At 43.1% G+C, this 60,521-nt stretch overlaps 1 protein-coding gene across 2 annotated transcripts; it reads right to left on the bottom strand.

Annotated features, from left to right (window-relative positions):
* Positions 1 to 8,064: 8,064 nt before the first annotated feature.
* Positions 8,065 to 58,872, bottom strand: ANKRD29 (ankyrin repeat domain 29). 2 transcript variants are annotated; one of them, XM_039217622.1, is made up of 10 exons: positions 58,740 to 58,872; positions 49,408 to 49,518; positions 41,433 to 41,531; positions 36,717 to 36,815; positions 33,376 to 33,474; positions 29,829 to 29,927; positions 19,649 to 19,747; positions 17,989 to 18,084; positions 15,530 to 15,628; positions 8,065 to 10,234 (listed from the first exon to the last, which is right to left on the bottom strand). In XM_039217622.1, the coding sequence occupies exons 1-10, from the start codon at positions 58,758 to 58,760 to the stop codon at positions 10,154 to 10,156; spliced, it is 903 nt and encodes a 300-aa protein (XP_039073553.1). In that variant the 5' UTR covers positions 58,761 to 58,872; the 3' UTR covers positions 8,065 to 10,153. The 2 variants fall into 2 exon arrangements, with proteins under 2 accessions (XP_039073553.1, XP_039073560.1); XM_039217629.1 differs by lacking the exon at positions 41,433 to 41,531.
* Between the last annotated feature and the right edge of the window lie 1,649 nt (positions 58,873 to 60,521).

Raw genomic sequence — 60,521 nt, 5'->3', positions numbered from 1 at the left:
AGAGGGGAAAATGAATTGATTAGACATACATCTTTATAAATATGCAGAAACATCTTTGGAAAACCATGCATTCGAAAGCATATATGTGAATATAATATTTTAAAATCAGTGGGACATACTGTACCCAGTTTGAAGCTTGCTTTTTTTTTTTTAACATTTAGCAATATACTTTTCCACCTCACTACTTTTACTAGCTCTATAGGATTTCATTATGTGTATATAACATTTCTGAAGCCAGAGTGATGGAAGCCAGTCTCAGAGCAGTACCTATTAGGAAAATATAGTTCACCAACCAAAACTATTTCAAAATAACTCAAGTCTCAAGCCACATTTCTGGTATATATGAAGAGTTTGTGCGGTTCTGATGATACCGTAAAAATTCACCTTTTTTCTTCCATGTGCTTCCTCACATTCCTAAGCTTGTCTGGATTCCACAAACCTTTGCATCTTTCTGTATCCTCTGATTCACTCATGATACTGTATCAGATAAGTCTAGAAGCTATTGAACATTTACTTTAGGGAGGAAGATGGGAAAGTTGATCCAAGACAAAATTCTCTTTACCTAGCAGATGGAAGGGGAAGTCTAGAAATACTCATGTTGATAGTTTTGATCCATTACATAATTTATTTAATCAACATCGTTTTGGACATTTGGTGTGTCACTTTGGTTACTGAAAACAATAATGCAGTAAACATCCTATGCCTAAATCCTTGTGCACATAGAACTGTTGAAAAAACATACTGTTGGCTCAAAGAAAATGTGCATTTTAATTTTCAGTCTTGCTAAACTGCACGCCAAAGAGATTGCGATTTACTCCTTTGTTAATGACATCTAGAAGTGCCTGATTCCCACCTCCTTGGCCACACTTATCTTTGCCATTCTGATAGGTGAAAAATGGCATCTGTGATTTTACTTATTTTATTTCTTATTTTTAAAAACTGTGATGCTTTAATTTGTATTTTATTAATTATAAGGGAGATTATAATTATAAAAGAGACTATGAGTGAGATTAAGAATCTTTGTACATTCATAAATGATTTTGTTTCTTGTTCTTGTTTTTTATTTTCTATTGCTTTCTTTTTCATATGGACTCGTAAGAACTCTCTATTAAGAAAATTAACCTATTTGTCTAGCATATATGTTGCAGATACTTTACTAATTTATGAGTTTGTGGGATTATAAAAATTTACTCTGTATTTCCCTCTAGAATTTAATGATTCCATGGAAATCATGATCTGGAATTATTTTGCTGTAAGGAATGATATAAGGGTACAGTTCCCTTCCTTCCTGCAAAGCCGAAATAATCGTACAGGGATACCTGCTCTTGTGAAAGTTATCATTGGCTTTTGGGTTGCCAAATCTAATGACAACCCCTTTACATCATCATACTTCACCTCTTAGCATATTCAACACAGATGATCACAATGTCCTCCATAAAACATGTTCTTTAACCCTCTCATCAGTTACCTCAATGACTAAGCAGTGACTATACCTCATCTTCTAGACTAGGGATGTGCTTTGAGTAGTATATTCTTGTTAATAAAATTTTATTATAAGAAAATACCTTTGAATCCTTCTAATATAGAAACATTTTTTTCTTGCTGACTTAAAAACTTCAAAGCAGGCCATGATACAAGTGGGCAAAGAAAAAAGAATGCCTAACTACGGCACAGGTTTCCAGCTTGCCTGGTTTCTCCTTTGAAGGCTGAAGTTCAATAACAGGAAATGAAGACAGAGCTGGGTCTTTGGGGTCTAGGATGCAATTGACTTCACCTGGTGATATCTGAGCCCATTGCTGATGGACCCAGTCCTTCTCTGCTTACTTTTTTTAAATTTTAACTTTTTCCCCTTATAATAGCTTAGGCTGCCATAACAAAATACCTTAGACTTGGTGGCTTAAACAACAGGAATTTATATCTTGTGGCTCTGGAGACTGAGAAGTAGAAGATCAAGGTGCTAACCAGTTAGGTTTCTGGTGGGGACCCAGTTCCTGGCTTCTAGATAGCTGCTTTCCTTCTTTTTTCCTTTGTTTTTTTAAGTTTATTTATTTTGAGAGAGATAGAGAGAGAGCATGAGTGCACATGCCAGTTGGGGAAAGGCAGAGGGAGAGGAAGGGAGAGAGAATCGTAGGCTCTGTGCTGTCAGCTCAGATTCCACTCAAGGCTCAGTCCCACCAACCATGAGATCATGACCTGACCAGAAACCAAGAGTTGGATACTTAACCAACTGAGCCACCCAGGTGCCCATTGACACCTGCCTTCTGACTGAGTGCTCACAGAGGTCTTTCCTTGGTACATGCGTGTGGAGAGAGAGAAATCTCTTCCTCTTTGTATAAAGACAGTAGCACTCTTGGATTAAGGCCACACCCTTATGACCTCATTTACCCTAATTACCTTCTAAAAGCCCTATCTCTCTAAATATATTTACATTGGGGGTTAGGACTTCAATGTAGAAATCTGGGGGACACGATTCAGTCCATAGTACCCCTCCTTTTGCTCAGGAATGCATTATGACTTTTGTGGGCCCTAAGCACCTTTGTTTTTGGGTACCCCTTCCTCCTTCCAAAACAACCACTTAAGGTTACATTTTACAACTGCTTTGGTATAAAGACAAATATAATACAGGCTGGCTTCATTATTACATATTCATTATTATTACATTATTATTTTCTTCTAATTAAAAGAAATAGAAATTAAAACATTTTCGTGTGAACTTAAATGTATACAGAAGCCCTAGGCCCTCTGTCTATTGTGCCTGATGGAGAAGTTAGTCCCATTTTTGCTAGTAATGTCATAGAATGCCCGTAGCATTCACAGACATTGTAAGTATTACTGACGGATTGCCTAAAAAAAAGGTCCGGGACCAGCAGCTAGAGCCAGCCTTAAAAGAAGCACCTACAGATAGTAGGAGGTTACCTAGCTGAACACAGGGAGAGGGAGCAGGTGACCTCCTTATACCTCTCTTCTGTCAGGCTACGCTTTGCCATATTCACTGATTATACAGACCAGTCCTCATACAGTGCAGGAAAACTACATAAGCACAAGAATACTAGAAGGGGAGCATAGGAGGCCTTCTTGGGGGTTAGTTACCCCAGGTCCATGTAGTCACCATCTAAAGGAAGGCTATAGAACATTTTTAGCACAGCAGGGGCTTCCTCAGGCTGTTTTCCAGTCAATATCATCACCTCTCTCCAACCAAGAGGTAGCCACAATTCTGACTTCTAACACCATGAGTTGGTTTCACCCGTTCTTGAACTTGGTGTAAATGGAATCATACTCTGCCTGGTTTCTTTTACCCAACATTGTCAGATGTGGGGGTGTGAGACTCATCCACATTGCTCAGAGCAGTAATCCATCCTTTCTATCGCTGAGTAGTATTCCATGGTATAAAAATAGCATGCAAATATTTGGGTTAGTTATCAATGAACTTGCTATGAACATTCTGGCAGATGTCTTTTTGTGTGAAATATGCACTCCGTTCTTTTGGATTTTGTAATAGACTTTTAAACTCCATACTTAAGCAAGCTTTTACAGACATCCTCATTTAAAAGAGCTGACAGCTATAACTCATGACTTTGGTGCCAGTGGTTTTAAGTGACTCAGAGATGCGGCATTGTTGGTCAGACTTACTGTAAAACATTCTCCCTAGTAAGGACACTTAAACTGGTGATCAATCCAGCCCCAGGTTATATGTGACTTCCATGCAGAGAGGATGCTACCAATGTGGGAATAACTTGAAACTTGGCTCTCGGTGCTTCACATTGGCATTCCCTGGTCTGTAGAGTTCAGTCACATGACACAATTTTCTTTGCCTGGGGTGTTTGGGCTCTAATCTTTCCCAAAATAGGGAGTCCAACTCCTATAAATTGGAGACTTTCTTTCTATGGCTGTTCTTAAAAGTTCAACTGTGGGAAGAGGGAGTAATAGCAGCATTTCCCTTGTGAAAAATCAGGGGGTGAGGGGCGCCTGGGTGACTCAGTCAGTTGAGCATCTGACTCTTGATTTCAGCTCAGATCATGATCTCATGCTTTGTGGTATCAAGCCCCGACTTGGGCTCTGCACTGACAGCATGGAGTCTGCTTGGGATTCTCCTTCTCTCTCTCTCTCCCTCCCCTACTCATGCTCTCTCTCTCTCAAAATGAATAAACATTAAAATAAAAATAAAAACCAGAGGGTGAAGTCCTAGTGAAGGGAGGTCAGAAGACACCAGACAGAGAAGGAGGAATTCTCTCTGTTCACAGAGACAAAGCTGACGGGGCGTGTAAGAACCGAAGATCTTCAATTAGCTTCCTTCAATTGATAAAACATGACTTCGCTTATATTTTATTTATTTATTTTTATGTTTTATTTATTATTTTTGAGGGAGAGAGAGAGAGAAAGGCAGAGAGAAGGGGACAGAGGATCTGAAGTGGGCCCTGGGCTGACAGCAGAGAAGCTGAAGTCGGATGCTTAATGGACTAAGCTACCCAGGCACCCCAATTTCACTTGTATTTTAAAATTATCTTTAACGTATTGCTAAAAATAAAAGTGAGGACACCTGGAAAAGATTCTAAGACTTTCCAGACCTACTAATGCCTCAATGTAACTGAGCGTTAAGTACAGTTGGAGAGCCTGGAGAAACCCCTCTGTTTGTTTGGGTTTATCTCACTGTGCTTGGTATGCTAAGCGGACTGAGGACACAAGCTGGGCACTCAGCCAGCGGAACGGGAAATAAATTATTCTAATTTTTTCCTACAGAGCACATAACTTGTTTTGTGTGTGTGTTTGTTTTCCTCCATATGTTGAAGCACAGGTAAGTACAGGGCTTGAGCTGATGTTGGGCAATGGTGTGAGAAATCCTAACATGGTTCACTCTGGTCACAGCGGGGCCTCCACATAGTTCTATGCACTGATTTTTTAGCATCTTGTCCCAGTGAAATAACTCTCACTAAACCAATTGCCCAGCAGAGATGAAATGTGGTTTCTCTCATTTTACCAGGAAGGTAGTAAAACATTAACTCACAGGCTCATCGATGCTGCGCCACACAGATCTCAAATCTCTATCGTGTGGCACAAAGTGCAGGCCCACCTCATGTTAGTGTGCTTTGTTATATTATGCTTTACAGGTACTGCTTTTTTTTTTTTTTTTTAATAAATTGAAGATCTGTGGCAACCCTGTATTAAGCAAGGTTGATTTTTCCAACAGCATTTGCCTGCTTCCCGTCTCGTGTCACAATTTGGTAATGCTTGCAATATTTCAAACTTTTTCATTATTTGTTATGGCAGGCTGTGGTCTGGGATCTTTGATGCTGCTATTGTAATTGTTCTAGGGCGCCATGAACTGCTCCTGAATGAGACAGCTCACTTAACTGATAGATGTCATGTGTGTGTTGTGACTGCTCCCCCCACCGGCCATTCCCCCACTGCTCCCTCTCCTCAGGCCTCCCTGTTCCCTGAGACACAGTAGTGAAATTTGGCCAATTAATAATCCGATGGTGGTCTCTACGTGTTCAAGTGAAAGGAAGAGTCACATGTCTCTCACGTTAAGTCAAAAGTGAGCTACACTAAACAGGTTTTCAATGCAGATGAAACAGCCCTCTATTAGAATAAAATGCCAGCTAAGGCTTTCACAGCTCCAGAGGAGAAATCAATGCCTGGCTTCAAAGCTTCAAAGGACAGGCTGACTCTCTTGTTAAGGGCTACCGCAGCTGGGGACTTTAAGTTGGAGCCAATGCTCATTTACCATTCTGAAAATTCTAGGGCCCTGACGGATGATGCTGAATGTCTTCTGTGTGTGCCCTATAATTGGAACAGCCAAGCCTGGATGACAGCACATCTGTTTACAACATAGTTTACCAAATATTTTAAGCCCCTGTTGAGACCTGATGCTCAGAAGGAAAAGATTCCTTTCAAAATATTGCTGCTTATTGACAGTGCACCTGGTCACCCAAGAACTCTGATGGACTATGAGATTGTCACTGGCATGACCCCCTGACCCGCTGAACTTAGGAAACTCCTAGAAACTTCTATCAATTTCATCTTTTAGAAACTAACAAATTGCCGGAACAGGAAAAGAAACATTTGAGTAGATCCCAGGACTTTGCCTGCTCAGATGAATCAGAAATGCCCTACAAATTTACCTCAGCTTGTCATTTTTATTTTAATGTTAAAAGCTCCTCTGAATATTCATCCCAAGCCCTTGTAAAAGGAGCCTGCTTACCCCTGTTTGAGAAATCATTCCACATGATCTCTTTATTTGTACAAATAGGAGTTTGTAAAGGAATCCCACCTGGTGCGGTCTGTCCAAAACTCATCAGGGAGTGGACCCACATTGGTTAGGTAACAAGATGAATTGTTTTTTCATGACTGCTAACACAATATCCATTCTGCAGCCTATGGATCAAAAATAATTTTGGGGCTCCTGGATGGCTCAGTCAGTTAAGCATCTGACTTTGGCTCAGGTCATGATTTCGTGGTTCATGGGTTTGAGCCCTGCGCCAGGCTCTGTGCTGACAGCTCAGAGCCTGGAGCCTGCTTTGTCTTTGTCTTCCTCTCTCTCTGCTCCTCCCCCACTCGCACTCTGTCTCTCTCTGCTACATCCATGGCTTCATCTGGACCACTCTCCTTGCTTTTCTCCACTGCAGAAAGCAAACCCCCAAGACTGGAGAACAGCACCGAGCCAATGCAATGCAGACGTTCTCTCCCAAAGCCAGTTTCCTCAGCTGCAAGAGGTGGATAACGATAATACCTATTTCAGAGAGTTGCTGTCAGGGGTAAATGAGAAAATGCAGATAAACTTTGTGAGATTATCTACGTAAAGTGCTTAGCACCTAACAATCCTTCAACAAATGTTAGCCACTGTTTCTAATGTTGGTATTAATGACCTACAGACTGCATCTGGTCACCACCTGGGAGGCTCAGCCAGCTCTGGCACTGAAACCACTTTGTGGAATTAGGCCCTCCATTTCCCACCCCTATAATCTGCAGTGCAGGCCCACCCCAAAATGCACCTCTGTTGGGATTCCAAGTAGCTTGTCATTGGGGGTGCCCTTGTCCTTTGATGAAGTGTCCCCACGTGGGAGAAAGAGGAGACATAGCTTTCTTGTGGTTGCAGAGGGGTGTGCAGCAGGGGAGGAAGCTAGGATGGTCATGGAGTTCTCCAGATTCCTGAGGTTACCGCTGCAAATATTTGGAGTTGTGCAAAACCATCAGTGAGTTCAGATAAAAAAAAGCCACTGCAAAGGACTAAAGAGCCAACAGCATCACAGGCTATGAAAATAGAAATTAAGACACACACATACACACATAGATCAATATATGAGGTGACAGATGTATTAACTAACTAGGTGATGGGAATCCTTCCACAACGCCTTTGGATATTGAACCATCACAATGTACAATTAAAACTTTCTATTTTCAGTATCTTCTGTGACTATACCAGGAATTTTTGTCTGAATGAAAAACCTTATGGGATCGTTACCAAAGTTCTCCACAGTTGAAATAATGAAATCATTAAGCTTAAAGTCTACTCAGAATGCCAAATGTCAATATATTTATCAACAAACTGAGTTATTAACTCTAAAATTCCATGCTATTAAAAACCACACAGAAACAACTTCTGTTTAAAAACAAATAGGAAAAGGCAGCAAAGGCAAGTTGGGTAGTACATTAAGTTTATTTTGAATTATAACATGGAATGTGTCATCAAACAAATGGAGATAATGAGCACTTTCGTGGTTCAATTAACAAACTATTTGCATAGTTATGTCTTAGGATGCAGAACTCATTGAATTGTGAATTAGATGAACATAAAATAAGAATCATCATAAAAAAAAGAACCATCTACCTGTGTGCAAAATAAATGCAATTTTACTTCAAATAACAGACTTTTGTTAGTTTTTGTTTTAAAACTTTTTAATGCTTCTTTATTTTTGAGAGAGAGCAAGAGAGACAGAGTGCTGGCAGGGGAGGGGCAGAGAGAGACGGAGACAGAATCTGAAACAGGCTCCAGGCTCTGAGCTGTCAGCACAGAGCCCAACGCGGGGCTTGAACTCAGGAATGGCAAGATCATGACCTGAGCCGAAGTCAGATGCCCAACCAGCTGAGCCACCCAGGTGCCCCTGTTTAGTTTTTGGTACATGATTAATACAATCATCTTCCCTGTTATCGGTAATGTCATAATCTCATCCAGACCAAACCTGATCCTTCTAAGCTAGAGACCTCTTACCTATAGTACAAAGCCCTCCATTAAATATTGCTAAAGCTACTGGACTCATTCTTACTGCTCTAATATTGATCAAGAACATCCACTTAAAACAATCTAACAAATAGGCCAAGGACAACAATATATCTTAGTGAAAACATGACATTTGTGATTTCACCCCATTTTGTCTCCTGGAACTTTGTTATCTGTACAATACTGTTTCGATTTATATCAGTGATCAGCAACCAGTTTTGGCCTAAGGGCTAGCAAAAGGGGAAAAATATAAAGATTTAAGGCTGCACTATTTTCCTCTTCAAAATAAACATAGCTTTATGAAATTCCCATGGAGGAAAGTGTTTATCTGTGCTACTTTGCTAAGTAAAAGAAAGTCAGGGAGGAAATTGGCACTGCTTTATAGTTACTAAAGAGTTTATGTCTGGGTGTTTTAGCAATACCGACAGATCTTTCTAAATTTTTATCCTGAAATTAGATTGCTGACTTGTATAGCTAGTCAGGCTCCAGGCATCCCTGGGGACCCTGTGGGTTGCTCATTACTGCCTTTGTTTGTGATATTGATTAAAATAAGTTGATTTCTGTTGATTGGTTATTTTATCGATCATAACAAACCTGAAGAGAATATCTTCTAATTTCCAAAATTATATTTGGTCATTTACTGGCTTACAGACAATGCTTTTAGTACCACTGCAAGTTGGTTAAAAAAAAAACTTTGGGGATTACATTTCCTTCCATCTTCACATGGAAACCAAAGCAGAAAATGAAAACTAAAGATGTATTTAAATAACAGAAATACCATCAATGTTTATTATGGTAACGACGATTTATTATGGAAAGACGGTTTAATTTTTGCGTGTGCAATTAGGCACTGACTGGGGCATTTAGACACCATTGATTATAAAGTGCATTGAACATAAATTTTGATTCCTCTCCAAGGAATAATTCAGTAAAACTCAGGTCTCTTTCTTGGAATCAATCAGCTCAAGAACATGCATAGATGAACACCTATTAATACTAATAACAGTCTTTTATTACTTATACTCCTGCAATATAACAGCAACATATTGCACTTGCATATATCACATTGTACCGAAGGACCCCAAAGTCATTATGTCAAGCAATGTGGTGCTGGAAGTTCAGGACTGCACAGCCTATTAAGTCTACTCAGTTATGGCAGGGAAAGCGGATTCCCAACAATAGAATCAAGATAAAAGCTCAAAGAGACAAGCCTCAGTTTCTCATGGCTTGTAAATTTCTGAGTTTCCAAAATTGCCACTTGCATCCCACTGTACCTACAATATCGATTCTAGGCAAAAATGATTTTTTACAGATTTGGAATAAGATGAAGATCAACTCACAAATAACCAATCTGTCTTTTTTATAGTTCAACAGCCCATCTTTGAAAATCACAGGGTGGAATGTCAGAAGTGGCTTTTTAATATAAATATGCACTTCACTGATTCAGAATACACATGGCTACAACCTTTGGGTAGCAGAAAACATTTTACATTGGAATGACATACCTGTATGTGTAAAACATGAGGGAGCTGTAACTTTTAGCACACTGACATTTAATGCAAAAACGAAAGTGCTTTGATTCACTGAAGGTCAGACTTCCAGTATTTTAAAGGCTTTATCATCTTGCTTAAACGTCTTCAAGGGTTTAAGTCTTAGAGTTTAACCGAGAGACCCAACTTAGTGCCGTATAGACTGAGTTTCTCTGGAATCCACAAATCTACCAGGCCCCACAGGAGTGGGGTCGCAGGCCAGCGTGAGAAGCCCACGTAAGTGACGGCAAGGGGTCCCTGAGCCTTTCTGTCCTTGGCTCAGGGCACAGAGCCTAGCTCTCCTCGGTCAGGGACCAGGGGGTTGGCATTTCCAACACTATTTGAAAAGCAACTTCTTTTTGAACGATGTGATTAGGGTTTCTATCTTTCAGTGAAATATGGAACTAAGTTAGCTCTTCCCGTGTCCTTTACTTCGGAGGAGATGCAGGATACGTTCGTTTTTGGTTAGTTCTGCCGGAAGCTCATTGGCCTGAGAGAAGAAGATAAGATAGGTATTAGTGAATTCCTACAGATGGGATGGTTTTAGGGACTCCAAAGAGGGATCCCTGACCCAAACTTGCTCCTCTGCTGGTGAACAACTTCACTGGACTCACTCTTATTTTAAGGCATTAAAGGTCTCCTTTAAGTGTCTAAATATCACCTATTATTTTCTTATGTCATCATTAGAGTTCTTTCTCTCTCTAAGCCATATTCCTTAGGACACTGTAATCTGGCAGCCAGGGTTCATGTATTATTATTAATCACTGTATCCTCATTTCCAGCACAATGCCTGGTGCATCTAGTATGTGCTCAGTAAAACTGGTAATGTTAAATTTGATAATTTACATTTAATTCATTTATTATATGGGGCACCCTGTCCGCTATGTGCTGCTGAGACACATTCTCTAGGCATTTATTTCATGAGTGAGTCCTTACCACATACAGCCAACGAGGGGCAGCGGTTCTCGAACTTTTTGGTCTCAGGACCTTTTTATGCTCTTAAAAAGTATTGAGGGCCCCAATGAGCTTTTGTTTTTAACTTATTAGAAATGAAAATAAGAACGTTTAAAAATATATTAATTCATTAAAAATCATAAATCCACTACAGGTGAACATAAATCGCATTTATGAAAAACAATGAAATTTTCAAAAACAAAAAGGTTAGTGAGAGGAGTAGTATTATTTAACTAATTTGCATATTTCTTTAAAAAATTCTTTTAAATGTTTATTTATTTTAGAGAGAGAGAGAGTACAAGCAGGGAAGAGGCAGAAAGAAAGGGAGACACAGAATCTGAAGCAGCCTCCAGGCTCTGAGCGGTCAGCACACAGCCTGATATGGGGCTCGAACTCATGAGCTGTGAGATATGACCTGAGCTGAAGTCTGATGCTTAACTGACTGAGCCACCCAGGCATGCCTAGCTTTGCATATTTCTTGAATGTGTAGCTCAATCAAAGACATTTGGATTTTCATATCTGCCTCTGCATCTAACGTATTTTGGTACATTGTTTTGGTTAAAGCCCATATGAAGAAAATTCAGCTTCACACAGATAAGGTAGTTAGAAAAAGGAGAAACATTTTAAGAGTCTTTTCAGATCATTGTAGATATTCTTTGATGCCACACCAATACTAAACAGGTGGTAGTTTCTTAAAGGCAGTTTCAGTGTGGAATCTGAAACCATATCAATGAACTTTCTACATTAAAAATCCACAGGTCTATCTATCTATAGGTAGAATGTTTCCCCATGCATGATTTGTCACATCACACACTGGTTATTTGGAAAATGTTCGTTCAATGAGTTATGCCGTTTTTCCAGATGTTGACCCACTGCATCATACAATCTCAAAAGATCACGTTCATTAATATCAGCACCGATTCATCATGAGAGTCTCTAAGTGAACGGGGAAGCTGTCAGGCTCACCTGGTGGACACAAGTTGTTCTTTGAAATAAAAATGGTGTTCCAAGAAAGAGCAACTGGCGAGTTACCCACCTGGCAATTCAAACAACCACCTGCGTGCTTTTCCTAGAGACAACTGTTACACATCAGTATACAGCAGAAGTGCTGCATGCACGCTCCCATTTTGTCATGTACAATGTTAAGAAGATGTATAACGTGAGTCAAGATTTAATACAATTGAAATCGCTTACTGCTTCTTCAGAGATATTCTTAAGCAAAACTAGGATTTTTGTAAAATAATTTATAAAATCTGTAAAATCACTTACAAACTTTTGTTAACATCATTTGCCAATATAGTTTATACCCCTGCTTTGATGTGGAAGGTGCCAATTAATCGAATGCCAACATTACAGCAAATGTCAGCACAGTGGAAAAGGCAAATAACATCTTTGTATTATTAACAATATTGTTGGGGGCATCCGGGTGGCTCAGTCCGTTAGGTGTCCGACCTCAGCTCAGTTCATGATCTTGCGGTTCGTGAGTTCGAGCGGCCTCTGTGATGACAGCTCAAGAGCCTGGAGCCTGCCTCAGTCTCTCTTCTCTTCCCCTGCTCTCTGTCTCTCTCTCTCTCTCTCAAAAATAAACATCAAAAAAAGAATATTGCTTTGATTTCTTAGATCTCTTGAAAAAGTCTTGCATACCTCCAGGGTCCACGGAGCATACTCTGAGAACTATTGTTATACATGAATCACAGGATGTTCCTGGGATTTCAGGGGAGGTGGTTAAGGGATAGAAAAGCGCAGAGAATAGGGTAGAGGACTTGGATGTCCATGTGTCTGTCTCACACATTTTTTCCTCCCATGGCCACATCTGGAACCTCATCCACTTTATCTGGGGCCCTGATCCTTGGTGAAACTTCTGAAGTCCCTACCTTCTAGGTTGGGTCCTGCTCTTTGACCCCCACCTGCTAGCTGGGACCTCACTTGTCAGGAATTATGCATGGGGTTGCTGGGGGTTATGTTTCCCACAAATGGTCTGCTGAATAGTATGTGCTGTGGCCGCACCCCCAGCCCACCGCAAAGGACCCTGGATGCTGATGCTGGAATGAATTGGGCAGGAAATTACTATGCTATGTTACTGTAGACCAGAGGCCCCTCCAGAGGCTCAAATTCTATTGTCAGTTCCTGCAGAAACAGACATCGGACAGGCCTAACTGCTGGGCCTGCACAGAAATGCTCCTGGTAGACAGACATAAGCCCTATCCGGTCTCAGAGTATACTCAGGAGTAACTGAGCTGTGTTGCATGTGTTATTGGTCCTTGGTGAGCAGGTTGGCAGGTAGCCAGAGGATCCTCTCTGGTCAGGGAGAAGAGGAGATCTAAGAGGCCATACTTCTTACAAGCTTGCTGAGTGACAGCTCCTGTGTGTGACCGTCTCCATGAATGTCCATGACCTTTACTCTTAAAAAAGGCTCTATATCCTCAAACTGTGTTGTCAACTTCTGGTCAATCACATTGCTGTCTCATATGTCATCCATATAGTTCTAACAACCTGGTCTCATTCTCTCCAGGTTGGTCCCCACTGAATGCTCAGGTTTCTGAGATGTGTGGACCATTATGATGCCTAGTGCTGCAGGCTTGCCCCCAAAAGCCACCTTATTCATTATGGAGCAGGGCCGCCGGTCCATATTCATGATACCACAGCATTAAAACACTCTATTTCCCCACTGCTCCTGGAAGAAGGAGCCCTCAGTTGGGAGTATTGAGAACATGGGGCCCCTGTGCCCCTGGGGACAGCTACCATGTGGGGGGTGGCTATTGGGTCATTGGTTACCTCCTCCTGAGGCATCTGCTGTGCAGTCCCGGAGCAGAGGTCCTGGAGCCCCTGGAGCAGAAGACTGCTTCTGTATTCACTTAGAAGTCATTTCCTCCCGGAAGCCTTCAATAGCATTCATTACTCCCCTGCTGATAGCTCTCATTACTGCAGTGCAATTTCTTGTTTAATTGTCTTAGTTCTCCAGTAAACTCTGAGCTCTTTGAAGGCAGAGACTATGGGAATTTCATTCACCATTGTCTCCTAGTACACAGCACAGTGCATGGTATCTAGTAGGTACTCAGCGTTTGTTGAATGAATGAAGGCGAAGAATACCCCCTCGAAAGTCCTGGATGGCTGCCAGATTCCCATGACCCTTGCTTCTAGAGCTACCTTTAAGAGGCTGGCTTCTTTGGGGCAGCTGGTGGATGGGTGGGGTGGGGTGGGGTTCCCTGGTATCTACTCCCAGCTCTGTAAGAGCTTTCGTTATATGCAACTCCAACATGAACAGTCTGATTGCATTTTTCAGTTTCCATATCAAGGTACTAACATTTCCCCCTTGCCTTCAGTGCTGGAAGGCTTAGTAAGAAAGGTCAATCTCTTTACGAAGTCTATGTCCAGGGTCTAGAGATAAGAACGCAAGGATGATCTCAGCTAGCTTATCACACAGCCAGGCTAGCTAATGGAAAACAAATGTGCATCTCAGGAAGGAGATAAGCAGAAGTGTTGTCTTCAAGCATTCCGATGGTAAGAACAAGGAAAGAATAACTCCACATGGTAAGTAAAGTGGGAAAAAGAGAGAGAGAGAGAGAGAGACTCTTGGCATGTTTAATTACGCTTCTTAATGGTTTCTTTTCAAATGTCATGGAAAAGGTCCTATGCATTTGCTTTGATTGTTAAAGAAATTAACAGAGCAATCCATGCTTACAAAAACTCAAATAGTAGTTAAGTAGTATAAAGTGAAAATTGCTTTTCATACGTTCCTCCATCCATAAGCACCACACCCACTTCTACCTTGGAAAGTTTGTATTTAATTTTTTTAGGTTTCTTTATTTATTTTGAGAGAGAGTGAGTGTGTGCATGTTGGGGAGGAACAGAGAGAGAGGGAGAGAGAATCCCGAGTACGGGGTCTTCTTGCTGACATCAGTGCAGAGCCCCATTAGGGGCTTGATTTCATGAACCCTGAGATCACGACCTGAGCTGAAATCAACAGCTGGATGCTTAACCTGCTGGGCTCCTCAGGTGCCCCTAAAGGTTCGTAGGTTAGTGTGTTCTCAAAACTTTCCCCAGGCTGCTCTCCTCTCCCGGGCGCTACCTCTGACAACCAATACAGACGCGAGTGGGAAAAAATGCAATGATAATCATTTTCTCTATGGGTCTTGGGCATCTTCCCAGCTCCACATTTGATCTAATTGTAAACTAAGGATATTGGCCTATAAAAAATAAGGGCTGGTTTTGTAACAGCAGCGCAAAGTCCCGTTTACAGTGTAAGAGAGACTTTTTCCCCTTTCTCCTCTACTCTCCAAGTTAAGCACAACAATTCTTGAGATATAAACATCCAACTTATGCAGGATAGCAATAAACTCCCAGAACTTTGACGTGCTTAGGATACTTCTTTGATGATAGAACCCCATAACTCTACTCCCCACAGCTACTGCTCCCGCCCTGTCCTGGGAGGCTGCACCATTGTTAGCTCGTAACCATTGACAATACAGGGTTTTTAGCGTAATTCTCTGGGTCCAAATGTAACTGCTCATTCATACCTGCTGACGCCTTGCACACCCTTACTATGCCAAGGTATGACGAGAGGGACTGGGGCCAGCCTGAGTGAGGAGACTAGTGGTGGAGCCTTTCTCTTCCTTCCATTCCCTTCCAAAGGCACATCAGCACCTAATACAGTGTCCTCAGGTACACAGCAGATGGTCAGTACAGATATTGCCAACGTTTTTTTCTCAAGTGAAATAAGAATCTGGCCCAGGGTGCACATGACTAATTATCTTGGCTTAGGTAGAAACTGCCTTATCTCTTTGCAGAGGCGCCCAAAGAAGTTACAACATAGGTAAGATAAGGTGGGTACCTTGTTTCTCAGGGCTGGGTCTGCCCCGGCTTCCAGAAGCAGTGCGACTGTTTTAATATTCCCACTGAGCACCGCCGCGTGGAGGGCCGACGTCCCATTCTAAGAGAGAATGACAGTGTGTGTCAGGGGTGAGCTCACAGCCATCAGCACTGAGCTTGGATGTCATCGTAAACCCGCCTGAATGAAGAGACTAGTGTCAGGGCTTCGCTCTTCCTTATGTTCCCTTTCAAAGGTGCATCAGCACCTAATACAGTGTCCTCAGGTCCACAGCAGACGGTCACTATGAATACTGCCAATGTTTTTTTCTGAGTGAAACAAGAATGTGGTCCAGGGTGCACATGACTTCATGATCAGCCTGTCAGTTTTATTTTTTTTTAAACTTTTTAAATGTTTTTATTTATTTCTGAGAGAGAGTGTGTGAGCAGGGGAGGGTCAGAGAGAGAGGGAGACACAGGATCCGAAGCAGGCTCCAGGCTCTGAGCTGGCTGTCAGCACAGAGCCCGACGCGGGGCTTGAACCCATGAACCATGAGATCATGACCTGAGCTGAAGTTGGATGCTCAACCAACTGAGCTGCCCAGGCACCGCAGCCTGTCAGTTTTAAATGCATTAGGATTTGCTGCAGGAAAAACAATAATGCTACGTCAGACCTTTTTTTTTTTTTTTCTTCTTCAAGGACAAATGTATACAGTTTCCATGTATGTTCCAGCCAAGCTGGAAAGATGGCCAGTAAGCCAACAGCCAACTTGTCAGCGCAGCTACCAGTACCCTGCATGCTCCCGTGGGTAGGAGACCACGGTGGAGTTACAGGGCATGAGTGTGTGGGGCGATGAAACCCCTAAGCCCTGATTTGGAGCGTTTTTGAGCACAGAAGGGCCTACTGGATAGGTGGCTGACATTTATCAAAATTTACTGCAAATATCAGAAAGCATCTATGTGCAGTATGGAGCCAGATTCTGGGAGGAGAGAGCAAGAGAATATAACAAATCTAATCTAGGAATGATGGGCAGTCATATGACATCTGTTCCAAAAGGTGCATATGTCTACAAATAGCATCTAAATGCAACTCTAGTTTCCACATTAGCTACTTCCTATAATAATAAAAAAAATATTCATATTTCATGAAAGAGTAAAATATCATACCCCTAGGAAAATTCCAGCAAAGTAGCATTTTCCTTTCCAAAGTGGCATGTCTGCTTTTATAACATGCCAGACAACTCACTTGTCTGGTAACATTCAACCCATCCGAATGTTAACCAACCTGTCAACCTCATCTATTTGCAACATGGTTAGGAATACAATACCAAGGCAAAAAAGAGCTCTTTGAAATGAGACCAGTTATTGCAAAGTCTATTTCTGAAGCTCATTTCTTTTATCCACAGAGAGTTCACTTTCATAGACTATTTATTCTTTATAAACAATTTTAATGAGTGTAGCTTTCTGGCTTCCAAGTTCATGAAAGATCAGAAGTTGCTCTTTGGGATGGAGGCGGGGGTGGGGGGGGAGGGGGTAGACTTTTACACACGCTAAAGGCACATTCCCCTAAAGTGCTAAGCCACTGTCCCAAGTTTAGAATGGATTTCCTGCCCTCCATTTAAGAGAACAGAAGTGTATACTGGGGGTCTGCAAACGACAGTCCGCGGGTCAAATCTAGCCTGCTGCTTGTTTTTCTATGTTCTGGCAAGCTGAAATTGAAAAGATTTAAAAGAATACTACATGACAACATGAAATTCCAGAAATACAATGTTCACAAACAGTGGGAGGCAGCCACTTTTGCCCCCATGACTTTCATGTTACAATAATAGACCTGCTCAGTTCCAAGGGACTCTGTGGTCCATGAAGCCTAAAATATTTTACTACATGGCCCTTTATTGAAAAAGATTTCCAACTCCTAGTATATACTCTAATTTAGAAATATCTTAGTCTCAAATGTTTAAAATTTAAAAAAAGAGTTTTAGGGCTTTACTTCCTGGCAGACCCAGGTCTCCACAATGGCACATTCTTTGAGGTGTCCAGATATTGGAGGCTTATTTTATTTCATCCAAAGTAACAATGTGGTTCTTTGCTCCAGATAATGAAGGGAAGAAACAGGAGCACCCGTCCCCCATGTTTTGTGGGACACAAATCCTGTGTTTCATGATGTGTGGAAGACTTTAGTCCAATGATAGATATATACCAATATAGTTTACTTTCCAAGTTAGTGATTTCATTACTACTATATTTTTTTCCCATAAAACTAAGTACTAACAGACTGTGGTTCACTCGTCTTACCACCTTTTCATTTCAACCTGTGCCCATGAATCTCCAAAGATTCAAGAAGTTGCCAGAAAGTTCTTTCAAGGCTGCAACTACCCATGTGATTATATCTTATACCCAGATTCTGCTGAAGTCCGCTGCTATGGGCTTCTTAATTTCTAGCCTCTCTTTTACAGATTGGTAAAATTTCTCTTTAAGTCTTACCTTCAGAATGCCAAGGGTGGGTGAGAATTTTAGCAACTCCTTTATAACATCGTTATACCCTTTGTTGGCTGCTTTTAGCAATGCTGTCGTACCATCCTTAACAGAGCAGGAAAGAAAAATTGATTATTAAGATATTCGTGTGTTGACTAGGAACTAAATGTTAGTCGAGAATTGGGAATATGCTTCTCAGAACAGGCAAAACGTGTAAACTAAAGTATGAGCAGGCCATGTCTCAATCTAGGAGCGTTTTAGAGCATATTAAGCAGTTAGTTCTGCATGAAAGAATGTTAAACAGAATATGTGGCTTATTATCTTAGAATCCTGCCATTTGGGAATTCATACCCTTCCAGTCCCTTAGAACACCAGGTAAAGGGCAAGGGAACATCAAGAATATATTTTAGGAGGCAGATGGATCAAAGATGCATTGACTGCAGTTCATGACTTAGCAGAAATTAGTGTTAAACCACTTTTAATGATTTAAATAACTATTGAACTATATTTACTGCTTAAAGTTTTAAATGTGCTTTTCTGTTTGCCTTCTTTGATGTACAACTTTGCTCTAGTGTGCTCTAGGAGTCTGTGGGGGTTGGGAGTGGGTGGGTGTGGAGTAGGAAAGGGATAGATTGAAATCTGTTAAAAAGAAATGCAAAGGCAAGTTCAAAACTTTATGTACAGCTTCTGTCATCACTTTTTGGCCTGGAAAGAGATTTTCCAAATTCCCTTTTCTCCTGCTTTTACATATCAATAGCTGTATTCGGAGGATTCAGCTCCCAGAATTCTCCTGTAGTAAAGGAACTATCCCAGCCTGCTCTAAAGGTTTAGCTGGAACCAGGAAAAAAGAAAATGAGATTAGAAGATTTTTCTTTTCTGGCTTCAGAGATATGGGATGAAGAGAAAGAGAGGAAGAGAAAGAGTGGTCAGGAATGTGTCTTCCCTTTTCTGGACTCACACTTGGAGAGCGGAGTGGGTCACATAAGCAAGGGTAATGCTAAGGGGAAAAAGGCCAGACACTGAAAAACCAAGCCAAATGCAACCCAACCCAACCCAACCCAACCCAACCAAACCCAAAAAGTGAATAGCATAGTGTGGTCTGGTAGCAGGGTCTCCCCAAGGGGTGCTTAGTTCCTATGGGCAATGGGGCCTGCTGTGAGGCCCATCTAGGCAGACTTACGTTACTTCAGCATTGGCTAGGTGGCTAGAGGGATGTGGTTCAGGGGTCCGCGGCTGGAGAAGCCAGGTGAGGTGGAGACCCAGGAGCACTGCCGACCCCAAACTACTGAGCCTGTGCCCCCCGCTGCACTGTGGTCCATGGCCGGCAGGGGGCGCAGCGCCAGGCGCACGCGCAGCCACTAGGGACACACTCCAAGGACAGCCCGAGACCCTGGCTCCAGCCTCCCGCATCCTCCTGGGACTCTGCTTAGGTGGAGGAGTATCTCCGAAGATTAAACAGTTTTCCTTTAGAGGGACTGGGCACCACTTGCTAAGTTCCAGCTGATTCAGACATTTACTTTGTTTTCTTGCTCAAGAGCCGGTGGAGGTTGGGAGAAAACCCAGCTGAGTTACAGACAAAATGAAGGCGCGTTTTCTTCTCCGCACTGAAATCTGGAGTGGTGCATGCACTCCCTCCCCCCCGCGTGCCGCAGCTGTGACTCTGACTCACGTTGCGGGCGGCGTCCCGGTCAGCTCCGCGCAGCAGCATCACCCTCACCACCTCGCTGTGGCCCATCTGCGATGCGATCCACAGTGGCGCCGTCCCGTCCTGCCGGCGAGGGGACACGATTGCTCCTATGGCCGCACCGCAGCCACAGAACATCAAGGCAGCACCTGCAGACGCAACCCCTCCCACTCCCGCCGCCCTGACAAAGGTGGAGGGAAATTTTAACCCTTTTACGCAGACGGGCATTTGGCGGTGCCTGGACTACTCGCGCGATTGCCAATATTCCAGTTTTGGCTTATAACCCAGCCATTTAATGGCAGGGTCTCTTAGCACATGGCGTGATGCACGGAACACGGGGTGGGAAGCGGTGGGGTGGCTCAGCAAGGCAGAACCAAATTTGACAAGCCCAGGGAGAAGTCTTTATTTCCTCCCAGGCTTCACATGACACCCCCTGCCTAGTGGGGGCCCTCGTTCCCACAGAAGAGAGGGCAGTTTTCTTTGAGGTGATGCATGAGGATCAGAGAACTAAAGACAGTTCTATTCTTCTGGTGTCTGGAATCCCACCCACCCACTCACCGTCGGCCACGACATTTTTAGGGACTTTAGTTTTATGCAGGATGTGATAGTTTCTTCTGGGAAGGCATGTACACTAGCGAGGTATAGCAGGACATTTGTGATAATATTTCCTGGGTATTGTTCCCCCAAAGACCCTGTTTATGTGAGCACTAGGCTATAAATGCTCCACGCTTATGGGCGGAGCTCCACAGCATGATGGAGGCGGGTTGCCCCACAGAAGAAAAGGTGACATATCCAAGGGACAGAGAAGGATTTGAAAGGAGGGTGGCTCCTGCCAGACGGAAAGGAAAACGGAAAATGCTCCCAAGTGCTGGAAGGAAGCTCTAGACAAGGAGTAGGGGAGGTGGAGTTCAGGCAGGAGCGGCCATGTTTTTCTCCTGGGTTGAATCTAGGGGTGGGTAGAAACACCCAGATACATTATGGTGAATTCCAGATGGGAAAGGATTTTCTCCCGTTCTTGGGATGAAACCCAGAAGAACTGAAGGTCTCTTAGAGAAGCTCTGCTCTTGGCTGGTGCTTGAGAGATAGGAGTGGGTGAGGGAATCTGTACCAATGGACCTGAGACAGGCCCCCGGTGCCCCTGGTTCACAGCCACCAGGAGCCCCTGCCTGCCTGTGGGAAATCAGAAGTGCTGGGTAAACAGTGGCCTGGAGTCCGCCTGGGGTTGGAAAGAGAAGGCCGCAGAAAGCCATGATTTCACAAGGACAAGCCAACAAGGTACCTGTGTAGGATACTCACAGACAGGAGAGGCTGGACAAACCAGGGCAAGGACCAGACGCGAGTGTCCCCACCTCACCCCAATGCCAGGGCGATAGTCTGACCTTTGAGGACTTGGGCCACTTTGGAGGGCAGGAAGAGTGGGGAGGAGCCAGGGCTGACTCAACTTAGGCTCTGAGGTAATTAAGGTAATATGGCCCCAGGGGACTGTTTTGGTCACGTAAGACTGAAGTACTCATCAGTGGGAATGAGGGCTGCAGAGCAAGATGATTCAGTCACAGACGCAGAGTTTCATTTTCTGCTGCGGTACATAATTTCAACTCCAGTCTAATAGCCACAGCAGGCTCGGGACGATTGCCCACTGCTGTCCCAGCAAAGAGACGGAGGACAAGGACAAGTGAGCGGCTGGTGGGTGGCGGCAAACCGGGAGCCTAGAAGGATTGGGGGGCTGCTGAGGGGTAGCAGGATGACAGAGGCACCCTCTGTGCTGAAGCAAAGCGTGGAAGAAGGATGAACACTGAGAGCGGCTTCATACTTTTGCAAGGGCCTCCTAGAAATATTCTTGAATCCGAATATTATTTATTATCAGCAACAGAAATAATACTTTAATTTGTACTTCTGTTTACAAAGCATGTCTACATTCATTATTTAACTCGATTCTCCCAATTCAGGATCGTTCATTCATTCAGTCCACCAACCAACCATTAGTAAGTATCTCTGGCAGAAGGCTCAATAGGATATGACCTCTGTTCTCAAAGGAACTCAGTCTAGTGGAGAAGAGACATGGAAATTTCAGGATGATTACGGTGCTATAATAAATATGGGCAAAAGTGCCCAAGATGAACCAGGCTTGCTGCTTACTGTGTGGGGGTTACGGGGGTCAGCTTCACGGTTGGGGTGATATCTGAGCTGGGCCTTAAAGGAGGACTAGGATTTTGCCAACTGGGGCTTGGGAGGAGGGCATTCCATGTAGGAGGAGAAGCCTTTACAGGTGCGGTGGCTTGGACAGGTGTGGCTGGTTCAGGCAGGGTGGCAACTCCAGCTGACTGTGGCAACTCCAGCTGACTGGTTAGGGGGTGGGGTTGAGGGTGGGCAGGAGAGGGAGGCTGGGTGCTGGAAGCTCTTGTCCCTCCTTGCCTGCTCTGGGCTCACTTGTTCTTTCTCACTATGTCCACCAGAGGGCAGGCGAGGAAAGGCAGCCAGCAGCAAAGAGGTCAGCAGGCGGCCTGTTCAATGTGCTTTCCAAGGGCTTGGCTGTCAGTAAAAGGATCTTAATACTAGCATGTGGGAAAGTGCTGAGAGGTGATGTATTGGGAACAACTATTAATATCATCAATTCATCACAGTGATGCTAACACTTAACCTCTATCTCTTTAATTTGCAATGATCGCAGTAGGTGGAAAAAGAAGTCACTACTTCATGGTTAGGAAACCTTGGGCAAATTACCCGGAGCCTTGGTTCTCTCCTGTAAAAACGTTGGCTTCCCAGAGACAGTCGTGTACAGGAAAACACGTAGAAAGGTGCTGAGCACAGGACTGGCTAATGCCTGCTTAGAACGTGGTCGCTGAATCTGCACATTTATCATGAAAAACAATGAGCACCTTAATTTGTGCCTTGGTTTACAAAACACTGCACATGGTTGATTTGACTCTCCCCATTTTCCTGTGAGATAACACCTGAACTGGTAGGAATGATTGGTCAAATGAGATTTGGGGTTAAACCCAGGAAGGTGAATATGCTCTAATTTGAGCATGATTGTCAAATCAAAGTATTTATCAGTTGATTATCTGGTTGGCGGAGAGGAGAAGTTTTCCCCTCCAGGACACCTCAATTCTTATTTTCTCTTCTATTATAATGGTCGGCATCTTCATTATAAAGATGGATTCACAATGACAATTATAAACAGTAAGTCTGCTTAGCTCCTTTTTGTTGAGTTTTGAGAGAATGGAGTAATAGAAAACATGAAAAAATTTATGTTTGTGAATACTTCCTGACAAAAATATATAGTTTTAAAATATATTCAAACAAATCACAGTGAAAGAAATCACAGGAAGTGAGGACCTCTATGGGACCTTTTTAAGAAAAGGAAATAGGACACCTAGCTTGAAGAAGATGAGATTCTTGGGGTTGACAGTTTCATTTACTATCTGTGTGCAAACTGAGCAGAAAAGGATTTCTTACTCCTTATACTTCTTATAAAATATATTTATTAATTTTTATTTACCTACTTTGCATATCAGGTGGCACAAAGAGGGCTGATGGGTAAAGGCTATTCAAGACTTTGGCCCAGTGTAGACAGAGGTGGTAGTGAGGGCTGGTCAAAGACTAACTAAGCTGGTGAGTTAGTAATGAGTCCCCCACACTTGAGGGGTTCACCGGTGGCTGACTGCCACTCAGCAGGATTGCTGGAGAAAGGATTCATGTGCTGGACAGATGATTACACAGGTGACTTGCGCAGTTCCTTCTGACTTGGTTATCCCCTTGTTCCATCTGAGATAATATTTTCAAGTATCATCTAATACATTTTGATAGATCCCAGTATGAGATGGGACATATGCCAGGATTTGTTTTGGAAACTAAATGTTACATCATTTTAGTTAGACTCCAAGAGATTACTTAAAAAAAGAATTAAAAGCACTGAGTGTTATGTAGAAACTAATTTGACAATAAACTATTTGTAAAAAAATAAAAAAAATAAAAAAAAGAATTAAAACCTTCCATAGGAATGAGTATATTTAGTGGCACTAGCTCTTTGCTTTTGCTGCTTCTAGTCCTCACACTTAGGCTTTTTCCATCTCCAGGTTCAAGCCAGACAGCCTTAGGGACCAATTCTATTCTAAGTTGGAGGCCCAGGTAAGGAATCTGGTTAGTAGCAGAGGGGGTTCAATATCAAGACAACTTTGCTACCACGCCTACCCTGACCCAGAGCCTATTTCTCATGGGGTGTCCCCAGTCCAGCAAAGAGGTCTGTAAAAGATGTTACCAGATGCTTCCATTCCTCAGCCTGACCCCATTCTCCCTTCCCACAGGTGATCAGACCAAGGATGGGCAGGCCAGCCAGTCCACTGTGGCCTGGTGTGCAGAGCCTAGTGGCAACAATGACACGGCTATCCCAAGAGTTTGGTAGTCTGACCTACAAACTTAGGGACTATATACAAGATGAGTAAGCAGAGGATGCTAGAAAAAAAGGAGTAGGGAGAGGAAAAGAGGCAAGAGGGGACTTTGAGATGACAGAGACTACATGGCTTATGAGAGAAAGAATGCAACCATGACTCCTGATGGGTTTTCTCTTCCAGTGAGGCCTGGACGAAATAGAAATGATAATGGCAAAGGTACCATAATTATCCTGGTTTTACAAATAAAAAACACAACAACAACCCAGGACTACATCAAAATAAAAAGCTTTGTAGCAAAGGAAATAATTAACAAAACTAAAAGACATCCTACAGAATGGGAGAAGATATTTACAAGTGAGATATCTGATAAAGGGTTAGTATCTAAAATATATAAAGAATTTATACAGCTCAACACCAAAAACCAAATAATCCAATTAAAAATTGGGTAGAAGATATGAACAGATATTTCTCCAAAGAAGATTTAAAGATGGTCAACAGACACACGAAAAGATGCTCAACATCATTTACTCTCAGGCAAATGCAAATCAAAACCACAATGAGATACCACCTCACACCTGTCAAAATGGTTAAAATCAACAACACATGAAACAACAGGTGTTGGTGAGGCTGTGAAGAAAAAGGAATCCTCGTGCATGGCCAGTGGGACTGCAAACTGGTGCAACCAATGTGGAAACAGTACGGAGGTTCCTCAAAAAATTAAAAACAGAATCACCATATGATCCAGCAATCACACTATTGGGTATTGACCCAAAGAAAACAAAAACACTAATTCAAAAAGATATATGTATGCACCTCTATGTTTATAGCAACATTACTTACAATAGGCAAGATACGGAAGTAATTCAAGTGTCCATCAATGAATGGATAAAGAAGATATAGTGTACACATACATACACACACACACACACAATGGAATGTTACTTAACCATAAAATATTGAAATCTTACTATTTACAATGACATGGATGGAGCTAGAGGGTATAATGCTAAGAGCAGTAAGTCAGAGAAGGACAAATACCACATGATTTCACTCATGTGGAATTTAAGAAACAAAACAAAGGAGCGAAGGAAAAGAAAGAGAAAGACAAACAAAAGACCAGACTCTTATTAACTATAGAGAACAAACAGATGGTTACCAGGGGGAAGGTGGGAGGGGGGATGGGTGAAATAGGTGAAGTGGATTAAGAGTACCCTTATCGCGATGAGCACTGAGCACTATATGGAACTGTTGAATCACTATGCTGTACACCTGAAACTAATGTAACGTTGTTAACTATTACAATGATTAAGAAAAGAAACCCAAAAGAACACCTGAAATTCAGGGAGTGTGACTTGGTCAAGGTCCTGTGGTTAATAAGCAAAACAGACTGTGTTTCATTTCCTTAAGATCTCCTTATCCCCATAGCTCACAAGCTGCCTCCCACACAGAGACCTGGATCCGGCTCCCTACCTGGCTCTTACAGGTCCCGTGCCAGTCTGGGACTGGTGTCTTGGCCATGAGCCTGGGCCCTACATCTGAGTCTTGTTCTAGTTCGCAGCCACTGATCACTATGTCTTCTCCCTTCGAGGCCTCACTGGAGCTCTGCTCAAACCACAGGCTATGTTCCAGAGTTAACATACCTTTTCGGAGTGCCTACCACGTGCAGAGGGCATGCAAGCAGGAGGGCCTCCCTGTTGCCGTTTGCTTCTACATCCATGCTACCCTGCAGCAATCCGATGGCCCTGCTTTCTCCCACTGCCCACCACTGGGCTCGTCCCTCCACGTTTGCACCCTGATATGACCATCACTCTCCAGGCCCCAGCATCTCTGCATACAAGTGCAAATCATGGCTAGAGAGGGCACTTTATGAGGTGGCCTTTCAGCAGGCTTCAAGGAGATACTGATTAGCACACTGAGAAGACTAGTCAGAGATGAGTGATGACAGGCCAAACTCAGCCCTGGGTAAACACTCAGACCTTTGCCACTCTATGAAAGTATTGTTTAATGAGGTGGATGAGTTGCATTGGGAAAAGTATAGGTCAAAGCATTTTGTTGATAGAAAACAGACTAAATAGCCCTCTTAAGCTGGTGATTAAAAAGGCTTGACTTGTATCAACTCTACTTGGTGAGGTCACATAAAAAGAACTGAAGGTAGGTTTTTAGCTTGACTACGGAGTACAATGATCTCTGTGATTCTTGACTTTTTTAAAATAAATTCTTTAAAAAATAATTTTTTAATGTTCATTTATTTTTGAGAGCCAGACACAGAGTGTGAACGGGGGAGGGGCAGAGAGAGAGGGAGACAAAGAATCTGAAGAAGGCTTCAGGCTCTGAGCTGTCAATACAGAGACTGATGTGGGGCTTGAACTCATGAACTGTGAGATCATGACCTGAGCTGAAGTCCGGTATTTAACTGACTGAGCCACCCAGGCTCTCCGCCTCTTTATCTAGGATAAACAAAGAGGAAAAAATTTTCAAGTTTCAAATCATGAACTTAGTCTTTCCAGTCTGCCTATGGCTTTGTGATTATGATTCCTTGTCGCAAAAGTCCTAGAAAGGTTTTCAGTTAGTTCATCTATGATAGAGTTACAAGGAAATGCCATTCCTACTATTGTGCAGATTCCCTGCAGCACAGATCAAATGTCAGCTGAATCATTTCAATGGGCTTTGTTAATATCCTGCCGCAGTGCACCATAAATGTGAGGACCCTCAGAGAGTGGCCATGATAATCATAAATCAGATAATAAATAATAATCATAAATAATAATAAATAAGATTTATCTAAAAATATTAAGAAATAAAATCTGGCAAACATCTTTGTCTTTATTTTATACATCCAAGAATCTTCTGGGTGTGCCTGGGTGGCTCAGCTGGTTAAGTGTCTGACTCCCGATTTCAGCTCAGGTCATGATCTCTCACGGTTTGTGAGTTTGAGCCCCACGTGGGGCTCTGCGCTGACAGCTCAGAGCCTGATTGGGATTCTTTCTCTCTGGATTCTGTGCCCACTTACTCCCTCTCAGTCTCTCTCTCAAAATAAATAAACTTAAAAACATTTTTTTTCTGACAATGATTCAATGTGTCAGTTGAGATTTCAGAATAAAACACTGTTTTCAAATGCCCTGCCAAGATAATATTCTACCATGCACCAGCCATTTTCATGGAAACTTTTAATTTAACCTCTTCATAACTTGTGACAAAGTCAGTGGGTACTTCTATCTCTTTTGCCATATTTATGACACTGCTTGTTTTCTAGGAAGGGAGTTAAAAATGCAGAGTTTACATTTTCAAAGAAGACAGAACGTGGACTAGTCTGACGTGGCTAGTCAGCCTTTCATTATCAGCTCAGAGCGGACAATAAAAAGATTATGACTTGAGGGTACAATGGGGTGAGTGTATCCTATAAAAAGGAAAACTTCCATTGCTTCTTCCCCCCCCCCCCCAACTTATTTTATAAACACCCTTTTCCTGAATAACAATCATGTCAGGGCTGGACTCATAATTCCAAACAATTGCATTAGATGCAGTCTTTGAAAGGTCATGTCACTTGATTTTGAGCTGAAAGTGGGGTCCTCCCACTGCTGGAACAGTCATCCACTTTGACCAGGTCATCCTCAGTGTAAGAACTGAAAACAGCCATGGGAGTTGTGGAGACCACGGCACTATTAGCTCACTCTTTAATTTCTTGGCTTCAATGTTATCACATGACTGAATGTGGTTTGAGTGGACACAATGCATGCAATATTTGAAATATCATCTCTTATATCAACTTGTTTTTTTATGAACAGTGCCTTAAGCATATGGTTAATAGTATTTATTTTACAAATAGATTTGTCAAACTGCCAGAAATTATTTTAAAAAGACGTGCAAATAGAGAGGACCAATAATCTTGATGATCTTTCATTTCTAGTTTCACAGTGGTACACTCAATAATGGCCTCCAAATCAAACATATGCACTCTAAAAGTTACCAATTCTTTTTATTAACCTTGGCAAAAAGAAGCCTGTGATTCAGAATCAAATCAACACTTTCAAAATAAGAAGGACTGGCAAGAAAATACTAAACTCCAATTCCCAAAAGTCAACTCTTGGCAGGTATGGAAGTGCAACTTTTTCTAAAAGCTTCCTTTCCCAAGAGTTTTCCTGGGGCCATCTAAATCTAAGAATACCTTTAAAATTCTAAAAATGTAATTTCACATTCATAGTGTCTGGCATATGCGGAGTGCTTAAGAAATACTGATTGAATATTGAATAAAATGGCTATCAAAAAGGGGGAGCTTGAAGAGATTGTTTGGATCATCTTGACCAGCCTCTTAATTTTTCAAGGAAGGCAGAGAAGTCCAGAGATTCACTTGTTCAAAACCACACAGCTAGTAATTGGCAGAGCTGGATCTAGAACTCAGGATTCCTGACCTGAAACCCACTTTGCCCAAAGCCCCGTTCACTTCTTGGGTTCCCATGCACTTCCACTTAAAGAAAAATTTTTTTAATGTTTGTTAATTTTTGAGAGAGACAGAGAACAAGCAGAGGACAGAGAGAGAGGGAGGCACAGAATCTGAAGCAGGCTCCAGGCTCTAAGCTGTCTGCACAGGGCTCTACACAGGGCTCAAAGCCACGAACCGTAAGATCATGACCTCAGCCAGTCAGATGCTTAACCAACTGAACCACCCAGGTGCCCCTGCACTTGTACTTTAAAAAAATTTTTTTTAAACTTTTTTAAATTTATTATTGAGAGACAGAGAAAGACAGAGCATGAGCAGGGGAGGGGCAGAAAGAGGGGGAGACACAGGATTCAAAGCAGGCTTCCGGCTCTGAGCTGTCAGCACAGAGCCCAATGCAGGGCTCTAACTCACATACCGCCAGATCATGACCTGAGCTGAAGTTGGATGCTTAACAGACTGAGCCACCCAGCTGCCTCTGAACTTGCCCCTTTAAAGACTGAAGAAGCCTGGGGCCAAGAGCTCAGACCAACCTTCCCTGTATGAACAAATTGGCATTCTCACATCGGATTACATTACAGTGGGAATCTGCCTAGGGGCCATTTACTGGTAAGAAATCAGCTTGACTTTTTCCTAGAAAACTACCATTAAAGTAGTGTTACTTTAATCTGAAATGTTTTGTTAAAAATAAGTTAATTAGTGCCAGTCATTCCTATTTAATAAAAATGAATTAGAATGCTTTAGATTTATATAGGTCTTTACCCTTTATAAAGTGTGACGTGTATTACCTTGTAGTTCTGTTCCTTTAAGTATAAATTGACATCCCAGATGTTAGCTTGCTCATGGTAAATTAACTCTCAGTGTTATAACTGCAAGAGATGAAGGCAATGGAACCCATGAATGATTCCCAGTGGGCTAATGGGCTCTTCTTTGGTTTGGTGAAAGAAGAAGTGGGGGTAAGAGATAAGGCATCGTATCAGCAGGGGGCTGCGCAGGGGCAGGGCTCCCTGACTCACCTCTATTTACCTATATCCCAGGCTAGCCCACTCTCATGACCTCAGTGCAGCCATAATTTATTTGAACAGGAGGCAGCCAAGTAGGCACTTGACCTTAGACACCAACCACCCATGTTCCAAAAATAGCAAATGGTGAAGACAGCCTGATTTCACAAGCTTTCAGGTGAGCCCAAAGCAAAGAACAGGAGAAACCCCAATCAAAGATTAACTTCATCAGAGAGGCAAAAGGCTTTAAAGACCGCCCAGAGCTGTCTGGTCATCTTAGGCGCTGCCCCAGGACGGCAGGCCCGGCCTGCCCACCGTTCTGCACACTCAGACTTTACCTGCCTCGGCTGGTTGACTTTTGCTCCTGAAGACAACAGTAATCGAATGACGTCCAAGTACCCACCCTGGGCAGCTAAGAAGAGGGCCGTGGCTCCATCCTGAGAGATGGCAAAATGAAAGGGTGAAAATCAGCTCTCACGTTTATTTTAAAAGATAATCAATTAAAAATACATATGTTTAATACAACTTTCCATTTCTGTCCCCTACTTTGTTTTCATATTCATGGTGTTTTATTCTTTGGAGTAGTTCTAAAATATCATAGTAAGTCAGGATGAAAAGTAAAGTTTCAAACAGGCTTATATGGATAATTATAATATATGTAATGACCTTTCACTCTACAAAATCTTGATCATGGTGCTTACAATCTAACCACTTGCCAGTAGCATCCAGCTTGTTCAAACAGTCGGTTGTCATTTTTCTCTTGTCTGCACAGACTTCTCATTAGCTGCCTTCTGCTTTTGTTGTGTGACTTCAGGGTTTATCCCCTTTTTAATTAGTTTAAAAAACACCTACATTTAATATAATCTTCCATTTCATTCTTTTGTCAAGTAAGAGCTAAATGTTAGTTTAAAAACAAATAAAAAAGAAAGTCTATTAATAAGCAACAACAAAGTCCCCCAAACCTATTTGGTATATTTTTATGTATCAGAAGTAAAAGTGCCCCCCTTTTTAAAATGTTTATTTCTGAGACAGAGAGAGAGAGAGAGAGAGAGAGAAACAGAGTGTGAGCAGGAGAGGGGAAGAGAGAGGGAGACACAGAATCTGAAGCAGGCTCCAGGCTCTGAGCTGTCAGCACAGAGCCTTATGTGGGGCTCGAACCCATGAACTGTGAGATCATGACCTGAACTGAAGTCAGACACTCAACCAACTGAGCCACCCAGGTGCCCTACAGTGTCCTTTTAACTAGATCTTTCCTACACCTTTCTCTTTCTTGCCCCCTTATCCATATCCACCCACCCCCCAACATACAGTTTCTCTAAGCTTTGAAACAAAAGATGCTTTCAAGAAAACTGCCCTCATAAGAATAGCCATGAACTTGCTCCCTGACAGCCCAGAAGACACCAATAACACCTGTAAACAACGAAGCAATCCTGCACTAAAGCCCAAAGCAAGTTCTCGCTTCCAATTTTCTTTAGTGGTTTTGTTTGTTTTAATTTTTTTTAGGTTTATTTATTTTTGAGAGGGAGAGAGGCGGAGTGCAAGCGCGGGAGAGGCAGAAAGAGACGGAGACACAGAATTGGGTGCAGGCTCCAGATTCTGAGCTGTCAGCGCAGAGCCCAACATGGGGCTCGAATTCATGAGCTATGAGATCATGACCTGAACTGAAGTCAGACATTTAACCAACTGAGCCACCCAGGCGCCCCTGTTTGTTTATATTTTAACTGAATGTGTCTTCTGCACATTTCTTCTTTCTTGAAGACATGTCATTGGGAACATCAGCAAATACAGCAGTCAGTTCAGAGCATGCATGCTCCCCAGAATCTCACTTCTCACGGCGTTCGCAGAACATGGTGAGCTTCATCATTTTTAGACTGTGGTGGAAAACCTGAGCACGTCCTGGTGGAAAACACCTAGCTAACCCAGTTAATTACCACCCCTCCCATCAGGGACGCTAACCACAAGTTAAGATGCAAAGCACCTCTCCCTGCAAGTCCGACCAGGTGGAGGGTGCTAGTGGGTGTCCGTTGAGCTGCCAGACTCCTCTTAGGGCAATCATTAAAATATTACTCAGCCTGTACGGATTATAGAGCAGATGTTTGTATGGGGATAAAATGTTCAGCTGCTCCTCACTGTGTGCGTTGCCACAGAAAATCCACCATGCTCTTAGCAGCTATTTACTCTTGGGAATTTTCTAAAATCGATATCCAAACATTGCATTTTTACTGTGTAGTCCAAATTTCTGCTCCTAAAAGCTTGTGGGAGTCATTGACTGGGATCTCCCACGTTTCAGCTGTTTTTAGTGGAAACATTTACTTTGGACTGTTTGGGTAAGGGTAAAAGGAAGTTTCAGTGCACGAGATTTCTTGAGTCACTTTATAACAGGAATTGACTACAGGAATGGGTTCTCCCCAAACTCTACATTTCTAAGATTATGTGCCACGCTGGTGAGCCTTTTGGAAGAATGTTATTTAACAGTACAAATATGGCAGTCAATTTGGATTGCTGACTATTAATGGTAATGTTATGAACATCACAACTCACTTTCCTTTTCCAAAGACTTGGGCTCTTCCTATTCAACCCCCCCACCCCCACATATACTCTTATGTGCTCTCAGATATACTTCATTATATACAGCCAAAGGAATAGCCAAAGCTGTAACCTGTGTTTCTTAGATTTAGGCACACATCAGAACCACCTGCTTCTCAGTTGTGTCCTTGGAGATTCTGGTTTAGTTGGTCTGGAGCGGGCCTGGAAGTACTCTTTTAAGGCTCCCTACGTGATTCTAATGGCAGCCAGAGTTGAGAATCACCCTTTCAGACCAGTGTCAAATTATTCAATCATTCATTTGGGAAAACTGCAGGTTTTCCTGCAAAGGGTGTTACAGATTTTGAAGTGCAAAGGGTAACGCTAGTGGCTATGTGCTTCAGAGAGGTCTGTGATTTGTCAGTTAATCATGTAAACTCAGGAAAGCTTGTTCAAATGGAAAAGGTCACACCTACACATCTCATCGCATGGCTATGAAGGAATAGTGCCATAGGGCTAAATGGCTAGTGGTAAGATAGCCTAAAATGTGATTCCTAGGTAATTGGAAGTAGGAATTCTTGCACTCCTCACTATGAGATTCTATCAAGTCACTTTATCTCTTCATATTTTATTTTATTTTTTGTCCAAAAGCAGAGTAACATTCACCATAAATCTTCTGGAATTAAAAGAGCCTTTGGGTAATGTGCTAATTGCCAATTAGCTGCAAACAGACCCACACTAGCAGTAGCTGCGTTTCAAAGGTCAATGGTGCAAGCATTTCACAGGTTTTCAACTCCCCAAGCTCACTTGTCTTCCAAATAATTTGATTTCTCCTTCATTTGTGCCCTTCCTCCTCAATAACTCTACAATGGGAGCATTATTTTGGTTTTCAGCAAGTCCATGTGCTGGGCTTGTTCTGTTATGGATAAGCAGTGTCACATGATTTTTGAAGAGCCTAACTGCATAAGTTATATGAAATATCTCATAGGTACAAGAGATTTAAAAGGGTATAACCAAGATGGGTAAGCAAAATTATGTGTTTCTACACAGAAAAAGCTCACCTGGTCAACTACATCTTTTCCTTTGATGTTTCAGATTAAAGTCCTACTGTTCACTAAAAAAATTTTTTTAAAGTAGGTTCCACGGCCAGAGTGGAGCCCAACACGGGACTTAAGTTCACTACGCTGAGATCAAGACCTGAGCTGCGATAAGGAGTTGGACACTCGACCAACTGAGCCACCCAGGTGCCCCTAAAGTATTTTTGAAATTGGCATTTCTGGCATCCAAATTTAGACTGCAATAGTTCGTGTGATGAGGGGATGGGCAAGAGTCCACCTAATGTCCCATTGAAAATGTACTCACATAGAGTTGGTCGTGGATATTGGCTCCATGCTTCAGCAGGGTCTCAACCACTTTCATGTGCCCATACTGACTGGCAGCCAGCAGGGCAGTGCCCCCATCCTGCAAGGTATAAACACATTAGAATCAGTGCAGGCACCTATTTACCAAGCAGGTGCTCCTCACATCGTAAGAGCTTTGGAGAAGACCTTTCCCGTAGATAACAAGGAACTCACTTTTCCTCTTTTATCTCTTTCACTTTATAATCATGATCGGGTTCATCCTAAAGACATCATTGTGTTGTACATGTGGATGACTTGTTTGAGATAGATTACGGTTATTGGACTGTGTTATTATGAGTAATTCCCTGTGTCAAATTCAGAAGCATCTATTTGCATCTGAATAAAGGAAACAAAGAATAGGAAGTCTGTACCAATCAGTTCTTCTTGAAATTTCCTGAACAGTCTCCTGTGGCTTCTGGCTAGAGAGCTGCTTGACAAATGTTGACTTCTCTCTGTGGTTCCCCCCAGCTGTGGGCCTCTGTGATTAGGGTGATTTAAGGAGTAACCTTCTGGGGCCATTGTCTTCAAGGGACACGGTCTGTATCCATTAAGAGTAGATAACTATAGCATATCCCATGTGTCTCTCACCATCCTACTGGGCATTTTCTTTTGAACATGTGCCAGTTTGTCCAGATCTCTTTTAAAATGTGAGCCCTAGAACTAAACAGAGCACCAAAAAATAGATGCGGTCTGATGTGGAATGGGACATTCCTTTGTTCCATCCACACCACTTTTATCTCAACGGCCTAAATTAGAATTAGCTTTTATATCAACCACATTGCCCTACTGACTCATTGAGTTTGTGGTCAACTGAAACCTTTAATGGTTTTTCTCAGGTGCTACAGCTAAGGCATTTTCCCCCCCATCTACAGTTGGTGAGCTGTTTGTTTGGCTCTGTGAATTGGTAGGTGGACATCTGAGCTAACTGTAAATAATGCAAGAATATGTCATCTGGTTCTGAAATACAAATCAGAACTGTAAGATAGTGTGGTTTCTAAATTTGGGCATAAAGTGTCTATCTGCCTGCCTTCACACTCCCACCCTCACAGGGTCTGATTCAGTAGGTCTGGGGTGAGGCCCAGAAACAGGCTTTCTGACCAGTCACATGAGGGGACTGTGGTGTGCAAGTGGCAGGTGGACCTCACTTGGAGAAACGCTGTTGTGGGAGCTCCACTGTTCACGGGCTGTGGCGGGTGGGGCAGGGCCCTTGAGCTGTGATTGGGAGTGGGGAGAATGGAGGACAGAGACTGGAGGGCTGAGGCTGGTGGTGGGGGCGGCTGTGGATGGAGTGGGTGGGCAACAAGAACTTGCTTACTAGCAGCAATGAGCACCAACATTCCCAACTTTTGCTCTGTCAATTTTCTCTTTGCCTAATGAAGTAAGAGAAGAGCTAAAATATGGTGGTTATTATAGAAGAGCTGGTATCTTTTGTTTTTAACGACATATTTTTGGGGGATATAGATTCAATAATGATGAGAACAACTGTGGAAATAAAGGCAGTTCTGATTACAGGATCAAATGAAAACTCAAAGCCTCTGGACATTCTATTCTTCCCATGGAAAGTTCTAGGATACCTGCAGCTGACCTAATGGAAACATTTGGAATTGCAATCTGGGTCCCATGTTCCACGGATTTCTGGGACAGCACAAACTGGCTGACAGACAAAGGCTTCAAGCCAGCATTAACTTGTTAACCAAGAAGACTGACACAGCCATAAGGCTGGCTGTGCATGATCATTCTGACTTTGAAGTTCAAAGAGTTGAGATTTCCATTTGTAGGACTTTACTTTCTCTTCTTAGTTGTATGACTTTTATAATGAAAAATAAAATAATTAATATAAAAACTATATATGCAACACATATATTTTGGATTATTGTATATTATATTCATGTTTGGAGGCACGTGCAGAGTCCAATTGCAGGTTTCAGAACAGACTGATCCTATTTGAAATTCGAATCTTACAGAAATTCACAGCATTTTAACAGAAAAAATAATTCACTGGAAACTCTCCTGATACACAAATATCACTACAATGGATTAAGAAAGCCGAAAAGATTCCAAGTAAGGCAAATTTCCAGGAGTTTTTTGGTTATGATTAGGTTGGAAGTAAGTTGATAATTACATAACTGATAAAGCACTTCAAATTCTCCTATTATAAACCATTATCTTGTAAAATCAAATTGTGAACACAAAATTGATCTTTTAACAACCTCAGTTTTCTTATCCATGTGTCAAACATGAAGAATCAATGACTTCTTTAAAGGAAGAACTACATTTCCTTGCCTGACTGTATCAACTGTAATCATGTATTATATATTTCAATGAGGACATCTCAGAAAGTAAACTGCTTGTCAAGTCACCCTTCTTAGAAATCTCTCAGATTTGGGGCGCCTAGGTGGCTCAGTGGGTTGGGCATCCGACTTCCACTCAGGTCACAATCTTGCAGTTTATGGGTTCGAGCCTTGCATCAGGCTCTGTGCTGATGGCTCAGAGCCTGGAGCCTGCTTTGGATTCTGTGTCTCCCTCTCTCTCCGCCCCTTCCCTACTAGAGCTCTCTCTCTTACAAATAAACATAAAATTAAAAAAAAAAAAAAAGGAAAGAGGGGTGCCTGGGTGGCTCAGCTGGTTAAGCAACCGACTCTGGCTTAGTTTATGATCTCACGGTTCATGGGTTTGAGCCCCACATCGGGTTCTGTGCTGACAGCTAGCTCAGAGCCTGGAGCCTCCTTCAGATTCTGTATCTCCCTCTCTCTCTGACCCTCCCCTGCTCATGCTCTCTCTCTCTCTCTCCCTCTCTCTCTCCCTCTCTCTCTCCCTCTCTGTCTCCCTCTCTCAGAAATAAATAAAAACATTAAAAACAAATTTTAAATAAAGGAAAGAAATCTCTCAGATTCACTAACATTGGCTTAATACTTCAACAGCTCCTATTACAGCACTGTGATTAACCTTGAAGTGAAAAAAAGCACGTGAAAACAGGGAAACTTATGAAGCCCCTGCTACTATTATCCACTCTGCTAACAAAAGTTAGTGTCCCAAAGTAGAAAGCTACCAGTTCAAGACAGAACTTAAATAATTTCCCATAAAACTCTCCAGTTGAGAGCCCAGAGTGAGATGTCACGTTTTATACTGAATCCCTAGGACTACCTTTGAACCATGACAAGTAACTTTGTGGAACCCAGCCTTCTTAGGTTTGAAAATCTTGTAAAAAGGGAAGCACAAATTCATATTATTGAAGAAGAGAAACGAGTATTCATGACTACTGATATTCTTCAACAGTGTATGAAATCAAGAAAGGTCTCTTACTTTGGTCCTAAATTCAGTGGATGCTCCAAATTCAAAGAGAAATCTCACGACGTCATTATGTCCTTGCTGGGCAGCAAAGAACAGGGCAGTTGTACCTGACTGGGAGAGAGCAAGAGGCTGGTTTTAAGACATATAGACTTGCAAACAAAATAAAACAATATCCTTTTATGTAACCCTGCTAGCCTAGGAGGTGGCTACACTTGGACTGATTATATTCCTCGTTCAGAGAAGTGAGAACACGAAAGGAGAATGTATTGTTGGTGCAATGCAATGAATGGTGGACTCAAAAGATATGTTCCTCTACTAATTTCTGGAACTTGTGAACATTAGCTTATAGGGCATGAGATGTGATTAACTTAAGGATTTTTGAGAGGAGGCACTTATCCTGGCTTAGCCTAGTGGGCCCTAAATCCAGTGACAGCTGTCTTTATAACAGCGATGTAAAGACCCATTTGACACAGAGGAGAGGGAGAGGCAATGTGCCCACAGAGGCAGAGATGCGGCCACAGTCCAGGAATGCCTGCTGCCACCAGAGGCTGGAAGAAGTAAAGAATGGGTTCTCCTTGGGGCCTCCAGAGGAGGTGTGGTCCTGCAGACACACCTTGAATTTTCTGGCCTCCGTAATCCTAAAAGTAGAAATTCTGTTATTTTAAGCCACCTAATTGGTGGTAATTTGTTACAGCAGCCTCAAAGAACTAACATGCTTGGTAATATAGGGATTCATTCACAGAGGGAAGAATTCCGGAAGAGTTCTGGTTACAAAGTTTAGTGCCCCAGAGTAGAAAGCTACCAGCACAGAAAGAATCTCAGTAATTCATTCAAATGGGCTCAAAATATTTCTCAAAATGGGACATAGGAACAAGAAGCAGCCTGATTCCAAATCTTAAACCTATCAGTGATACTCTGAGACACATGTTTTAGCATCCTCTCTTCCCAGCCATTTATACAAGCCTACTCAAAGACTGGTAGCCAAATCATTGGGTAACATGAGCAAATTCATACCACTCTTGTGGGCGATACATAGTTTTCATATAAAGACCACTCTTCACTCCAGTGCTTGGAGCATGGAATAGGTGAATGCTACACTTTCCCAGGTACGGTGAAGAGAAAATACTCCTTCCATGGCTTGCCTGGAAGTGTTAAAGTGGTGGGTTCTCACCCAGGTGGGAGAAGCCAGGAGGACTGTGCCCTAAGGATCACTGATCACTCCAAAGCTTGTTCTTAAGTGTGTGTATATGTGTGTGTGTCTGTTTGTATGCATGTGTATGTGTGTGCCTGTGTGAGAGGGAACAATGAGCCCAGCCATTGTGGCAGAACACTTCACAGTCATGGCCATCTATCTTGGGCTACTCCCCCAACCAGATGCTGCCCTGGGGAGGCACAGGTAGTGTGATCATTCCCAGAGCCTTTCAGCCTACAAGGCAGGAGTGATTTTCTCTTCGGTTCCCACAGAAACAAGTGAAAACATCCTCTCATTGCTTTCCTACAGTGGATGACACTGGGTTCCAGAAACCTTAAGATGTAATCAGGTCTGGGGGAAGAAACTGAGCTAGAAAAGGAAAACCATCATCTTCTTAATAGATATTAATTTTAGAAACTACCAGGAAGGGGCACCTGGGTAGCTCAGTCGGTTGCGTGTCTGACTCTTGGTTTCAGCTCAGGTCATGATCCCAAGGTTGTGGGTTTGAGCCCTGCTGCTGAGCGTGGAGCCTGTTTGGGATTCTCTCTCTCTCACTTGAAAGAAAGGAAAGAAAGAAAGAAAGAAAGAAAGAAAGAAAGAAAGAAAGAAAGAAAGAAAGAAAGAAAGAAAGAGAGAGAGAGAGAGAGAGAGAGAGAGAGAAGGAAGGAAGGAAGGAAGGAAGGAAGGAAGGAAGGAAGGAAGGAAGGAAGGAAGGAACTACTAGGGAGAATTTCTAGAAATTGTTTCTTTCTTCACTAAGAAAAAAGATTTGTTTTTCACTATTTTTTTGATATATTGATTTAAAAGTTGTATTTCAGCAGCTTGAGTCAATTTTGGAACATATAGGTAGTGTCAATGATTGTGCACATGAATGTAGCATCTGTAGACAACAGGAGCCAGACTTCATGACAACTGTACATGCAGCTCTTATGCCTGGGAGCTTGAGCCAATATTGCTGGTTCTCTTGAGCAATGGTCTCTCAGGACCATTAGCTTCTGGTTCTTGCAAGCTTTGTGTGTCTAGATACCCAACCTTAGAAAATAATGGCAGGTATTTTTTCAGGAAACAAATATTTTGATATGGATTAAGTGGAAAAAATGAATTAGAATGAACCAAGGTTGGGGTGCCAGGGTGGCTTAGTTGGTTAAGTGTCTGACTTCGGCTCAGGTCATGATCTCACAGTTCGTGAGTTCGAGGCCTGTGTTGGACTCTGTGCTGACAGCTCGGAGCCTGGAGCCTGCTTCAGATTCTGTGTTTCCCTCTTTCTCTGCCCCTCCCCTGCTCGTGCTCTGTCTGTCTGTCTGTCTCTCTCAAAATAAATAAACATTAAACAAAAAAATTTAAAGAATGAGCCAAGGTAGAAGCCTGTTATATGGGTGAGTTCCAGAACTCTCAGCTTGCCAAACAGATGAGGTGATCTTGGGATCTCTTCTCTTTAGCAGCTCTATCACCAGAGACTGGCGTGGCTGCAGGAAATTCAGGGGACCACTGGGAACTCACACAGCAAGATCATTTGAGTCACAGGTTACCTCTAAACTGGACTTTGGTAAGTCCTTGAGGGCCATTTTGTTCAATGCACAATAGTTTTCATACCCAAGAATATTAGTTGAGCAACCAGAACCAAACAGATCAATGTAAAACCATAAAAACCATACGTTGGCTGGAAATAAAACAAAGGTTTCTCTTCTCTCTCAGATTTTCACAATTGTTCTCAAGATATTTTTATACATGTTGAACTTGCCCTTCAGGATAGAGTTTTTTGAGTAAGCAGATCTGAACCATATTGTTTTTATTAAAGATCATCTGTCTTTTCTTTAAAGTTATAATAAACCAAGGCTGTAAAGCATAACAGAAAAACAAAACGATTAGGGTAATTTCAGACTATAATTCTAAATGGGCCCAAACATTTTCCTCCCAGAAGGAAATTAGCTGCTGACGTGAAAAGTGGACTAAAACAATGCTCCAGTGTTGTGGAAATTGCTCAGAAGAATCTGCGTGTGAGAAGATTGATTGGATTTGCTACAGTTTCTCTGAGTGGCTCCTCTTGATAGACCAGGCTTGCTGATCCAGGACTACGGAGAACCAGCCTCCAGATTCTATCCATCAAGTGCCAGTCTTCCATGGTCCACAGCCAAGGTGACACCCAAAGGGGACAGGGGACGGACTTTAGATGACCCATGGAGTATTCAACCCTCACACCAGGGATGTCTTCATTTGCTCACTCAAGGGGAGCAGTCCAGTCTAGAAGATGGAGTACTGATGGATGAAAGTTTGGTTGATGAATCATCCTTTCTGAAACAACTATAGGGCAGACCCTCGAATAAGACTGGATTAAGGAAAATCAAAGGCTCCAGTTTGGATTGGAGCTTGCCTCAGGATGCCATCTTATGTCTGAGTCAGTGTGGACTGAGAGGTCAGATTCGCTTCAGGGATGACCTGTGGCTGTGTCTCCGTAAAGGTGAATTTGCAAGGCCCGAGATTAAATCTGCTCAGAAATAAATGGATCCCCTCAGACCTGAATCCCAAAGTATGTTAAAATGCCCAGCCTCCCACTGCTCTTCTGCACTGGAACAAGAATGGGCCCTCTAACAAGACTGAACTCCCAGGATGGCTCTTGAATGAACTAACTCATGTTAGTCCAATGTTCACCACATGGCTTTTTTGGGGACAGTGTATTTAATACGTGGCCGGTCAGAGAAGCCCTTTGAAATAATGGATGATTGAGATAGTCCAGCAAGTGAGCCTCATTAAGAACAGGTTGCTGGGGTGCCTGGGGGGCTCCGTCGGTTGAGTGTCTGAATTTAAGGCCTGCGTTGGGCTTTTTGCTGTCAGTGAAGAGACCACTTTGGATCCTTTGTCCCTACCCTCTCTCTGCACCTCCCCTGCTTGCATTTTCTCTAAGATAAACATTAAAAAAAAAAAAAAAGAAGAAGAAGAAGAAGAAGAACAGGTTGGTGACCCAATCCTTTGAAAAATGCAATGATCTTTATGGAAATCCTATAACTGGGGCACCTGAGTGGCTTGGTGAGTTACATGTCTGACTCTGGATTTCAGTTCAGGTCATGACCCCATGGTTCGTGAGTTTGAGCCTGCTTGGGATTCTCTCTCTCTTTCTCTCTCTCTGCCCCTACCCTGTTTGCACATGTAAGCATGCATGTGCTCTCTCTCTCGCCCTCTCTCTCAAAATAAAGAAATAAACTTTTTTTTTTCCAAAAAAGAAAATCCTATAACTTCTAAAGCACCTCATCCCAAGGGAAGAAGGAAGTACTGATTTGAGCTTGGGAGGAAATGTCTGAGTGTTTAAGGAATGTGGTTAGAGGTCCTGTTACCTCAGACTACAACCCATGCTTGAGAACAGTCATTCAACTGAAGTACAGCTAATGATCCATTCCTGGGCCTTATTTTAGGCATAATAAAGCCTGCAATCTGGATTCTAATGTTATTTAGGAAAAAAGCAATGATTACTCGTCTTCCTTGCCAATTCACTACTGTGAACATTTTGAGTCATTCTTATCCAAGTGTAAAACCTGACCCACCTCTCTCTGGAGATTGATGTCTGCTCCTTGCAGAACCAGTTCCCTCACACAGTCTATGTGGCCGGCATAGGAGGCCACCATGAGGAGCGTGGTGCCATGCTAGACGGAGGACAGACAGATGAATGGTTAGCCCATCATATGTCAGACAGGGTCCTGGAGAAGAGGCTGCAGAGAAGTCAGCTCCACTTGGGACATGTCCAAGTGCAAAATTTCCCACAATAATAAAGGCATCTCATGCAGACTAGACGGGAAAAAGCAAAGCGACACATTGCTGAGGGTGGAATTTTCAATTTAAAAATTCACTTAATCCCATTACCTTCAGAAGTGGTCCAACTGAACCGTAATTACTGCACTTTAAGGCAGTAGGGATGTAATGGTCTCATTTTATGATTCCTATTAAATGATTCCTGAGCCAAAACACTGTTATTAATGTAGAAGATGGGTTAAGTGGTACCAGTTGGTTTTCTGAGTTTAGAAGTCTTTATATTAAAACTGATCCAGGTAAAGATAAAAGGCACCTCAGGGAAATGGGAGACCACAGTAGTCAGTCAGGAGCCCTGGGGTTCATGTCTGCCTCTGTCCTCAACCAATAGTGTAACCTGGGGGCAAGGTGCTCGTAATTCTTGGGGTTTGTAGTTTAATTTACAGTCATTTTGGAGGGCTTGGAATAGTGATCTTAACCACTACCTCTGCATGTGCAGCAACCTGTCTTTTGGGGGTGGATGACAAGAGAGAGACAGATGGTTCTGCACAGAAGGAAGGCTCACTAGGTATAGGATGGTAAGTGACTCACAAGCCTCATTGTAATTTCATCAGTGGGATTTTGTAGGAAGACAGTAGAATTGAATGGTCACTGACACTATGATCTTGGGCTACTTATGGAACCTTTGCAAGGCTCACCCTCCTCATCAGCAAAATAGGGAATAATAAAAGCATCTTCTGGATTATATTAAATGAGTAAGTGATATAATGCAGGCAACGTGCTTAGAATAGTAATGTTAGATATTAATTCAGTAACTGTTAAATATTGAAACTTTATGATACTTCAGTAAATGTTCGGTAATCATCTGGCTTTTGTTGATCTCTGTGAATGACAATACTAATTTTGGGAAAGTCTTACTTGCTATGGATTAAAAGGACAGGTTGAGTAAAAGAAAAAAAAAAGCTAACGGCCTCATAGAAGTACTCTATATTTTTTCTACCTCCATGTGACTGTGTTTGGTATTTGAATGCTAGACATTTGTGTAGGCTGTACCATCCATTATTAAGTTGAACACCTTTGTCTGTATTTTCCAAGATTAGAGTAGTGCGTGGAAGTTGGTATTACTAACTTCCTCCTGAATATGAACAATTTTTATTTAGAATGCAGATAGAAGAATCCTTGAATTAAAACCAATCTTGGGGTACCTGGGTGGCTCAGTGGGGTGAATGTCTGACTCTTGCTTTCAGCTTAGGTCATGATCCCAGGGTTGTGGGATCGAGCCCCTCCATGCTCAGCATGGAGCCCGATTAAGATTCTCTCACTCTCCTTCTGCCCCCTCCCCTGCTTGCACACACACTCTCTCAAATTAAAACAAAACAAAAATAATGTGAAGGATTGCTAGGAAGATAGTGAAGTAGGAGGACACTAAGCTCACCTTGTCCCATAGATACAATGGGAATATCAATAGATATACAATGGCAGTTACAATAGATAACACTCACATTGGTGTAAATAACTGAAAATGATCCAAAGATTGGAAGAACAAACTCCATAACTAAAGGTAGAGAAGAGTCCACACTAAAGAGGGTAGGAAGGGTGCAGATGTGGTGGGGAGCTAAATGGACCACTGCTGTATGCAGGGAGTGGGGGATTGGGGTAGGGAGGGAGCTGTGGAGAGGGAAGAGAAACTGACTATTTCACTGGGGAACCTGTATGTGGAAGGTTGAGTCCTCATAATATTTGGCTTTGAAAACTGGAGGGATAGAATTTCTGGACTTAAATCTTACAATTTTAAAAATCAGTGGCCCAGCTCTGGGAGAGGCTGGAGGGTGAGAGGAAACTGAAATCTTTACCCTTAAAGAGACAGCACCACAAACAGCTCATGGAAATAGAATACAGAAGAAGCAGTTTGAAAAATGCCTGGGGTATATGGGAGGGAGATTTATTTACTAGTCCCAGAGGTGTGCTGGAGGAGCTGGGAGCGTTGGAAGACTTCTCCAAGAACAAAGGAGCTGGCAGGAATCATTTCCTTCCCTGCCCTCCAGTAAAAACACAACCACCTGCAGGAACCAGTGCAGCACCCACATTCGCTACCTAGCTTGCTAACACCACTGCCCCTTCTTCTCCCCCAACCTTGGGCATGTTGTGGATCTACCCACTCTAATACGTTCTTGGCCAGAGTCTACTCAAACCAGGGCCACAAGTCTGGTAGTGTGAAAGCAGCCTCAATAAGGGCCAGCACCACTTCAAAGCAACTCCTGCCCTGGGGAGAAGGAAAGGTAACAATACACAGGACTCATACCGCAGCCCCAGCAGTGGGCTGAGGGCAGACGGCTGGTCTGATTGCAGGCCCCGCCTACCAACAAAAGATTCTCTGGACAACACGGGGAAAGTACACTGTAGTTTGGTGCTACTGCATCTCTGGCAAATACCTCGTATGATTAAACTCAAGCCCAGGACAGCCCCAGACTGGCCCACTAACACTATAGGGACCAAACACTGCCCAAAACAGGCAAAGAGAGCTACTGCAGATGTCTGAACTGAAGGAAAAAGTGGCTCAACCACAACAGCTGGGCACACAACACATATAGGAGACACCTCTGAAGCACCAGTTTCTGGTGAACATGGGACACTGCACTGCAAGGCACTACAGGACCTCTTCTTCATAAGACCACTACTTTCAAGAGCAGGAGATGTAGCTAAGTTTCCTAATACACAGAAATATACACAGAGAGTTAGGCAAAATGAGGAGACAGAGAACTATGTCCCAAAGGAAAGCACAGGACAAAATCACTGCAAGAGACCTAAGAAAAATGGAGATAAATAATATGCCTGATAGGGGTGCCTAGGTGGCTCAGTTGGTTAAGTGTCCAACTTCGGCTCAGGTCATGATCTTGTGGTTTGTGAGTTTGAGCCCCATGTCGGGCTCTGTGCTGACAGCTCAGAGCCTGGAACCTGCTTTGGATTCTGTGTCTCCTTCTCTCTGTCCCTCCTACTCTCTCACAAAGATAAATAAACATTAAAATTTTTTTTAAAAAATAATAGAGATATGATAGAAATCTATCTCTACCTATTCTCTATAGTGATAGAGAATTTAAAGTAATGGTCATAAAGATACTCACTGGAATTGAGAAAAGAGAGAAGGACATCAGTGAGACGCTTAAAAAGATAAAAAAGAAATCAATCAGAAATGAAGAACACAATAAATAAATTTAAAAATACACTGGATGGAATAAATCTTAGACTAGAAGAAGCAGAAGAATGAATCAGTGACATGGAGGACAGAGTAATGGAAACGAATCAAGCTGAGCAAATGAGAGAAAAAAAATATGCAAAATGAGAATAGATGTAGGGAACTCAGCAACTCCATCAAGTATAATAACATTTATATTATAGGGATCCCAGAAGAAGAGAGACAAAGAGGGCAGAAAATTTATTCGAAGAAATAAAAGCTTATAACTTCCTGAATCTGGTGAAGGAAACAGAAACTCAGATCCAGGAAGCACAGAGATCCCTCAACAAAATAAACCCAAGGAGATCCACACCAAGACACATAGTAATTAAAATGGCAAAAAGTAGTGATGAAGAGATCATTTTAAAAGCCACAAGAGGAAAGAAGAAAGTTAAGTACAGGAGAAATTCCATAAGGTTATCAGCCGATTTTTCAGCCAGATCTTTGCAGGCCAGATCTTCTAATAGATATGCAAAAAACAGAGAAAGGAATCCAGGAATATCACTAAAAAAAGCCAACTTACTATGAGAGAAGAGGGCAAGAGAAGAATGGAACAGAGAATTACAAAAAACAACCTTAAAACAAGCAAGAAAACGGCAATAAATACATACCTATCAATAATTACTTTGAATGTAAATGGACTAAACACTCCAATTAAAAGACACAGGGTGATGGAATGGATTAAAAAAAACAAGGTCCATCTTCATGTTGCCTATAAGACTCATTTCAGACTAAAAAACACCTGCAGATTGAAAGTGAAGGGATGGAGACACATTTATAATGCAAATGGATATGAAAGAAGCAAGGGTAGCAATACTTATATCTGACAAAATAGACTTTAAAACAAACTATAACAAGAGATGAAGAAGGACACATATAATCATTAACAAGAAGATAGAACAATTGTAAATATTTATGCACTGAACATGAAAGCACCCAAATACATAAAACAGTTAATAACAAACAAAAAGGAACTAATCGATAATAATACAATAATAGCAGGGGACTCTAACACCCCACTTAAATCAATGGACAGATTATCCGAACAGAAAATCAACAAGGAAACAGTGGCTTTGAATACACATTGAACCAGCTGGGTTAACAGATATATTCTGAACACTCCATCCTAAAACAGGAGAATACATATTCTTTTCAAATGCACATGGAATTCTCCAGAATAGATCACATATTACACTATAAAACAAGTATCAACAAATTCAAAAAGACTGAAGGTATACTATGCATCTTTTCTGACCACAATGCTATTAAATTAGATAGCAACTATAAGAAAAAAATCAGAAAGAGCACAAACACATGGAAGTTAATAACATACTGTTAAGTAATGAATGAGTCAATGAAGAAATCAAAGGAGAAATTTTTAAAAAAATACAGGGAGACAACTGAAAATGAAAACACAAAGATCCAAAATCTTTGGGATACAGCAAAAGTGGTTCTAAGAGGGAAGATTATAGCAATATAGTTCTACCTCAAGAAGCAAGAAAAATCTCAAATAAACAACCTAACTTTACACCTAAAGGAATGGAAAAAAGAACAAACAAAACTCCAAAACCAGAAGGAAGGAAATAATATAGATTAGAGCAGAAATAAATGCTATAGAAACTAAAAACAAATAAACAAGCAAAAAAACCAAAAGAACAGACCAATGAAACCAGGAGTTGGTTCTATGAAAAGATCAACAAAATTGGAAAACAGTGGCTTTGAATACACATAGGACCACTTAAATTTTTAGCAACACTCATCAAAGAGAAAAGAGAGAGAATTCAAACAAACAAAATCAGAAATGAAAGGGGAGAAATAACAACCAACACCATTGAAATACAAAGGATTATATGAGAATATTGTAAAAAAAATATGTCAAAAAATTAGACAATTAGAAGAACTGGAAAAATTCCTGGAAACATATAACTTACCAAAACCAAAATAGGAGGAAATAAAAAATTTGAGCAGACCAATTACTGGCAATGAAATTAAATCGGTAATCAAAAACACCCAATAAACAAAAGTCCAGGGCCAGATGGCTTCACAGGTGAATTCTACCAAACATTTCAGGAAAAGTTGATACCTAGTCTTCTCAAATTATTCCAAAAATATAAGAGGAAGGAAAACTTTCAAATTCATTCTATGAAGTAGTATCTGTTGATGTATTAAGCCAGACAAAAGTCTTTCCTTTATACTCAAAACTTGCTAGCCTGACAGATTGTTAATTCTCTAAAGATTAAGGTTACTTTATTTCACTGGCTGCTGGTAAAATATATCTTGTAAAACTAGCCGATTTTGAATAGAGGATACAGGGGATATAAATGTGGTGAAGACTCCAACAAACAGGACAGTGAAATACATACATTCATACATCTAAAAAGGCTGGAGGAAGCTACCATCGCACATCTTTGTGGTAGATGTGCATTAGAGAGATGAAGGAAGCAAAAAAAATGTAAACATCATGCGAAGACACCATTACCCTAGAAGTGAGGTGAATGTTAGCAAATCAAAGCTTTGCCATGTGGTGGGTGGCCTAGAGATAACATATTCATTCTTTAAATGCTGTTTGTCAGAAGTTTGAACATGGTCGTGAACTTGAGGTTGGGAGCGGTTCCCAGGAGAGCCTCAGGGCCTCCTCATGCATTCCATCAGCTCTCCTGGGAGTCCCAGGTGAACCGGAGGCAGGGCAGGACTGGTGTAGAGGTCATTCAGCAGCACCAGAGGCGCCTGGAACCCAGACTCCATGTTCAGGTGGCACCTGAAGGAGGAAGAAACTCTCCCGGTGAAACCTGGAGGGGAACCAACACCTGCACTGTTCCCTGTCTCCGTCACCGCCAATCTTAGAGACTCTTTCAAAATCCATGTCTGAAATTACCATCATTTAGGCTCCCTCCTTTGGGTTAAGGAATTATTTCTCCGAAAGCTGTTAACAAAATGAATTTTTATGATAAACGAGGAGGAGTAAACATATTGGTATCTGGTCCTAGTAGCAAAATTTCTGTCTGAAATAGCTACTTGTCACCCAGCAGACAGACAGGGACAGAGGATGAGCTCTGAGAGAGAAAGCAGGTGGCAGGACAGGTGGCACTGAGGAGGAAAGGGCACAGGGAAGGCTGAGTACGGGGTACTGTCTGGGGGGCAGGATGTGCGTGGTGCTGTGAGGAGGCTCCTAGGACGCTGGATATAAGGAAAAAGCAACAGAGGTGGCTGAAAACAGGTGACTTCAAGTCAAAGAGGAGAAGTGGTCATCCACATGGCCAGTGGCTGAGGCCACAGTGAAAGCCAGCACTCCTCATCCAGTTTGGCCCAGGGGGGCCCTGCTGCCCATGGAGACCCAAGCAGGACTGGGGGGGCCAGTTCACAGATGCCTGACCCCATACCAGTCTGGGTCCTGGCAAGGAAGAGATGGCACATTTGCATCAGGATAGTGGGAGGAAACTTCAATAATGTATAAAGCTGTGCCCTGGGTGCAGGGACACTACAGGAACAAGGCTGGACGAAGAGCTAGCAGCAGTGGCGCTCTCCTGCCAGCCCGGGCCTGAAGGCACAGGGCTGGGGTGGGGACGGTAGACACTCCTAGAGAATGAGAGCATTGCTGCCAGACAGAGCAGAGGACACTGGGGGTCCTCCCACTCTCTGATTCCTACCAGTGCTCCCACTGGCCAAACCCAACCAGAGGCCAGAGGGAAGCAAGTCCACGAGGCTGTACATTTCGGTCTCTGGGACACACAGCAAGCTGGAGAAGGGTCCGAGTGGACCTGGAGGTGCCAACGCCAGATAACGGCACACCGATGCCCCCGGTGGGCAAAGCAGAACAAGCTTTGCTATCTCACCCGGGCTGATGGCTGATCTCATGTAGAGAATCTGTGCAATGAAAGCTGGAAATGGCACATCCTGCTTTTGGGAGAACAATAGGGCCCATCTGAAAACAGTTTTACTCCTAAAATAAGAATATTTCTGCTGTTTCTCTTTCTTTTTCTCATTTGAGGTTTTCCTGATCCCCAGAGATGCAGAGTCCTGCTGAATACAGAGAAATCACTACCTCTATCCGGAGAGGGAGGGCCCCTTAAGTGACACCTGTAGGGGGCAGTAGAGTCGATTTTTAGATCCCCTCCTCCCGAGGAGCGAACTGACGTTTGCAAAGACAACAAAAGGTAGGAAGCTTCAGTTTTCTTACCCTCATAGAAAAGCCCATTTTCTACATCCGGGGCAGCCCTCTTCTGCTCTGAATCATCTCCACTCTCCGTGAGAGGAGTTGGTTTGAATTCTCGGACTAAAAACCCTTTCCTCTTGGAATCTGACAATTCTGATTCCCAGTGAGGTGCCACTTCCTTTATTGCGGCCACCTCTGGTTTTATGCACATGATGGTTTGCCCGTGTGCTTTTACGCTCACCATGGTACCTTGGAGTTTTACAAAGGCAGGCAAACATGAAAGAATAGACCAGCATTGCAAAGGGAAATGTATTCATGAGCTGCTCTCATGCCAGCAGGGGAAAGGGCGTGTCCTTGGCATGCATATACCGAATGAATCCATCCGTACACTGTCCCTGCAGTCCACATCCACCCGACCGCTGTTCAGCAACAGCCTGAGCAGAGCCAGGTTTCCTCTCCTTGCTGCCCAGAATGCGGCATTGGCAAGTGGAGTTTCCTTCTGCAGAAGCAAAACGAAACAGGCTCTTAAGATCAACATCAGTTAATCTGACCGTTTCTACGCAAATACATCATTCAAAAGGCGAATTTCCAGATGTGTTGTAGCGTCTGAAAGACCGCTCCTCCAGCCATAGATGATGGTAATACACTTGGTTATGGAACACATTCTGTTTCATACCAGATACCGGAACCACAGTGCTGATATGAAGAGCAATGTTGTTGATAATACAGCACTATTAATACTCTATTTCCCACCAATGTCCTCACTTTCCTGCCTCTGTGTCTTTGTTCACAGTTTCCTTTTTACTTGAAATGAATTCTCCCCCATCCTTCAAGCCCAACACCCGGGTTAAATGCTATTTCCTCCCCGAAGTGTTCTCAAATCCCTCTTCACCTCTAAACAGAGAGAAATCTCTCCCAATTCTGACCTCAACCCACACCTTTTCTGTGCTTTCAACTTTCTACCCAGTTCCAGCTGTCTGGGTAAATGTTTCACTTTCCCTCCACCAAATTTTCTTTGCTTTGGCTGGAAGTTGCCAGGGGATTCATTTAAGAATAAAGAACTCTGGGCAGGAAATGCTGTTACGTGTCCTCATATGGATCCTTCTTTCCACTGCTGTGTGATTTTAAAGTTGCAAAATTAATATGGGAACCATCCTATGGAAGGAATACAGCTGGCAAACAGTTCTTGAAAAATCAGACCAGCAGAGTGGACTGCAGTACAATTGCCTTTTCTAGAACACATCAGTTTGGATCTGTAGAGAACAGTCCATGCCGGGGGAAAGTGGAGCTGAAAGAGAGGTTCTGGAACCAGACAGCTTTGCATGTCAACCCCAGCCTTGGGCAAGTGACTTGGCCTTGGTAAGTCTTACACTACCCGACTTGAAGTTCATGGTAAAGATTAAATAATATAAGTTAATTGGTGAATACAGTGCCCAACACATCATAAATGCTTACAGATGCCCGCTTCTTTCCCTCTGTCCACTTTTCTTTACAAAGTTGAAATAGATAGGCAAAATTAAATTCAGAGTATCGATACTAGTAAAGAATTTTTTTGGTATCAGGAAATTTTCTAGCATTGAAATTATTTAACAAAAGTGCTTTTTGGGTGGGCTTAAAACACCTATCTGACCCCAAAGAGCTTTTGTGTAAGATATCTTTTAAGTATACTGACAAGATATTAAATTCAGTTTCTCTTTTTTTTATAAGCTTCTTCAAGGCAGGCCTGTTTCTTTTTTCTTTTTTTTAAGGTTATTTATTTATTTATTTATTTTGAGAGAGGGAGTGAAAGAGAGAGAGAGAGCAAGCAGGGGAGGAGCAGAAAGAGAGGGAGAGAGAGAATCCCAAGCTGACAGTGTAGAACCTGACTCATGAACTCGAACTCATGAACTGTGTGATCATGACCTGAGCCAAAACCAAGAGTTGGATGCTTGACCTACTGAGCCACACAGACATCCTTTAAATTCAGTATCTTACTTGCCTATGCTAAGTTAAAAAGAAATCACAACAGGGGCGCCTGGGTGGCTTAGTTGGTTAAGCGTCCGACTTTCGCTTAGGTCATGATCTCGCAGTTCGTGGGTTCGAGCCCCGTATCGGGCTCTGTGCTGACTGCCAGCTCAGAGCCTGGAGCCTATTTCAGAGTCTGTGTCTCCCTCTCTCTCTGACCCTCCCCTACTCACGCTGTCTCTCTCTCTCTCTCCTAGAAATAAATAAAAATATTAAAAAAAAAAAAGAAAACACGTCAGCCACAGCACAGAGCCATCTAAATATTAATTTTTAAAAATTTTTAAGTAATCTCCACACCCAACATGGGGTGCAAACTCACATCCCTGAGCTCAAGAGTCACATGCTCTACTGACTGAGCTAGCCAGGTGCCCCTCCATGGAGCCATCTAAAATGAAAGAACAATGAGAGACCAAGCAAGGTGGCATTTGTTGCTATGAGGATTTTTTGTCTGCAGCCCTTCAGCTCATGAACAACTTAGTGCTCTTAGTGTGTTCTTGGGTGAGAGCGTGGCCAAGTGGGGAATGCCAAGCAAGTGACAAACATACTTCAAATAGTTTCCCGCCTCAGATAGGAGAACAAATGCCACCTCAAATTCCAGATGAATAATTTGCTTTCCGTGAAAGCCTAAATGGGATGGTCCTGGGAGTTTTCAGGCCAAACTGCACTGGTGACACTCACACCCGGTGTTTGCGGCTCTTGTTCCAGTCTGGCTCCATCATTACATCTGTCAATAACTGGCCGAGGCAATGGCCAGGCAGGCCTGACTTGTATCATAAATCATGAAACAATGCCCTTGCGGCAGAGAGATTTCACAAGGCCAAAATGAAGTTTGGAGGGTGAATTAGGAAGAGAACGTAGTATGCATCAGGGAACAGCTCTGCTGACTTTTCCTGAGACAAGAAGACTTGAGAGTAATAAATTGTAAATCATTTTTAGTGATGTTGTTGTTTCTCTTTAACCCCAAATTATTTTCAAAAACCATTGGCGCATGACAAACTTCTATCGTCATAATAAGCTCTCCAATTGGGAGCCTTGAGGATGTCTCTGGGGCTTCCTCTCCTCCCAGAGCCAGATTTCCTGGTTTCCTTTGAGGTTCTAGAAACTGAGCTTGGTGAACAGCTGTAAAGATTTCATTTTCCCTTGATTTACCAAGAGATGGAGGCAAGATGAGTAGTTGATTTGGGGTAAGAAAGAGCTGAGTTCAAGTCTGAAGCCCGCTACTTCCCAGCTCTGTGACTCTGGGCAGGTTATTTAACTTCTCTCTGTCCCAGTAAAATGGAACTAAGAATTCCAGTGGAAGCACCTCCGCCATGTGTTGTTAAAGGATTAGAGGGGAGAATACATGGAAACACAGTTTGAAGGTGAACACTCAAGAATTGTCACTATAAATGCTATTCCTCACAGCTCTCTGAAATGCTGGTCCAGGCATTGGCAATTTGTTTGGTCACTGGCAGGTGATGGGGTCGGGGCACTGGCCAGGGGTTAGGACATGAAGTATGAGTCAAAACCTTGAGCTCTGCTCCAATGGCTTTATGGCCCCGCAGGAAAGCATGTCATGCCAAGGCATCAGAAATTATTACAGGTGGGGCGCCTGGGTGGCTTAGTCGGTTGAGTGTCCGACTTTCACTTAGGTCATGATCTCGCGGTTTGTGGGTTCGAGCCCCGCGTCGGGCTCTGTGCTGACAGCCAGCTCGGAGCCTGGAGCCTGTTTCAGTCTGTGACTCCCTCTCTCTCTGACCCTCCCCTGCTCACGCTGTCTCTCTCTCTCCTAGAAATAAATAAAACATTAAAAAATTTAAAAAAAAAAGAAATTATTACAGGTGCTAGAGGAGGAATGTGGATTACTTACTGAGAGAAGAGAATGGCCAAGCCCATATGAGGCGGGTGGCCAGGAATGGTTTCAAAGAGAAGGAATTCTCGAGAAGAGTTTTGGAAGACAAGCGGGGAACTGGGTAACAAGCATCCTAGGCAGAAAGTGTCATGAAAGCAAAGATGTGGAGGCTCTCCACAGCATTCTGGGAACTGTCACTAGCTTGGAAGGGCTGGACTAAAGGAAAGGAGCGGGAAGAGGGCAAGAGACAACGTGGGGCTGTAGGCAGTGAGGGCCAGATCCTAAAGGATCTGCGCTGCTGTGCGACGGAGTTTGCCAGGGCACTGGGGAGCCAAGACAGGGTTTTAAGGTGAGGAGATGCTATCGGTTTTGTGTTTCAGAAAGGTCCTTGTGGCAGCTTCAGGGAGAATGGGTTGATGACTGGAGCTAGACTGAGGGCAGTGTCTACAAGGGTTAGGGGACTATTGCATAGATGGGGCAAGAGAATTTAAGGGCCCGAGCTCAGGCAAAAATAGTGGGACGGAAGGATTGGACTGTATGTGCGGGAGAAGGTGGGAGAAGGAGGCTGGGCTGACTCCCGGGTCTCTGGTTTGAGTGCCTGGTTAGGGCAGTGCCATTCCTCAAAGTGGGAAACATCAGAAGAGGGGCAGACTTTGGGGAAAAGGAGTTCAGCTTTGAACATGCTTTCCAGTAAGGGGCTTCCTGGTGGAAAGGACTCCCGAAAGAATGGATACATTCTTCCATCCCGCTGTGGCAGACACATTTAGTGGAGGGCAGGAGTCTTGTGCTTGTTCAACACTAAGTGCTTGCTCTGTACCGCTTGGTATGTCCTCTCCACAGGCCGTCTCACTGAATCCTCACCACTGCTCAGTGAAGTGGGCGCCCTAGCCGGCTGCATGGGTGAAGGTAAGGGAGATGACAGACAGGCTTGGGGTCACACAGTCTGGTGCCTGGCACTGCCCTGTTAGCCATCACACTGTTCTGCCTCCCGGGGAATTCTGGAGGCAGCAAGGAATAAGGCAGTGCTGACCCCAATGACCTCCTTCCTACCCTCATTCCAAGCTCCTCTTCTGCCAAGATGGAAAGTCCCCTGACCCCGCTTCTCTTTAGGGTCTACACACATCACATTGCCTGGACAACTTCCAAACCTCCCCTGGGTATGATATGCACATAATCATAAATGCTGTGGAGTGAAGCAGGGGCAAGACCTCTAGCCTTTGAAGGAGATGATGCATGTGGAAACGCTTTGCTATTTAACCTCTTTCTTGATTTTTCTGATCTCTGCAACAAGGCCAGTGAGCCTCCCTTGGGCTTGTCGGTCATGATCTGAGGAATGGCAACACCAACCACGGCTGAGATCTTGCTCTTTATCCGGCATGCTAAGCACTTTCACTGCTCTGACGCATTTCATTAGCAGAACAACGGCACGACATCGGTGTTTTCATTATTCCCATTTTTAAGAAGAGGCAACTGAGGCACAGACATGAATTACTCAAGGTCATACAGTTAGCAAGTAACAGAGCCAGCATTCAACCCCATCTTTGAGTCTAGAGTCTGAGGTCTTTCCCTGTGAGAAAAACAGAGTGTAAACTTCGACATATGCCATTATTTTATTCTTTTTTTTCTCACCTCTACTTCCAGATTTTTGGCTCAAACACTGCTCATTATTACACTACCAGCAATTAGTTACAGGAAGGAAGGGGAGAGGAAACAGAAGGGAAATTGTTACTTGTACAGAACTGGAATTCTGATTAAAAGCTAAGAGGGGGGTAGAGATTTTATAAAGGTAGAGTTGAAAAAAGGGTTTAGATCATGTGGGTTTTGATTGTGCATTTATTAATTCAATCAAGAGGACATGAGCTTTTCTCAGTCATGAACTTCTTCGATGTTAGAGGCCACGTTAAGTAAGAATAGAATGCAGGACTGGGAAGCCATGCACAGAAGGACACTTTTGAGATGACGCGGGCTATTCTCATCCATTGTCCCCTTTGTGCTAAGTATCTGAAATTTTCAGAAGCTTGATGAACATTAGAAAAGCCTACTCCTGTGTTGTCAGTACGGTTACACTTCTCAAGGTGATAGGAAGCTGAAGAGAAAAAGTGATTTGCCCCAAGCATTCTGCCTTGGAGGTAGGATCATTCAACACCAGCATTTCCAAACTCAGGACTCAAGACCATGTGGAGAGTCTGTTTAAGACCTAGATCTCGAGAACAGGCAAATCTATAGAGAGAGAAAGCAGAGTTAAGTTATCGAAAGCTGGGAAGCTAGTCAGCTGGGGTCTAGAGTGACGGGTGACGAAGATATTCTAAACTTGATTGTGCTGATGTTTGCACAAGTCTGAATATACTGAAAAGCACTGAAATGAACACTTTACATGGGCGGGTTACATGATACGTGATTTGTATTTCAATAAAGCTGTTTAAAAACATGCATGGCTTAGGGACACCTGGGTGGCTCAGTTGGTTAGGCATCTGACTCTGGATTTTGGCTCAGGTCATGATCTCACGGTCCGTAAGTTGGAGCCCATTGCTGGGCTCTGCGCTGGCAGTGCAGAGCTTGCTTAGGATTCCCTCTCTCTCGCTCTCTTTCTGCCCCTCCCCTGATCACTCTCTCTCAAAATAAATAAATAAACTTTAAAAAAATGTGGCTTTGTAAATTTATTTTCCTGTAGCTCATCCAAATAATTTTAGCTGACTGGTGGACTGGAGCTAATGATGGATGAGATCATTTACATACTTTCAGAACAAGGATGGAACATATAAGTGCTCATACTTTTGGCCAAGGCATTAGCAGTTTCCATCATGAAGATGAAACATGGCATTGAGATGCTTTATCCTCTTGAGTAAAATATGCTCAAGAAAGGCCCAAGTATTATTTATCTACCAATGTTTCCTCTACAGTGGTGACTTCCTTCACTGTGTTAAGGGTCTAATTCCTCAACTGTGTTAGGCTTTTGACAACCTCAGTCCTGAAGAATAAGTCCTGAGTAGTTGAAACAGCTGTTAGAAAGTCAAAAGTCAATGCACTGAGATCTGTGAACTTTATTCCACAGAGGCCCAGACCTGCCCCCTGAGTTTGCTTTTACTTTAAAAACAATTCTAACTGGGGCGCCTAGGTGGCTTAGTCGGTTAAGCGTCCGACTTTCGCTTAGGTCATGATCTTGCTGTTCGTGGGTTCGAGCCCCGTGTCGGGCTCTGTGCTGACTGCCAGCTCAGAGCCTGGAGCCTATTTCAGAGTCTGTATCTCCCTCTCTCTCTGACCCTCCCCTACTCACACTGTCTCTCTCTCTCTCTCTCCTAGAAATTAAAAAAAAAAAAAAACAATTCTAACAAACATGTGTCTGTTTTCCCAACCAGAACAAATTAGGACTTGCCAATTATGAAAGAGGAAGTTTACTGGAGATAAACTGATAGCAGTGATTGCTGACAGCTTAATGGAGGAAGGAGAAAACATAGATGCAAAAGGGGTCCGTGTGGCTCAGAAGCAAATAGCCTTACATGTGATTACTCTAAGTCATGAATAAGAAGCTACCTTGTGATTTATAATGCTCTGTTCATTCTCCCATAGACTCAGCTAACAACGCCAGAGCTTTTATTTATTTATTTTATTTTATTTTTTAAATATTTTTATTTATTTCTAGGAGGGAGAGAGAGAGAGAGAGAGAGAGAGAGCGTGAAGAGGGGAGAGTCAGAGAGAGAGGGAGACACAGACTCTGAAACAGCACAGAGCCCGATGCGGGGCTCGAACCCACTACCGCGAGATCATGACCTAAGCGAAAGTCGGACGCTCAACCGACTAAGCCACGCAGACGCCCCTCAATGCTAGAGCTTTTAAACAAAGGCTTTGGAGATCCAGGAACAAGGGCCTCTGAGACTTTCTGAGGCCCGTGAAAATGAACCGTTAATCTCTGGCTCTAAAATCAAAGTGAATGAATAAATAGCTACAAAATGTACTATTTTTGTCAACTTCTATTCACTGCTAAATTTGGTATTGAGAAAATATTGATGGCACGTGAAAATAATTTGTAGGTCTGATGTTCTCAGCATACAAGAATTATGGGCTATATGTGAAAACTGTAGAAAAATCATGGACAAATGTAAATTAAGTGTTATTCATGGCTAAGTTGTTTTTAAAGCAATATTATAAAAACCCTTCCAAAAATGTACAATAATAAGTCTCTATTATGATCTTGGGTTGTGGGTACATTTTAATATATTTGATAGGATGCTGGCGAGGGCGAGTGCTGGCTTAGGCAACTAGCCTGTGACTCTACTCCCCTTGCCCTCAAGCCTTCCCTCTGTGCCCTTTGAAAGTCCACTTCCAGGAGCATCAACTCCTCATCCTTAACCCGGCATAGAGGACTTCCCTGTCTCCGTGCTGTAAGCCCCCAGCACCTCCAACACCAGCTCTGGGGTAGAAAATGGGGTTAGGCTCTCCTCATTTGTCTTCCAGACCTGCCCTTCCAGTCAAGTGGACAAATCTCTATTCTTTCACGGCTCAGGTCATCCCACCTTCTTGTCCTGGGCCTCACCTCACCTAGTAGCTGTCACTTCCTGATCACTCTCCCTTTTTCACTGCAAATTCTGGCACCTTCCCTTCTACCCACCCCAAATTCTGATCTTATCCTGGCCTTCATTTCACAAAACATCGATATGGTCGCTAAACCTTACCTCCTTTCCTCTAACTCCTGTGGAAGAGGGTTTCCTCCCCATCTGTCTAGTGGGAACCCCTACCACTAATGAAGTCCCACTCATGTCCTCTGCCTCACTCTCCTGAATGCTTCATCACTCAGCTCCGTCATCCCCTCTATCGAGCCACCTTAGCATCATTTTAAATATTTATTGGGTGGCTCAGTGGGTTAAGCATTTGACTCTTGATTTCAGTTCAAGTCATGAGTTGTGGGATCCAGCCCTGCGTCAGGCTCTGTGCTGAGCATGGAGCCTGCTTGAGATTCTTTCTCTCCTTCTCACTCTGCCCTTCCCTAGCTTGCACACATTCTCTCTCTCTCAAACTCTATATGGTAACTCTATATTTAGCTTTTTGAAGAACGACCAGACTGTTTCCTAATATGGCTGCATCATTTACACTCCTACCAGCAATGTATGAAGACCTGAATTTCTCCACTTCCTTGCCAACACCTGACATTGTCTGTCTTGTTGATTATCGTCATCCCAGTGGGCATGAAGTGGTGTCTCATTATGGTATTGATTTGCATTTCCCAGATGCCCTTGGCTCAGAGGCACATCAGTATATTTTAACTATTATTTGTATTAAGACCTCTCAATAGAGGCAAATCAACTATCATCCCTTTCACCCTGAAATGTGAGGATTAAATGGAATGACTTTAAACTCGTTTAAGAGAAAACTCCTTTGGACACTGAAGTCCGGTAATCAACTGCAGCTCCACTCTGTGCTGAACTCTCGGCTTCACGTCCAAAAAGTGCCCCGGAGAGGAGGCGACAGTGGTGCCACTGGCCTTCCGAAACGAGGACGCAGAACCGGGAATCCTTGCCGCAGCCTGGATCTGTTCGGAGGCGCCGCCGCTGGGAAGTGCTGACTGCGAGACTCCTCCCCGCCCCGCCCCCGCCCGTTACCCGGGCGACAGTCCCCGCCGCCCCTTCGCCCAGAGGCCAGACTCCCCGACCTGCGGCCCTAAGTACCGAAAGCCTTTCAGGCAGAGCCCACACAACCAAAACCACAAACCACAGGAGCCATCCTAGCCAGGTCGCTTCCTCCAGTCCCTCGCCAGCAGCCTGCGCGGCGCTCACTCCACCCTGGGGGCCGCGGAGGCGGCGACAGCGACCCCGGAGGACCCCAGGTGCGGGCTCGCCGCCGCAGGTCTGCCGCCCGGCCCGGCACTCCCTCCCGGAGCTCGCGGGGCTCACCTTGAAGGACATCTTGCACATGTCCGCGGCAGCCCCTGCGCGACCCGCGCGCTTCCGGCCCGGGGCGCCCGCTGCAGCCCGCCCTCTCGTCCCCGTGGCGTTCCGCAGTGGGGCGGCCGCCCGCGCCGCGCGCTCCCGCCGCCACCGCCTCAGACTGGGCCCGGGCACGGGCCGCCGGGGGCGGGGCGGGGCGGGGCCGCCGGGGGCGGGGCGAAGGGGAGCGCTGGATCGGGAGCACTCAGGCCCGCTGTCCACCAACCCACCCAGGAGACGCTGACCTCCGCTGGCACTGTGCGCACTCTCTATCTACACACACACACACACACACACACACACACACACACACACACACAGACACACACACCCCACACGCACAAACCACTGCTCACACAGCCATAATCGCAGTCTCACACTCACCAGTGTGCAATGCCACACTGAGCACGTTGTCCACCTTCAACATACACAGTGCTGTCCACACTCCCGTCCACACACCCGCCCTCTTTCCTACACACATTCCATGTACATCCTCAATGTTGCTACACATACACACACTCCAGACTCCACACACACACTGATTCACACATAATACTCCCACACTCATATCTGCCTAGACACACTACACACCCACCCCCAATCCTACACCTCTCACATTTTCCAAAAGAGCATGATCTGTATCGATGCCTCCCAACCTTCATTATCGCACAAATATTGATAATATAAAAGAAACACAAGAAAAGAATTCACCCATCCTTCCACCACCCTTTCAAATAGCTATTTTGATTTTCATTTCTGTCGTTTTAGATGTTCTTTTCTTTCTCTTCCTTTTCTTTTATAATAATCTGTTTTTGTTTTGTTTTGTTATGTTTTGTTTTCCTCCTGGGGAAAGAGCTCAGAAACAAGCCTTTTGATTGAATGATATGTGGTATTTTCTTTTTTGAAGGCGAAAAGCAAAATTAGAAATGTTATGCAGAGCCCTCCTCCTTTTGATTACACCAGTTGCTTCCTCCTTCCTGCCTTTCCCTGCACAGCTGGAGTATCTTGAGCTGTTCACTCCGGACGCATACTGCCTTGCTGCTGGTCCAGGGTTGGTTTGGGGGAAGTAAGAGCGGGAGAGTCACAGTTTTTTAAATTAAAAAATACATTGTTTTTAAAGCGTAAAAGACAATAAAAGCCTTTTTAGAAAATTCAAATGTTAAAGTAAAAGTAGCTGTCTCCCACCCTCACAATATAGGAATCTACTTATTCTCCCCCTCACCTCTGTTTGTGCCTTCTTCTCTTTTCTCAACTGAATTGGTGATGAATACTTAATTCAAAAGTAAAAAAATAAATAAATAAAAGCTCATGATGAAATAAAAAATGTTTATTTGTTATGGATAAATTGCATTACTTTGCGCTTAATTTTTAAATAAAAACATTAAACATTTTGATAGAAAATTTCAATTTTTAAATTGAGAAAGACTCAAAATTTTGCCTTGCCTTAGATGTTTATGGATGAGACAGTTTTGACGTTACCATGCAGCATTGTTATGACGATTGAGCATGGGAGGTTTTGCTTTCATAGTTTTGATAAACAAAAAGAAAGAGCATATATATAGTATATATAAATGTAAAGTATATATATATATTTTTAATGTTTATTCTTGAGAGAGAGAGACAGATAGACAGAATGTGAGCAGAGGAGGGACAGAGAGAGGGAGATACAATCAAAAGCAAGGTCTAGTCTCTGAGTTATCAGCACAGAACTCGAAGCAGGGCTCGAACTCACAAACCACAAGATCATGA

Source organism: Hyaena hyaena, unplaced genomic scaffold (genome assembly GCF_003009895.1).
Source record: "Hyaena hyaena isolate Hyena2069 unplaced genomic scaffold, ASM300989v1 scaffold_14, whole genome shotgun sequence".
Lineage (NCBI taxonomy): Eukaryota > Metazoa > Chordata > Mammalia > Carnivora > Hyaenidae > Hyaena > Hyaena hyaena.
The sequence above is the reverse complement of the archived record's forward strand: the minus strand, read 5'-3'. Positions and strand labels throughout refer to the sequence as shown.

What these genes read in the sequence shown, in the direction of transcription:
- ANKRD29 (XM_039217622.1), bottom strand. Translation starts at nt 58,760, where the DNA reads ATGTGCAAGATGTCCTTCAAG. An exon ending in CCACTGAATTTAGGACCAAA is followed by an intron (nt 33,475 to 36,716) that starts GTAAGAGACCTT and finishes TATACCTTGCAG; the next exon opens with GATGGGGGCACTGCCCTGCT. An exon ending in ACCCAGCCCTGAGAAACAAG is followed by an intron (nt 10,235 to 15,529) that starts GTACCCACCTTA and finishes TTCTTCTCTCAG; the next exon opens with GCCAATGAGCTTCCGGCAGA.